This window comes from Lutra lutra, chromosome 3 (genome assembly GCF_902655055.1).
Source record: "Lutra lutra chromosome 3, mLutLut1.2, whole genome shotgun sequence".
Classification (NCBI taxonomy): Eukaryota; Metazoa; Chordata; class Mammalia; order Carnivora; family Mustelidae; genus Lutra; species Lutra lutra.
Window position 1 is genome coordinate 39,956,779 of NC_062280.1, and position 70,517 is coordinate 40,027,295.

The window sequence follows — 70,517 nt, forward strand, 5'->3', positions numbered from 1 at the left end:
CTCCCCATGCTATGGCTGGCCACCACTGGGGGGCACTTTCCTAATCACAAATTCAACACAAACTGAGCTGGGGGTCCTCAGGCCCATGAGATATCGCATGAAGGGAATGTGTCCGGTGCTTTTCCATGAAAGGACCCAAATTGCAGAATACTTCCAGAAATGTTCATCTATGCAAATGCTGGATGTTTGGTTCTCTGTTTTCAGCTGAAGAACACCACTTGCTCTTGAAAAAATAGGTAAGGGGCATCTCTGTAAGATGCTGAAATGGCAAATGTAGCAGCTGACTGATGAGGGTTTGGCACGAATCAACACTCAATAAGAACAAAAGTCAAGGGTATGTGCGCAGCCTCTCAAGGGCTATGTCATGCCCATGGTCTCAGTCCATTGGGTTCATCGTCACCCTAGGATCAGGCCCTGCAAGGAGGACAACGGCAAAATATTTCCCCTGCCTGGGAGCTCCCCAGGGGTCAGCTGGCCCTGAAGCCCTACTTCTCCTTCTTCCTGCTCCTGCCACCTTCTCGACCTTTCCATGGATGTGATCCCAGGAGACCTCCCTGATAAACTTCTGTACACTAAGTCTATGAAGTCTCTCACCCATTGGGGTCACCCCAGGGACCCTCTCACCTCCTTAACTGCCCTAAAACCGTTGTTCTTTCATTCATTCAACAGATCTATACTGAAGACCTACCTACTATGCACAAGATGCTGTTCTCCGTCCAGGTGGTAAAGCAGAACAACAGGCAGACAAACACCTCTGTCTTCATGGGTCCGACACAAAGCGCCAAAAAATATAATGCAGAAACATCGAACTTAGAAGTTCTATTAAAAAACAACAGAATGATACAATAGAGAAAATATTATCTGAGCTGGAGGTGGCTACTTTGGGTTAGATTTCCTCTGGGGTCAAGGAAGGTCTCTCAAAGGAGGCAATAAAGAGGCCAGTTTGAAGGACAAGCATCAACCAGGCAAATTCAAAGGCTTCAGGTAGGAAGTTGGGTGTTGGGTTCGCAGGAAAAATGGTGAGTCTAGAATAAAGCAAAACGATGGGAGATGAGGCAGAGACCAAGCCAGATGATGGCAGGGCCTGGAAGAAGAAATCTGAAGAAGAATTCAGCTTTATTCTGAGTGAGGTGGGAGCCACTGGGCAGTTTTGAGCAGGGCAATAACCTGGTTAAATCCTCAGTCCAGCTGCGGGCAGAGAACAGGACTCACCACGTTCACCTGCTGTTTGTTTTGGCATGTTTGCTCTTTGGCCTGTTACTAACTGGTATTTTTGCAATAGCCTCTCTGCTCCTTTAGGTTGGAGGCCAGTCCTGGACTTGTTTTGAACCCTGCACTGCCTTGCACTGAGTAGGTGCTCAGTAAATATTTACAGGCCAACTAGCTGACCCTTCTGTGTCCACATCATCTTCTGGAGCCTTGCTTCTAGGACCAGCATCAGCACCATCAGGGAGCTTAGATGAAAGTTAGAAACCCAGGCCCCACCCAGGCCTCTTGAATCAGAATCCGCAATTTAGTAAGATCCCCAGAAATTCAGGATGCATGATGAAGTTTGAGAAGCACTTCTAGAGAGTATAGAATAAATGGGGAGCCAGACAAGGAGGTGGTTTGAGAAGAGAGTCTCCCTTAAAAGTTGCAATCACCCTGAGTCACTGAGTCTGAAAGGAGCTCAGACCAGTCATAAAGCCAATACTATTTGGTGATTTCTACGTGTCAGACACTGGTTTCTCCATCCTTTACACCCTGAACCTAAGCCAGTCCTCAGGACTGCCCTCTAAAGCGGTACTAGTATAACCAACGTGCCCATATTGCAGAGGAAGAAACCGAGGCCCCAGGAGGTTGAGGTTATTTCCAGAATCTTCAGCAGGTACACACGCCTTTGGCCGCACCGGGCGGTTAGAGCAGGGCCTGTTCTGATTGGTCGCTGCCTGTCCTACTGATTATTCAATGTTTTGAACGTCGCCCTGGTTACGGAGCTGGATGGAAGAGGCAGGATCCAAATCTATCCCCCGCACGGGAGCCAACTCCCAACCACGATCCTCTATCCAACGAGCGCCATCACCACCCAGAAACAGCACACCTCAGGGACAAGTAATGTGTGTCAAAGTGTTTTGCAAGCTATAAAACCCAGTATGAAGGCTAAGTGCATAGATTCCTCCGGGGCAGAAGTGAGAGAAGCCTTTTAAAGCTGCGAAAGCTGGGCCGCCGGAGGTCAAAGAAGAGACTGCTGTCGGGGAGCAGTATTTTCTCTGCTCGCTGCAGGGGAAAACTAAATCAGAAGGAAAGGCTTCTCGGAGTGGAGCCCCCACGATCAGCCCTGGGGAGGCTCTAACGTGCACTAATCACGTTAGCCTGGGCGTGTCTCAAGGACTGACGGGACCCTCCTGGTATCGACCACTAGAGGGCGCTGCTCCCCAGCCTTCGTCCCACTGGACGCCACCTGCTTCCAAGAAACTGGGAAGGAGTCCTAGTGAGCAAGCACCAGGGACCTTGAGAAGTGGAAAAGGAGGGAAGGCAAGATGGAAGGGGGACTTAGACACCCTTTTAATCCCCAGAACACTCTGGTGCAGGAGTTCTTGTTCCCATTTTACAGATGAGGAATCTGAGGGCCAAAGATGTTGGACAAGATCCCCCAAACCAGGAAGCTAGGAAGAGGCAAAGCTGGGTCATCTGATTCTAACCTCAGTTCCCAAGGAGACCACAAGTAGATGTCAGCTCATCTGACCCTGTCATGTCGCTGGTGTCCCTGCTTCTGTAGATCCTGTGTTCTGAATGCAAGCCAAAACCTCTACATTTGCTGTATTTCCCTGCTGTATTCCAGCAAAGTTCCAACAGCCAACGCTCATTTAAAAACAAAAAAACAAAAAAAAAACCCTTCTTGAAACTTTTGAAGTCATGGTCTTCTGCTTCGTTGCCCTCTGGCCTTCAGGGACCCCCACCTGCCACCCTAACACAGCAGCCTCGATTCTGGCAGATTCTGGGGTCTCCTCTGATCCTTGATCCTCTGATCCTAGCCTCAAATTCTACATCCCTTCCCCATCCTAGGGACCCCACAGGTTTAGGCTTTGCCCCCTGCCACCCTATGGCAGGGAGCAACGTAAATAAACAAGGGGACATTTAAAACAAGAAGAGCCTGTGGCTGGGGCCCAAGACTTTTTTTCTCGGCTCCCACCAACTCCTTTTATGGCTTCTGGGTCCAGTTCCTTCTTCATAACAAGTCAGAGCTGGAAAGGCCTCAGGAGTCAGTAGATCCACTTGAGCCAACACTTTCCTTTCTACATAAAAATCCCCCCACCGTGCTGCCTCCCAGTCCACAGGCAGGTTCACAGGACTACCTAGGCCAGGGCAGGAAGCGTCTCGCACGGGAGGTAAACTCCAGGGAATCTGGGCACGCGGTTGGCCCAGGTGGCCCAGTCCCCCCCGCACCTGCGATACGGAGTGGGGGTGGGGGCCCAACCGCCTCTTCTACTATGGCCCCGCCCCCGGCTTCTGAAACTAAACCCCCGGGACCCCCTAACGAACATTTCGCCCCCTCTCGGCCGGACCCTTTCTTTCCCTCGGCCCTGGAAGGTATGGGCAGCTCGCGTGTCTGTGCGCGCGTGCGTGTAAATGACCCCGCGTGTGCGCCTCGGAACACGCGTCCGGGCCAATGCGCGGGTCTGTGTGCGCCCCCTACGGGCTAGCCACCCCCGGCTACCGCGGCGGCCAAGTGGCCGTGTGCAGCGCTGCGTGTGCCAGGCGAGTACCAGCCCGGGCCACCCTTCCCTCGCCTCGCGGCCGTAAGCACCCCGACCGTGGGGGCTGCAGGTTCTCTGGCTCCAGGCACAGGCCTCTCTTCCCGATCCAGCATTTTCTGTTTTCCCGGGCCTCCCCTCATCTCCCCTATTCCTCCCCCCAACTCCTCCCCCAAGGAGCGCCCCGGGGCGGGGGCTGGGAGCAGCCCCACCCGGACCGACCGGCAAAGGCGTCAGGGCTGCGGGGCGCGCGCCGCCTCTTCCCTGCCGCCCCCGCCCCGGCGCCCCGTTGGGTTTTTCCATGACTGCATCCGGCCGCGGGGCCGCCTTTGTTCCCGCCGTCCTTGCGAGCTGGCCCGCCTCTCCCATGCGCGCCGGGGTTTTTCCAGGGCTCAACTAGAGCATGGCGGAGGCGCGTTCTGCAAGCGGGTCGGCCGGCGCCCCCGCCAGGCCCCCCGTGATCCCCAGCGGGAAGCCGAGCCCTCTCCGGACGTAATGCTCCGTTCCTCCTGTCCCCAAAGCCAAGGCCTGCGGCCCTTGTCCGCAACTGTGTCCATCTGTGCGCAAAGCTGACCCCCCGGCCCGCGCGCCTCCGCTCTTAGGAAAGCGCTTTTGGCGTCCCCTGTCCGTCCCTGGGCTGCGCGCTGTGCGGCGGAGGTCGGGTGGGTGCGGTGTTCGCGGAGCCAGAGGTGACCTCCGGCTGGTAGAGGGGCCTCACATTTCTCCCAAGGGGCAGGGGCGCAGTCGGGTCGCTAGGAGGCCTGGCTTGGCCGACCCACTGCAGAGGGCAACCCAGGCGCGCACTGGGCCGGGCAGAGCTGGGAGACCCCGACTGCCCACCGCGTGCAGGCGGTCCCTACCCCCAGGGGAACCTGGCACACTCGCAGCCGCAAGCGCCAGAACGCGGGGGACCCTCTGGGCCGTGAGCCTTCTCCCCAACATCAGGAAGGAAGGGGAGCTAGGCGGAAAAGGGGAGTGAGAGCAGGCTTGGGGTCCTCATGGGCCGCATGGGCACTGTATGCCCGCAGCCCCGTCCTGTCCACACTGCCGGATCCAGTCAGCCCCCGCGGAGCCCTGTTCAGTCTGGTCTCTGTGGAACAGTGCCGTTGTGCCCCCGGGGAGCCTCTAAGCTGTCACTCGGCCATGTTGGCGGGAAAAGTGGAGGAAACGCTGTGTTTGCTTCTGAGGGAGGCTTGCTAAACCCTACCGCAGAAGACAGACTCGCAGGGTGACCTCCAGCCCGGGCTACAGGGGTGGGGGTGGGGCGTCTGGGCAGAGGAAGGGTTCTGGATTACGCGGGTGTCTGTCTGTGGGGGAGGTTTGGAGTCCCTGGCTGGCTCCTCCCCAGAGCCCAACGGGAGGCGGCCCCACGTGGCTAAAGATCAAGAGGTAGGGGTGGGAGGAGGATGAAGGATTTGGAACATCCAGATCCAGGGAGGCCCAGAGCTCACTCTCTATGGGGGTAGGAGGCAGTGTGGGCTCCTTTCCTCCTTCCCTGGTGCCTTATCTTATTTTCTAAGCAGCAGGGGGGGGGAGTGTGACTTTCCTGAAAGGGTGGCTGGAAGCGGCATAGAATCCACTTCCCCCAATAGTGACATTCTGGCTTCTCCTTTCTGCTCACCACACCCTGCAAAGGGTGCAAGTTGCGTTCAAGGTCTTAGGCAATAGGAGTGGTTCAAATAGCAAACCATGGTTCTTACCAGTCCTACCTGGCGGGGGGGTTGGCAGTGGGGACAGAAGGTTAGAAAGAGAATCTGTTCGACTAGCACCCTGTTGTGCATTTGTCCTCAGTCCTCTTGTCCACCATTTGCCCTGCATTCTCCCTGCTCTTGACCAGGCTGAGAATCTTAGTCCCAGGCCTCAACCATTATTCCTCAATTCTCGCATCTATAAAATGGGGCTACTAACGGTGTCTGTTTTCCAGCGGGGTGATATGGGCTAAACGAATTTATATGGGTTTTATTTTAACTTATATGGGTTTAATATAGGTAAAGAGTCTGGCTCAGTCTGGCTAAACAAACATTGGCTATCATTATTGAAAGTTAAGCGACTTGTCTAAGGTCCTACAGTGGCCACTAATTTGATTACAGCCCAGGTCACCTGGTTTCAGAGCCGTGCTCTTAAGCTGTGCCAGTCCAGCTTTGCACTAGCAGAATTGGGAAACAGTACCCATGTACATAGCTCACCCTCAGAGTAGGGGAAAATCACAGGTGTTGGGGGGGTAAGAGACATTTTTCTAGGGAAGGGCCCACATTCATAATAGTGATGTCTGACCTAGTTCCCACTTTCTGGCTGTTACAATTGGTATATGGCTTTTTTTAATTACATAGGTTAATCGAGAAATTTATGACAAGCCAATAATTACCTTGATGGTAGAAAACTCCAGGTTGTTCCAGCAGTAATGCGAATCCTAGGACATTTCATTTCAGATTTATTGACTTGTTTTTTTGCCCAGCCTAGTGGCAGATGCTGTGGGGGCACGGAAAGCATTCTTGGGAGGCAAAGAACTCACTTCACTGCCTTCCTGCGGAGATAGTCTATGTCTGTGTAATGGTGTATCTTTAAGTGCCCACACGACTAGTTTAATTAACTAGCTGTTAATATCTGATGAGGACCTTGGCCGGCCGACCAAGGTGGTCCCATGATCCTTCCCCCTGGTCTTCCTGCCTCTCTAAAACGTGCCCACTAAAACGCCCTCTCTAAAATGTGAGGGTGGGGCTTGTTCTGACCAATGGAAGAAGGCAAAGGTGACCTGTCGCCATGGTCAGGTGCATCTGATTACATTACCTGAGGTTGCAGTGACCAGCTCGCTCTGGTACTGGCTCTGATACCTCCCTTCACTGATCGTGCTCCGCCTATAGAGAGGGCAGGATCCTGAGATACCAGCTGACACAGGGGAGAAACTGAGACCTCTGCCCCACAGCCTGCAAGGAACTGACCCCTGCTGTCGACCGCCCAACCTTGAACCAGATCCTGCCCCAGTCAGGCCTCAGACCCAAGTCTGGCAGAAGACCCAGTTAAGCCTTGCCAAAACTTATGGGAGAAACCGAGAGCTATTATGTGTGTCCTGCGTTGAGATCCTACATTCATGGTCGCGTTGTTAACACAACAGCAGAGTACTGATGCAGGATCTGTTAGGGGAAAGGTCCTGCGTGGGACTATGAGGGGATTCAGCACTTCAGGAGCTCCCAGGCAGCCAAGGTGAGAAAGGAAACACCGCATGGTTTCACTCTTTGACAAAAGGGAAGTCTTGTTTCTGAAGAGGTCACTTGGCTCCTGAGTCGAAGAATCTGTCACATGGACTCCAGAGTCTGTGAATAGCGTGCAAAGTTCACAGGGCCTGGACATATCTGCAGTTCAAGATCCACCCCCCTCCCCCCCCCCCCCCCCCGCCTTGTCCTGCCTCCCCACCTGCCTGGCCTCTTGCCACATCACTGCCCTCTTTCTGGACTGCTCTTCTGCCTGCTCTGCTCACTGACTTCTCCATTTCAAGGACCAGCTTGACCTGCGGCCTCTTCTACAAAGCTTTCTTTAATTCCCTGGCAGAAAGAACAACTTCCTTTTGATTTCCCAAAGGTTTGTTAGCAAAAGTATCATATTGTAGTATTTGTTTCGGATTTTTTTACTGAGCACCTACTAAGTGCTAGGCCTCCTGTGAGGTGCAAGAGATGCTGTCCCAAATAGAGCACAGAGCTGTCCTTGGGCCTAAGGCCTGGTGGTGACTGTACTAGTCACAGACCCATCATCCCCTGCAGGTAGTCTAGCCACGCCGCCCCCCACCCCGCCCCGCCACCACCCACATCCTTGGCACTCGGCAAACACTCCGTTAAGGGAATGACTGAGGCTTTGCGGGCTTTCCTTTGGTATCTCATGAGGGTTTTCTGGCCTCATGACAGACTTTTTGGAGGGGGTGAGTCAACGGCCAGATATGTTCCCAAGTAGCCGAATCCGCTGGCTACTGTGATTAGTGATGTCCGTGGGAACTCCACCTTCAAAGTGTCGACGGCAAATGTCAGCAGAGGCAGACTTAGTTTACCTGTAATTGATATGGGTCATTAATAGATTCAGTAGCATTTTAAGGTTGTTCGAGGGGGCACCTGGGGGTGGCTCAGTGGGTTAAAGCCTCTGCCTTCGGCTCAGGTCATGGTCCCAGTGTCCTGGGATCGAGCCCCACATCGGGCTCTGTGCTCTGCAGGGAGCCTGCTTCCCCCTCTCTATCTGTCTGCCTCTCTGCCTACTTGTGATCTCTGTCTGTCAAATAAATAAAATCTTTAAAAAAAAAAAAAAAAAGGTTGTTTAAGGCCCCACAGTATGGGGAGATAGGGATTCCCTGGGCTGTGTGCCTCTAATTTATCTAAAAACTGAAGGACATTAGCAGCACGTTAAAAAGAAAGGGGGCCAAGGCATGGCCTTATTTGTCCTCATCGCCTGGCAGGGCTGCTGGGTGTTTATAAAAATGGGATTTGCAATTCCCTTGTAACTCGAGGCAGCCCCTAACTGACATGACTTCAAAGGCCACTGCCCATGCTGTCAGGTGGAGTTTGGAAATGTCTGAGGGCCCTGGGGGGCACAGACTGTGGCCTTTAGCTGTTGCCAGGGGAGCAGCCCACTCCTTCCTCTCACTGTGCCCCCTCCCCCAATTTCCTGACCATCCTAGGCAAATGTTTGGCCCTTTGTTTTCTGTTTCCTGGAGAGTCTCCTTCCCCAAGCATCTGGGCCCAATGGGAGGAATGGGATTGTACCCCCAAGGTTCCCCCATCAGTGGGATCCTAGCAGCCCATCCTGGGGTCACCCTCCAGATCCTGCATCTTGCTGTAGATCTGATGGGTTTCTCTGGCTGTGGCCCATCTTGCACCTACGGCTTCCATGATCTCCACCTAGAATTTCTGAGCCACTCCCCCAAATCCTCCAAAGGGAACTACCACCCACCCCTGGCACAGACCAGGGCTTCTAGGGGTCCTTTTACGGAGTATGATGAGCTTCATGGAATCCGACCAGAGTCCTGCTTCATTCCCTGAAACTTGTTTACTGTGGACTGCTGCCTCTCCAGGGGGTGGTGGCGAGCCTTCTCCCCAGCCATAAGGAACCAGCCTCTTAACTTGTTTCCTCGCTGCCCCAGTTCGCCCTCCATCCCTCCTGGGCAGAGCCGATGTCCCTTTTTAACTTCAGCTGCAGGGGAAAAGCTCTCAGGAATGGTCTAAAAAGCTGCCCCCCCCCCCCGCCCCAGAATCTGAAAGACCCTCCAGGGAAAGGTGCCCCTTCTAGCCTGTCCCCTCCCTCAGCCTCCCTAGAGCTGGACCATTATTAGGGTCCTGTCTTCATGCCCATTTTCCATTTCATCCTTGGAGTTTGGTGACCCGAGTTTTTTTTTTTGTTGTTGTTGTTGTTGTTTTTTTTTTTTTCTTATTAATACAGTATTTATTTGTCTTCCCTCTGTCAAACCCTGAGCCAACCACTTTCCCCAGGCTGCCTGGGGAGGTATAGGAAAAGGATTATACAGGGCAGACGAGACACGGGAGAAAGACCTATGGGAGGTGGAGACGGCTCCTTCACATGGCGAAGAGGATGAGAAAGGCCACCATCAGGCAAAAGAGCCCCATGGCCTCCGAGAGGGCAAAGCCCAGAATGGCGTAGGAGAAGAGCTGTTGCTTCAGAGAGGGATTCCTGGCATAACCAATGATGAGGCTCCCAAACACAGTCCCAATTCCAGCCCCAGAGCCAGCCACCCCTACTGTGGCAGCCCCAGCCCCAATGAACTTGGCTGCTGTATCGATGTCCCTTGAAATGGCACTGGTTTGGAGGCTTCGGCTAGGAATAAGTGAGGTCAGGGGACGTGGGGCTGACAAGATGCTGAGGCCCTTATAAGGTGCCTCATCTGTCAGTGTCTTGGGTGGTTTTAGCACCACTGCAGACAGTGATCGGCTCAACAGCTGAGAGGTGCTCCTGACCAAGAACGGGGTGGAGACGAACTTTGCACAGGCCTACATTTTCAGGGAATGAGGGGCTGCGGCAGGAGAGCTGCTCCCAGGGCCGAGGAGACAGAGAGGCGGTGACCCGAGTTTTGGCCTGACGTCTTGACTGAGGGCCTGGCATGCTTTGACTCCCCTCTCAGACTCGACAGGCAGTTCTAGGACTGCCTGCTACTGTACTCTGTGTGTGCCCAGCCCCAAACCCCACTCCCAGGACGTCACTCCACTGAGGCCACAGTGAAGACATCTCTCCAGGCTCTGATCTCTTCCTCAATCAGACAGTTCTGCCCCAGGCAGTTTCCAGCTGGTGGTGTGGGATTAATAAACACAGCAGGAAGTCTTTGTTCTTAAAAAAGAAAGAAACTTCTCTTTAAAAAAAAATATATAGTTATGCACATAACAAAAAATTCAAAAAGCAAAAAAAAAAAAAAAAAAAAAAAAAACCTCTCCAATACCCGCGTTCTTCAGTTCCATTCTGTACAGGTAACTATTTTTGGTGTTTCTTGTTTCTTTGAGACATTTCTAAGCCCTCACCCGACCTCACCTTCCATCTCCACCATGGAACAAAAAGCCATGATTTGGAGTGTTTGCCAATTTTCAGGGTGCCAATACTCCCACCATGGCTGATTTTAACCTGCCAATATGATGTCCGTGAAGGTGGGGAGTTAAGAAATAGGCAGGATCAGCTAGACAGGAGAGCCAGCTCTGGCTCTCCATGGTAAAATTACGTGTACATCATTTAACACACAGCCAGACACACACAAATGGAATCATAGGACACCTACACATTCCTTCTTACATTGTACTGAACCAGCTTCCCGGGAAGACGAAGCCAAGTATGGCACGCGGCCCCATGGAATGGAGGTATCAAGCATCTGTCCCTCAGACAAGACAAAAGATGGCGAGAGTCTGTCACTGAGAAGCATGAGGCAGAAGACGATGAAGGGACATCAGGTAAACCACAGGGGTGAGAGATTTTTAAGAGCCTTCTTAGTGAGATGTCATTTTTCAAGAATAAAAACTTCTGTTTGATAAATCTTGAAGAAACAATGTCTTCATTTCTAATTGAATACTAAGTTAAATGAACCCTTCATTCAGGACAGGATTTAATTTAAACTGCTCTGCCAGGGGAAAAAAAAAAAGACAAAAAACAGAAAGTGTTTCACCTAGCTCCTTTAAAAACTTCAGATGGTTGATCAGATTCCCCAGCTAAAGAGAAATGAGGAATCTAAAAACCTGGAGAGAGGAGCCGAATGAGCGGAGTCCCAGGCAGGCGTGTGACCTTGAGCTTCCTCAGAGCCTTCAGAAGCTGTGGACAGCCCAGCCCTGACATCCGTCAAATGACTCACTTTGGTGGCTGCCCATGACTCCCTCTGAGCGCCATTAGGAAACATTTGTTTTTTGTAAATGAGCGCTTGAGAAGGGATTTCAACTCCCTGGGCTTCTGGGTGACTTCCTCGGTAGCTGGCTTGTCAGGCATTTTGAGCTTCCAGCAGTCTTTTGTCAGAAAGACGATAATTAGGGCTGGTGTCCACCTGGGCTCCATTGGTCTGGGTTATTCTCCAGAAAGCTGCTTCTCATAGATAGTTGAAATGGAGTTTCGTATACCCTTCAGTTGATGAAAGGTAACCTTCGGGACCCAAAGGGGCCTCATGCCATGCTGGCCTCTGTGAGGGCCACTTCCTAAATCCCAGGAATAGAGAAGGGGACCCATGTTGATCATTAGAACCACAAACCGTTAGTTTACGCGAAAGAAATAGCTTCTAAAGTATCCGTATTATACCTAGAACTGAGCAGGGGATTCGTTCCAAATGCTAAGACGTACAAATGTGTACGGATCACTGAGCCAGTGTTGGGCAGCAGGATGTTAGGGATGACCCCCACCCCCAGCCAGCAGCACTTGGGGTTCCCTTGGAAGCATGTGGCTGATCCCCTTTGGGAAGCAATCCTTTAGGCCCCATCTTTTCCAGGGAGTATCTCAGGCAAAGCCATTGCTAATGGGATCACGGGAATCTCTAAGTGGCTCCGGAGAGCTAAGAGGAAAAGACAAAGTCCATCAGGCTGGAACCAGATGGCGGAGAACTGTCCTTGGCTTTCCGTCCATCCATGAGGACAAGGCCTTCTCACTTCCTTTAGGGACCAGCAGGAGGAAAGGGCCAGACAACTCAGAGATGGCTTCCCTGTGTTGAGGGCCCTCAAGATGGCTAGCCCACCACTTAAATTGGATCAGGGGCAGTGGGGAGAGGGTTGTAAAAACTTAGAACTCAAGATCTGGTGTCTAAAAGCCATAGGCTGCTAAAGAAAAGAGGTTTGCTGTGGGAAGAAAGGTCACAGCCTTTGGATTTATTCCTCCATGGGGCCATGTTCCAAGATCCGGGTTATTTAGTTCATGGGCAGGTATGTTCCAGAACACCCTTGGGGACAGGAAAAATATACGGCCATTTATTTCTGGGGAGTTCAGGACTGACTAATTCTCGAGTGAATTTACTCACATTGCCAGGACTAGACTTGCCTAGTCCACTTAGGATGAGGGCTGGTAATGCAGAAGACATTGTTCCTCCCAGAGACAATCTCCGTGCCTTTCACAGCCTTCTGTGGGAAGAGCAGAGAGATTCAGAACTGTACTAAGGAGAGCTTTTCCAGGACTGGCCCAAATGAAACTCGGTGTGGGCAGCGGGCTAGCCGGAGTGGGGAAATCAACAGAGAGAAAATTGGGGGGAATGGCTTGAAGGACCACGCAGAGCCCAGGGGGTCCTGCATGGATTTATCATTCAGGGTCAAGATGGAGGAAAACTTGCCGCTGCCTAACCATTCGAGAAGACTGGGAACAGAACAGATTGACTGGAAAATAGGTAAGGGAAATAAATCTTTAAAAAAAAGTAAATCTGAAAACACCAGATGCTGAGGATATATGGGAAATGGTATTTTTAAAACACTGTTGTTGGCAGTATCACCGCATGGCAACACTTGGAGAGGTGAAGGTGTGCGTATCCCAGAACCAGCCATGCAGCTCCTCGCTGCTCCCCAACCAGAGGTCTTTAGCGCAGGTGTTCCAGAAAACAAGCACAAAGATACTTTCTTTTTACAAAGATATTTCTTGAAGCACTGTTTGTAATAGCACAAAAGTGAAAACAATCCGACAGTTGGCAAAAGAAAGGACGAAATGAACTCTAACTTGCTCATGGGAGGTATTCCACACTGCAGTTAAAATGAATGAACTTGGTCTACATGTATCAACATGTAGAATGTCAAAAACATATTGCCTTAGAAAAGCAGGTTGCAAAACGGTATGCACAGTGATTCCTTTTACTTCAAGTTTCAAAACATTTAAAAATAGTACTGTTCAGTTGAAAAATGCATTTGGCAGGGTGGGGGGTGGGGAGTGCCCTGGGTGGCTCAGTCAGTTGAGTGCCAAACTCTTGGTTTCAGCTCAGGTCATATGTCAGAGTCTTGAGATTAAGCCCCGCATCGGGGTCTGAGATCAGCGAGGACTCTGCTCAAGTTTCTCTCTCCTTCTCTCTCTCCCTCTGCCCCTCTTCATGCTTCCTCACCCTCTCTCACTCTCAGAGAAAAAAACAATTTTTTTTTTACATTTTCACTTATTTATTTATTTGACAGAAAGGGAGAGTGAGCGCACAAGCAGGGGGTATGGCAAGTAGAGGGAGAAGCAGACTCCCCACTGAGCAAGGAGCTTGGTGCAGGACTCGATCCCAGGACCCTGGGATCATCACCTGAGCTGAAGGCAGATGCTTAATTGACTGAGTCACTCAGGCATCCCTCAAGTGAATAAATAAATCTCTAAACAAAATTTAAAAACTAAAAAATTGGGGACCACCTGGGTGGCTCAGTCATTAGGCATCTGCCTTTGGCTCAGGTCGTGATCCCAGGGTCCTGGGATAGAGCCCTGCTTTGGGCTCCCCACTCAGTGGAAAGCCTGCTTCTCCTTCTCTCTCTGCCTGCTGCTCTGCCTGCTTGTGCTCTCTCTCGCTCTGTCAAATCAATAAATAAAATCTTTATAAATAAATAAATAAATAAATACTAAATAATTGGGGTGCCTGGGTGGCTCAGTGGGTTAAGCCTCTGCCTTCAGCTCAGGTCATGATATCAGGGTCCTGGGATCAAGCCCCGCATCGGGCTCTCTGCTCAGCTGGGAGCCTGCTTCTCCCTCTCTCTCTGACTGCCTCTCTGCCTACTTGTGATCTCTCTCTGTGTGTCAAATAAATAAATAAAAATCTTTAAAAAAAAAAAAACTAAAAAATTAAAATTCATTTAGCGGTGCTTGGCTGGCTCAGTTGGTAGAGCATGGGACTCTTGATCTTGGAGTTGTAAATTCCAGTCCCACACTGGGTGTAGCGATTACTTGAAAATAAAATCTTTAACAACAACAACAAAATGCACTTTTAATAAGTAGCAAATAACAGAAACATATGTGGGGGTGATTTTCACCCACCTCAGGGAAGTGGTTACTTCTGAGGAGAGAAGGAAGGAAAAGCCACACAGGGCTTTAGCTATTTTTGTAGAGATTTATCTCTTAAAAAAAAAAAAAATCTGAAGAAAATAAGGCAAAATATTCACATCTGTCTAATCTCAGTGTCTATCTTCAGATGTCTCTCCATATTACATTTGATACTTATGGTAGGCTGAGTAATGGCCCCAAAGATGTCCTTCTATGTCCTAATTCTCAGAATCCATGCATACTTTACCTCATGTGGTAAAAGGGACTTGGCAAGTAGGAGTAAGTTAAGGATCTTGACATAGGTAGATTATCCTGAATTATCCTGGGCCTGGTATAATCACCAGGTCCTTATAAGAGGGAGGTAGGAGGGTCAGTCAGAGAGAAGAGATGGGACTGTGGAGGTAGAGGCTGGAGGGATGTGCTTTGAAAAATGAAAGAAGAGGCCACTAGCTAAGGAATGCAAACAGCCCCTAAAGGCCAGAAAAGGCTAGAAAACAGATTCTTCCCTGAAGCTGCAGACAAAATGCAGGCCTGTCAGCATCTTAGTTTTGGACTCTGACCCCCAGACCTGTAAGAGAATAAAACTGTGTTGATTTAAGCCACTAAATTTGTGATAACTTGTCATAGCAGTAATGGAAAATGAATACAGGACTTTTGGGGGAGTATTCTGTAATTCAAAAGCTTGTTTGCTTTTTCTTTTATGATAGTGAGTGAGAAGAAGGGTAGTAAAGCCTAAGTCCCTTCTTGCTGTTCCTCCTCCTTCGGAGGAAGTTGAGCTATTCAGGAACGTTCCTCATCCCAGCCTCTGTATTTAAGAGGCTGAGCTGTGTGCCCATCTCAGTTAGGCCCTGGACTTTCTGGAAGCCTTGGCTGTCAGAACATGTCTAGAGCATTGGGGTGAGCCAAACCCCAGGAGAACTTCGGGAGCCGGTTCTTCCCTCCCTGAAAGGTAAAGCTGCCGGAAGCCCACAGACCTCTGAGGTGCCTTCACCCTTTGACTTGGGTCGGTGCCCTCCCAGATGGGAGTTCAGTGGGGATGCAGCGGTGGTCTAATGGCTGCAGGTGTGAAGTCTGGCCAAGAAGTCATTTGTTAAAGAAGTTGGCTGGAAGACAGACTGATAAAAGAGAGGGGCACCTGGGTGGCTCAGTGGGTTAAGCCTCTGCCTTTGGCTCAGGTCAGGATCTCAGGGTCCTGGATTGAGCCCTGAATCAGGCTCTCTGCTCAGTGGGAAGCCTGCTTCTTCCTCTCTCTCTGTCTGACTCTTTGCCTACTTGTGATCTCTCTATCAAATAAATAAATAAAAATCTTTTTAAAAAGGGGGGGGGGGGTTAAAAGCATGGAAGGTTCCAGAAAGCTCTGTTTTCAGGAAAAGAAACACCTGTGTATATCTGTGTGCATGTTGGTAGGGGGGGCAGTGGGGGGAGAGAAGCTGGAGTGGAGGGTGGGGGCGGGTAGTGGAGACCAAAGGCTATGGGGGAGGCTGCAAGGTCCAGTACATGGTACAGGCAGAGGACAGGTCTTGGGTGGGAAGAAAGATGATTCTTCTCTTTCCAGATCTGGAGACACGGTGGGAAATACATGGACAAGAGTCTGGAAGGACACGATGCCCCACCCACCCCAGAGTCAGCCTGGAGTGGGAGTGGGGGACAAGGGAGGACAAGGGAGGCTTCACTCCAGCTGGGTCTCTTGAATTGTTTTACAGTAAAGGTGCATTCCTGCACTACTTATGGAATTAAAAATAAACTTAACTATATTAGACCCTATCAACATCACAGTCAGTTATTCAGAGAAGGGGCAGACAGGTGTGGGATTCACTGAAGGGGTAGGCTGGGGTTTCCTAATTTGACCAGCTGTAGGGAGCACTTCAGGGGGGAGAGGCGGAGGGAGTAAAGGCAACGTGTGACCAGCCCTGAAGGCAGCAAGACCCCGAGGCCAGAGCTAAACCCCCCCAACACCCCTGCTGCAGAGGTACCGGAAGCTGAGGAGAGACCCATCTGATACTCCAGGGTTTCCAGGAGCCATTTTAAAAGCACAGACTCCACCCTCACCCCCTCACCCCCACCCCAGAGATGCTGAGTCAGAAAGCCTGGGGCTCTGAATTTCGATTTGTTCCAAGTTCCCCAGAAGAATCTGATGAGTAACCAGGTGACCATCCACCTCTCTAAGGGGTCTGCTTGGTACTCAGGCTGGGGGACTGCCATGAGAGGAGAGCTCCAGGCTTTACGCAAAACAGAGGAAAGCAGTTGGCAAGAGCTCTTATAAACGGGGGCGCCTGGGTGGCTCAGTGGGTTAAGCCGCTGCCTTCGGCTCGGGTCATGATCTCAGAGTCATGATCTCAGAGTCCTGGGATCGAGCCCCGCATCGGGCTCTCTGCTCAGCAGGGAGCCTGCTTCCTCCTCTCTCTCTGTCTGCCTCTCTGCCTGCTTGTGATCTCTCTGTCAAATAAATAAATAAAATCTTTAAAAAAAAAAAAAGAGCTCTTATAAACAAAAAGTCCTCTAGAATAAACTGGGGGTTCCTTTTTTTCTTTAATATTTTATTTATTTATTTGACACAGAGCACAAGCAGGGGGAGCAGGAGAGGGAGAAGAAAGCTCCCTGCTGAGCAGGGAGTCTGAGGTTGAACTCCATCCAAGGGCCCCGGAATCAAGACCTGGGCCAAAGGCAGACACTCAGTGGACTCAGCCACCCGGGGCCCCCTGAACCGGAGATTCCAAGTGCCCCGGCTTTTCATTGGCTGAGTTGTGGCAGCCTCTCATTGGCTGGGCTGTTGCCAAGGAAGGAGACAGTGCTTCTTCCTCCTGCTGGGATAGTAAAGCATAGGCTTATTCCTGCTGGGAATGCAGGGTCCTCTCTTCCTGTTGGGGTCTGTGACTGAGGACTTGGGGTAGGGTGGGAGAGCTCTTAGTTCTGGTCCACCAACTCCATGTTATTTATTTATTTTTAATTATTTATTTACTTATCACTCATTTATTTTAAGTAATTTCTGCATCCAAAGTGGGACTCCAACTCAGACCCAAAGATCATGAGTTGCAGTCTCCACTGACTGAGCCAGCCAGGCGTCCCCAACCGATTCCATTTTAAATGAGTTTTCCTTTATTCCACTTCTCCGGTAAAATCTCTCATGGCCACCTTGAGCATGCAGCTATCCTGCAGGGGTGAGGGTCACTGGAGAATCCTAAACCACATTAAGGAGTTCTGTCAGCTTACAGAGGATAGTTCAGGTGATGTGACAACTTTTCCCTAAAAGGGTGTTCTCCAGGTCGATTTTCCTTTCCAAGTGACCTTCACCCTGGAAGGCCTGGGACAGCCTCTCACCATGGCGACAGCAGGTGGGTGATGGAGGAGGCACATGGACCTGGATGCAATCCGTTGATGCCCTCTCCTCCTCTAGAAGACTTCCAACTCCAGACATTAAGCTCAGCATCGTGGCTCTGGTTACCTGTAAGCTCCTTCCCGGAAGCTTCCCTCCTGCTTTCCTGCCAACTTCTCTCCACACAGCGCCCTTGCCCATCTCCACAGCCTCACTCAACCCGAGGTCCCACACACTCAGAATGAAGACCTGAAGAGGAAGACCCTTCCATGGGTCACAGGGCCAGGGAGGGGCTGAGTTAACCCTCAGACTCACCCTAACTCAGAATATTTCTTTTCTTTTTTTCCCCCATATTTTATTTTTAAGCCATCTCTACACCCAGGGTCAGACCTGAACTCACAACCTCTGAGATCAAGAGTTGCATGCTTCACCAAGTGAGTCAACCAGGCACCTCTGAATATTTCTTATTTCTGCATTTTTTATTAAGGTAGGAAAACACAAAATAACATTCTGGCATAGCATGTTCAGAACTTAAATATAAACAGCATGGTAGGGGCACCTGTGTGGCTCAGTTGGGTAAACATCCAACCTTTTTTTTATTTATTTAAGACTGTATTTATTTGATAGAGAGGGACAGCAAGAGCACACGCATAAGATGGAGTGTCAGGCAGAGGGAGAGGGAAAGGCAGACTACCCACTGAGCAAGGAGCCTGATGTCTGGCTCAATCCCAGGATGCTGGGGTCGTGACGAAAGCCAAGACAGACACGTAATAGACTGAGCCACCCAGGCGACCCAAGCATTCAAATCTTGATTTGGGCTCAGGTCTGATTCAGGGTTGTGGGGTTAAGCCCCTGGTAGGGCTGTGAGCTGGGGGAACCTGCTTAAGATTCTCTCTCCCTCTGGGGCGCCCAGGTGGCTCAGTGGGTTGGGCCTCTGCCTTTGGCTCAGGTCGTAAAGTCTGAGGGCAGCTTCTTAGCCTCGAAAGTCTTTTAAAAGTCCAACATGAGGGGCGCCTAAGTGGCTCAGTGGGTTAAAGCCTCTGCCTTCATCTCGCGTCATGATCCCAGGGTCCTGGGATCGAGCCCCGAATCGGGCTCTCTGCTCAGCAGGGAGCCTGCTTCCTCCTCTCTCTCTGCCTGCTTCTCTGCCTACTTGTGATCTCCATCTGTCAAATAAATAAATAAAATCTTTTTAAAAAATAAATAAAAGTCCAATATGAGATTCCTTATGAAAAGTTCCCAGCTGGGGTGCCTGGGGGGGGTGCTCAATTAGTTGGGCATCTGCCTTCACCTCAGGTCATGATCCCAGGGTGCTGGGATCGAGCCCCTTGGTTTCTCTGCTCAGCGGGAGCCTGCTTCCCCCTCTCTCTCTGCCTGCCTGTATGCCTACTTGTGCTCTCTCTCTCTCTCTCTCTTTCTCTGTCAAATAAATAAATAAATAAATAAATAAAAGAAGAAGATTCTCTCTCCTTCTGCCTTTTTCCCTCCCACTCATGGTCTCTCTCTCTCTCAAATAAATAAATCTTAAAAACAAAACAAAACAAACCCCAGAAAAAACAGGCTGGGGCGCTTGGCTGGCTTAATAGATACAGCAAGTAACTCTTGATCTCGGGGCTGTGAGTTCCGGGGCTGTGAGTTCCAGCCCCGTGTTGGGTTGTAGAGATTACTTAAAAAAACAAAACAAACAAAACAAAAACAACAACAACAAAAAAAAAAACAGGTCCAAGAGAATTGGATATACTATAACAAAAAAAGAGGAAAAAAATTATAAACACATTTTTTTCTTTTTGTTTTGGCAACAGTACTGCAATGAGTATTTTTGTAGCTATCTATTTGGACACCTTAGAGATTCCTACCAGACAACTTGTAGAGGTAGAACTGACAGGTTAGAAGATACTAGTAATTTCAAGGCTTGAATTCTCTACAGAAAGGCTCTTCTGATTATTTTGTATTTTGTATTTCTAGAAGTAATTCATGAGAAAGGCCTTGCCCCATAGTGGGTAGTCATTTGCTATAGTCTGATAGTAATAAGGGAAAATGTTATCTCAAATGGTTTTATTTTGACTTCTTTGAGGATTTAGGAGGTTAAATTTTTTTTTTTTTTTCATTCGTTTCATTGTCTTGATTCATCTGCTTGCTCACATTGTCCATCTTTCTGTTGGGTGCCGTATCCTTTATAAAAGTCCTTCGATGTTGAGGATATTTGCCTCTGTTGTCACATATGTCTGCAAAATGCATTTTCCAAGTTTGTCTCTTGCTTTTAAATATGTTTTGTTTGTGGGTTGTTTTTTTTTTGTGTGTGGTTTTTGACTTACAGAAATTTTTCATTGAAAATTTAAGTCTAGGGGCGCCTGGGTGGCTCAGTTGGTTAAAGCCTCTGCCTTCGGCTCCTGTCATGATCCCAGCATTCTGGGATGGAGCCCTGAATCTGTCTCTCTGCTCAGCGGGGAGCCTGCTTCCTCCTCTCTCTCTTTCTCTCTCTGCCTGCCTCTCCACCTACTTGAGATCTCTGTCAAATAAATAAATAAAATCTAAAAAATAAAATAAATAAATAAAAAATAAAAATTAAGTCTAGAGGCGCCTGGGTCGTTCAATTGGTTAAATGTCCAAATCTTGGTTTCAACTCAGGTCATGATCTCTGAGATAGAGTCCAGGGTCAGTCTCCATGCTCGGCATGGGGTCTGCTAAAGTGTCTCCCTGCCCCTCCCCAGGTTTAAATAAGTAAATCTCAAAAAAAAAAATAAAAAAGAAGAAGAAGAAGAAAACTCTAGGTACTGAAGGACAGCAATCCCCCTTTATCCATGGTTTCACTTCCTGGGGTCTAATTACCCCCAGTCAACTGTGGCCTGGGAGGAGGTGACCCTCTTCTGATGTAATGTCAGCAGGTCAAGAGTAGTAATGTTATGTCATAGTGCCCAGGTCATAGTGCCCACGTCATTCATTCACTTCATCTCATCACGTAGATTTTTACCATCTCATATCATCACAACATGAGTGAGCCCAGTACAATAAGATATTTTGAAAGAGGGATGCCTGGGTTGCTCAGTTGGTTAAGCAGCTGCCTTTGGCTCGGGTCATGATCCCAGCGTCCTGGGATCGAGTCCCACATCGGGCTCCTTGCTCGGCAGGGAGCCTGCTTCTCCCTCTGCCTCTGCCTGCCATTCTGTCTGCCTGTGCTCGCTCTCTCTCCCTCTCTCTCTCTGACAAATAAATAAAATCTAAAAAAAAAAAAAAAGATATTTTGAAAGAGAGAGATCACATTCATATAACTTTTATTGTGGTGTGTACATATACATATTTTTTCAAATTGTATATTTTTATAATTATTCTATTATTAGCTATTATTGTTAATCTCTTACTGTGCCTAATTTATAAATTAAACTTATAAAATAAATCACAGGTATGTATGTATAGGAAAAAATATAGCATAGGTAGGGGTTGGTACCAACCACAGTTTCAAGCATCCACTGGGGGTCTTGGTAATTATCCCCTGAGGATTAGGGGGAACTACTGTATAAAAGTAAGAATAGAAAGGAATTTTGAGGGAGAGATGTGATGTAATCTCTCGGAGGAGAGGCTGGGTGTGGTAAGATCCCTGCTCTCTGAAGGTAGCTGTTCCAAGTTCACACTGGAATTCCTGTCAGAAGTTGAGAGTGAAGGATGGAGAGAGGGAGGGAAGGAAGGGCAAAGGGGAAAAGGGACCAGGAAGGATCTGGATGGCAGGAGAGGGCCTAGCCAGCACCACTGTACAGATCTAAAGATGTCTCTAGGTTGGTCTTGTCTGGTGATGGAACAGGAGGCAAAAAGCCTGCCGTGGCCAGGAAAACCAGGTTATGTCATCCTAAAACCACCACAGTGTCTGAGACATACAGAGAAGGGGACAGACCTACACAGGGGTATGTTCCTGGACCCAAGTGAGGGCGCATCTGTCTACGAGTCAGGCAGTCCAAATGCCACACTGGAAGTTCTGCCGAATCAAGGTCAGAGTGTGGAAACCAGGTCAAGGGCGAGTCCTCGGTTTATCCTTCCCTAAGAAGTGAGGGGTGCTGCCCAGACGAGCCCTTTCCCGTTGCTCAGTCTACAAAGCCTCCGAAGTTGTTTTCCTGTTTACCAAGTTGGAATTTTTAAAAAATCACTGCAAAATTCAGTAAGCTTGCCTTTCTCCTACATCCGAAAGTTGAACAAATTCCCAAGCGTGGTTTGTCTGTGAATTTTAAAAATTGCCTTCTGAGTTTTCACGTTGTGTTTAGCGTTTTGCATAGTTGAATTTGAAAACAAAGGTCAGAAGCATTCTTCATAACTTACTGTAGACATTTCAAAAGAACAATCTTTGGCTAATACTAAGAAGTTACAGAAATAGACCATTTGGTCACTGGCTGCTTAAAATGGAAAAGTCAAAGGTTTTCCGGGAGGAAACAAAAGGACGTGAGGAGTCTAGACTCTGACCACTCGGGCAAATGTGTGTGTGTCACTGAGCGTGACTGGCAGTTTTAGGGGGCTTGCTTGGCCCTACCTAAATCCGGTAAGCATTTTGGGGTGTGGGTGAACAGAATCTTTAGGTGGAGGACTGTTTCTGAATGAAGGCATTTCCCGGTGGGCATATTCACATGGGAAGAGCGCATGCATGGGGCCGCCTGCTCCGTGCAATCTGCCTGTGGAAACAGTTTGAGTGTGTCATCCCAGCGAGGGTGTGTATCCCTGGGGCTGGCATTCTGTGTTACCAGGCAACCCAGTGTGTCTGGGTGTGTCCCCTCCGTGCTGGATCTCCCGTTAAAGTCTCTGGGCACAGCCTGCTTGGAGGGTGTCTGGGCTGTGGCTGACCCCACGTGATCAGGTCTGAGACAGCCCCTGTGTCTGGCTTCAGTGAATACGCGCACAGAAGCACAAGCAGGGCATGGCTGGGGTTCTCCCTGCTGCCTCTGGATATGGTGGCTGCAACTGGAAGTTTCCATTTGGCCATGCATGTGCAGACCTTTCTGTGTCTGAGTATTGGACTATGGAAGGCTCAAGGAGGACCCTGCTTAAAGCTGAACTGGCCCCTCCAGGAGCGGTTTTCCCTCTCTGGGGGCCAACCTTGGGCATGGGGGGAATTTTGCAGCAGTGATGGCACCTGACAGACCCTTTTTCTGCTGTCCTTGCAGGAATCGTTTTTGAACTCGATGTTTGGAACCAGCCCAAAGTCTCTCGGTACCATGGGCAGTGATCCGTCTAGGCAAAAATGAAATGTCTGCTTGTAACAAGGCAGACCTATGAGTGCCTAAAACTGGTCCTGAAAGAAATTTTTCAGAAAGGAAAAAAGAAAAATAGGGAATTTAAAAATATTTTTGAACAAAGAAAGCGACATCTTTGAAATAATCAAAGAACTTTCTAGGTTGATTCCTTTAGAGTTCTGTTCTATTTTGATTCTCAAGAGATCTATTTTAATACTTAGGAGGTGAAAAAAATGGGTTCAGAAAAGGAGGTGATTTGCTCAAGTCTCACAGGGAGGTGGAGACAAGAGTTGGGACTAGAACCCGATTCTGAGGGTCCCCCCACCCCACCCCCACGTTTTCCCAGCGCGTTTCTGTTTCTGTTTCTGTTTACATCTGTGTGTCTCTGGGCGTGTCCCCCTCTGGCCGGTGCCCAAGCAGGCTCTAGGTGTGTCCCATCTCTGAAAGGCTCAGGCAGTTGGGGTGTTTCTCCACTGCAGGGAAATTCCAGGGGGCAGAGCCTGCCTCAGCTGCGGTGAGACATTATTTCCTTGGGAGGAAACCAGCTCTAGGCAGCCAGGAAAGAAACAGTTTCCATTCTGAGAGGGAGGGGAGGAGAGAGGAGGGAGGAGTGAGGAGGAAGAAGGGAGGAGGGAGAGGGGGAGGGGAGGTGAGAGGCAGGGAGGAGGGAAGAGGGAGGAGGGCCGGAGCCACCCCAGGGCCCACAGGACCCAGGCTCCCTGAAGCCTGCAGACACAGGTTTAAATTTAGACCTTCTATTCTGGTTCTTGCCGCTCAGCCTCTCCCTGAGGCCATATATCTGGCCAATTTGCACAACTGCTCCTCCGGAGTAGGTAGGGGGGTGGACTGTGTAGTAAGCTCTTCTCCTGGAGGGGCTGGGCCCTGTCCTAACACGAGTATTCTGGCACTGTGGAGTTGTGAGGTACGGAGGACGGAAGAAAGATCAAAGCCAGAAACCCACCACCCTGACTCACATTCAGAACCTGGGGGTTCTGAGGCGAACCCCTTGTTCGCTCACCCCACTAACTCCACCCCCGGAAAACATCATGGAGAGTGGGCCACGTGTGCACCTGAGATGGGAACTGGGTCCCCATTTGCTGGCTAGTAGAAACTCGGCAAGGAGGACTGATTTAGGGCCCAGGGAATGTGCAGGAGGAACATCAACAAAACATAATCATAATTCCTAGGAAACCACGTCATTCTGGTCTCTCCTCAGATGAGATGCCTCTTCCCTGACTGTCCACACCAGCCCCTGCCTCTTCCTCTGCCTCTCACCTGCTTTGTTTCCTTCTGGTGCCCACTGTCATCTGATGATGCCATGTGTTCCTCTGTCTCATAGGTTCTTCTCCAGATTGGACAATCTGGGAGACCCAGGGGCTGGGTTTGCTCCCTGCCGTATCCCCAGTGCCCAGAGAAGTTGGTTCTAGTAACCACGCACTTGCTATGTGCCAGGCACGATAGTAAGTGCTTTTAATGCATTTGCTAATCTTATCCTCCCTGCAGTCCTGTGAGGGTTTTTACCCTAGGAGGAGAAGAAAGTTCAGAGAAGTTGAGAATCTCGCCCAAGGACATATGATTTGACCCTGGCAGTCTGCGTGTCTAAACCCGCCCTTGAGCCCCAGAGTGAGCGACTTGGCCCTTTCCCCCTAGCCTTGCGCAGCCTCTGCTGGAGATCCCCCCCACCTACCATTCTGTTCTTGCCCAGTTCCCTGTGCCAGCCTCCGGAATGCTGAGCCAAGCCTCTGGCCCCTGCTGCCCACCAAGCCAGCCTGGCCTCTGGACAGGGAAAAGAAGGGCATCCAAAAGAAGGGGATCCAGATTCAGGGAGTCATTTCTCCTGAATCCAGGGGAATCTAAAAGCAGAGCCAAAAAAAGTCAGCTGTCATAAATCCCCTCCCCAGGAATTGTGCCACCAAAGAACATGGACTCTCTTCGCTGGAGAGAAGTGTGCAATGGGATAAAAAAGCACATAAAACAAAACAAAAAAGGGGCGCCTGGGTGGCTCAGTGGGTTAAAGCCTCTGCCTTCAGCTCAGGTCATGATCCCAGGGTCCTGGGATCAAGCCCTGCATCCCATCATCCCATCGGGCTCTCTGCTCTGTGGGGAGCCTGCTTCCTCCTCTCCTCTCTGCCTGCCTCTCTGCCTACTTGTGATCTCTGTCTGTCAAATAAATAAATAAAATCTTTTAAAAACAACAACAAACAGGGGCGCCTGGGTGGCTCAGTGGGTTAAGCCGCTGCCTTCGGCTCGGGTCATGATCTCAGGGTCCTGGGATCGGGCCCCGCGTCGGGCTCTCTGCTCAGCGAGGAGCCTGCTTCCTCCTCTCTCTCTGCCTGCCTCTCTGCCTGCTTGTGATCTCTGTCTGTCAAATAAATAATAAAATCTTTAAAACAACAACAACAACAAACAAACCAAAACAAAACAAAAACAAAAAAAAAGAAATCACATAAACAGATATTGTCACAAGACTACCACACCTCCTATTTTCCTAAGGGCCCATTTATCTTCCCAAAAAGCCACTTGTTTTCCTGTAAATGCCCTTCTCTCCTTCCCCTGTTAGGATGGTATAAAAACCCCCAATTCTAACCACCTCCTTGAATCACATTTTTTCTATGAACTCACATGCATGTACGTGAATTTAAAAAAAAAAATCTGTCTTTTCTTTTGCAAACCCATGTTTTGCCAGTTTAATTTGCATGTTCCCAAGAACTGGTTTTCTTCCAGAAAATGCTGAGTTCGATCTGGAAGGAGATACACTGGTGGTGCCGTTTTCCAGACAGAAGGGGATTTGCTCGCCCTGACCATTTGTTGGCAGTAAGGATGGATCTGTGCTCATTTTTCTTTCACCTGGTCACTGTACGTCCAAGGACTCTCTCATCCCTGCAGCTGAGTTTCTTTCACACAAAGCTAACAGATCCTGGAATGGTCTCCCTCAGTCTCATCAACATGCTTCCTGCTGGAAGGCCCGCAGGAAGAGCTGCAGCCCCAAGCTGCGGGTCGGGGGCCTTCAAGGGCAAAGTGGGTGCTTACTCAGTGGAATCCACCATGGTCTGAAGGGCAACCCTTAGTTCTGTGGGCCAGAGAGGATACCTTTTGGCAAGACTGACTCACAGTAATCAAACTCACCAAGCACTGATGTAAAAACCTGAATGCTAGCTTCCTATTTTGAGGAGATGGCTGATAAGATGCTTCCATTGGCAGGTCTGGACAGTCTCTCTCTCTCTCTCTCTCTCTCTGCAGCTATATGAGTCTGGCAGGAAACCATATTACACTGAGAAGATTTCTGGGTGGGCCTGGGGTCTATTGGTGTATCTCAGTGGCCCACAGCAACGAAGGGGTCCGATGTCCATGAGAAGCAGCCCCCTGACAGACATGTGGTTTGTTAGGAGAAAGCACCTGTTCTGCAGCTCAAAGCTGACTTCAGAGAATGACATATAAATACCAATAAACTTGGAGCTGTTCTCAGTGTGTGGAGAGGACAGCCCATCTACCCAGCCCACCCCCAGAGAGCTCTGGGGAGCACTCAGGCCCCTGAACAGTTTTCTGAGGTGTCCCCAGCTGGTGGCTGATGTATTTGGTGGAGATGCTGGAGAGGAGAGCTGCTTGGTTGCTGGAGAGTTCCATATTAGGAGAGTGACCTTTATTATAGAGAGCTCCAAGGTCGGCTTGGGAAGACAAGGTTAACCTCTGGACAGACAGAGATCTTGGAATCCTAACATCTAGATTTGGGGAAGAGTTTTCTACCCAAAGAGCGACCCACCTCTGACCCCCTGCCCCAAATTTCCCGTGTCGTAAATGTTGGAGTTAAGGTGCAAAAGTGCCCTGAGGCTCCTTTTGAATTGCAAATCCATCTTAAGCAGAATACGGAACTTGGAATCCTGAGATTTTTGTAGCTGGGTAAATGAATTCTAGAACTACCCCGAAATTTCTGGCTAAGTCTGGGCCCTCCTGTTTCTATGGAAAGACATTCTTTTTCAACAGACTGCTGGGAAACGACCAGAGAAACGAAAGGGAAAAAAACCAGGAGGGAACTATTTATATGTAGATAGAATCAATTTCCAAGACAATATTGTTCCATAAAAAAGCCAGGTGCAGACCAGGGGCCTAACATCTTAGGATTTAAATAAGAAAAGGCAGGGTTCCAGCTCACGTTCATATTGGCCTTAGATGTGGTGAGCAGCTCTGGAAGGAAAGAAGCTGGTGACGTTTGAGGCCGGGCTACCGGGAGGGATAGATGCTTCTCACCACCTTCTTGTTATGACTTTTGACTATTGGCCCAGGTGCTCAAAGAACAATCGGTGTTTAAAAATTCATTTGGCCTGCTAATAAACTGCAGATGCTCCTGCCTCTAGCTCCCAGACCTCGTTCTGAGCTGGGCGGCTCACGAGCTCCCGGGGCCTCATCGCGGGCCAGGTAGCTCTGCACATGCGCGGTGCGGGGACCCAAGGACCCGGGCAAGGAGTTGTGTCGAGTGAGAGCGGTACAGAGGGTCCTCCAGCAAGACTTGGGGCACATGGGGCGCCTTGGCGCTCAGTGGGTTGAAGCCTCTGCCTTTGGCTCAGGTCATGATCTCAAGAGTTCTGGGATCAAGCCCCACATCGGGCTCTCTGCTCCGCAGGGAGCCTGCTTCCTCCTCTCTCTATGCCTGCCTCTCTGCCTACTTGTGATCTCTGTCTGTCAAATAAATAAATAAAATCTTAAAAAAAAAAAAAAAAGAAAGAAAGACAAGTAAAACTTAAAAAAAACCCAAAACGACAACAACAAAAAAGACTTGGGGCACAGTCCACATGTTCGCTTATAGTGCTCAGAAGGACTAGAAGGACCACAAGCATCTAACCAAAACCACTGAGGCAGGGAAATGAAGGACCCCATAAAAAATTTGCTTTGTGCTCCTTTCCTGCCTCCCATTCTTGCTAGGACCGCACGCCCCCCACTCCCCCACCCCCTGCTGCCACCACATGCCCCCTGATGCAAATACCGTGTGTCCTCCTTATAAAGGGCAAGGAATTAATGATTTCTCCAGAATAGTAACATCTAAGGCAGGACCAGGTGAGAATGACTTTAGGAAGCTATCCTAGGGGTATTCCAGACCACCAGCAAGACATCTCAACATCAAGACCCCTGGCTCCAAGGAAGAACTCCTGGGCCCTTTGAACTCCTGAGAAGCGCATACACCAGACTACCTCCTCCTTAAAAACCCCAGACCGAGAACCTAGACGGGACTGACTCTCCTTTCCTTTCTGAGTCTCTGGGACACTCTGCACCTGTGCATTCTCTCTCTGTCTCCTCCGCCCCGCAGTAAACTCTGATTTCACCTCCTGCTGGCTCACGTTGGAATTCTATCCTGGGAGCAGCTACAGACCCTCTTGGCTGGTCCTGTGGCACCCCCTCTGGGACCCCAGACCTGGCCTGCCGGCATCACCACCAGGGTGCCGTGTGGGCCATCCCCAGCAGATGGCAGCGTGTAGCTGGCTTGCTGAGGAAGGGTGCCGGCCACATAGGGCACACAGGATGGGGGACCGGACTGATGCCCCGAGAGAGGACTGGCAGGGTGACTTGATGGGCAGGATGCATGGTGGGCAGGAAGAAGACGTTCCTTCATCTTTTCTGTTCCATAGAACGCTCTGGGGTCGGCTGAGGCCTTTGGACCCTTCCTCAGGGTGAGATTTTTATTTGTTTGTTTTTTAAGTAATCTCTACACCCAACGTGGGGCTTGAACTCACAGCCCAGAGATCACGAGTCACATGCTCCACCGACTGAGCCAGCCAGGCACCCCCAGAATAAGATTTTCAGATGCATAAAGTAAAACACCCAGGATCACAAAGGAAGCCAATTATGTTGAAATACAATGTGGTGGTGGGCTGGATGATGGCTGTGAGTTTGAAGTCAGGATGAGTGTAGATGAGATTCAATGTCGGCCACAACCCAGCGGTGACTCCCATTTGGGACAAAGTCCCAGGAACTGCCGGAACTACCAAGAGGTGATGTCTACACACACAATTGAAGGAAATGCTAGATTTCAATGAAAGATTAACGAAAATAGACATGCACATATTTCCTGCCCAAGGGCATGGACGCCCAGGACCTTGGTCACAGGCTAAGAAACTGAGCAGTGAAGGTTAGAAGGGGTACCAAGTGGGGAAGAAAAGATGCATTGCTATTCTGTCTCCCCAAACCAGTGTGTGCTTCTGCCATTCAAAGTGAGTGACAGAAACAAAAACAAGAACAAAAAGTTGAGTATCAGGGACGCAAAAGGCATGGCAGGGGCAGGCGAGAGCCAGGGGAGGTTTGGGGACTGGTCTGGCTTCTGCCAGGACACTCTGGCTCAGCTGGAAGCAGATGTGACGTTGACGGGAGTGGATGTTCCCTACCCAACAATTCCAGGCCCTCTGGTGACAAATGAAAATCCCGGCCTGGCTGGGAAGAGCGGTCAGGGCTCCTCTCCCTCTCATTTCTCCATCAGCCCTCAAACGCCTCCCTGGTTCACTCCTGGGGAGACCATGCCTGAGCACCCCCAAGGAGCCTCCCCCCTTCAGAAAATACTTCACCTCAATAATGGCCAACAGGGAGCAAGTCAGGGGAATCCCTTCCCTCTGCTGATGCTTCAATCCTAACAGAAAATCTGAGTCTTATTAAAAAGAGAACACAGGGACGCCTGGATGGCTCTGTCCATTGGGTGTCACTCTGACTCTTGATTTCAGCTCAGGTTATGATCTCAGTCAGGGTCCTGAGATCAAGCCCCGTGTCAGGATCCAGACTGAGCATGGAGGCTGCTTAGGATTCTCTCTCTCCTTCTCCCTCTCCTCCTCCACACTGCTTGTGCGTTCCTTCTCTCTCTCTCTCAAATAGAATCTTAAAAAATAAATAAAAAATAAAAATAAAATCTTAAAAAAAAAAAAAAAAAGAGGTACCTGCTCTTCTGACTGAGCAGACCTGCCCTCCCACCCCCTCCACCACCAGGGAATTTTCTTCAAGCAGCAATGAGGTAATCTGTCACATGGGCCTTCTGCATCTCCCCCAAAGGAACAGGAGGTAATCCTCCAAATAAGACCCCTGACCTTCCTGGAAGGAAAGGTGACTTTGCCTGAAGCAAATCTTTGTTCTCCTTTGCTAATACCTTCCTTGCCCTACCCCGCTTCCAATAAAAATCTTCCATTTTGTAAAACTCTTGGAGGTACCCCTCTAATTGCTGGATACTGCTCAGTTCAGAAGTTGCAGAGTAAAGCCAATTAGATTTTCAAATTTATTCAGTTGGGTTTTTGTTCTTCAATAGTCTGAACCTTGAAAAACAGGGCAGCCAGAGGATCTGTTTACAAACAGCCTTGTTTTATGTCTCTGGGCTTAGCATATTCCTTTTCAGATTGTTATTTGACTCATTTTTTCACTTTGTGTTTAAAAAAATTTAAGTTTACAGGGGCACCTGGGTGGCTCAGGTTAAGCGTCTGCCTTCAGCTCAGGTCATTATCTCAGGGTCTGCCTTCAGCTCAGGTCATTATCTCAGGGTCTGCCTTCAGCTCAGGTCATTATCTCAGGGTTCTGGGATCAAGCTCGAATTGGGCTCTCTGCTCAGCGGGGAGCCTGCTTCCCCCACTCTCTCTGCCTGCCTCTCTGCCTACTTGTGATCTATGTCTGTCAAATAAATTAATTAAATCTTTTTTAAAAATTTAAATTTACATTTAAATTTTAATTAAAAATTTAAACATACATGAAAGTAGACAAAATGGGTGCCCATTTACCTCCTCCGCCAGATTCTACAGTTACCAACCTTTTGCCTTAGCTTTATTTGTCTCTTTCCAGCATAAATATTAGTAGTGCCCTCTTTCACTCCCCAAACTGCTGCTTCGGACAACTAAATGTAGTATCTGATCCTAGACTAGGTCTTGCACTGGGGGAAAAAATGCTTTTAAGAACCTCTTTGGGGGTGCCTGGGTGGCTCAGTGGGATTAAGCCTCTGCCTTTGGCTGGGGTCTTGATCTCAGGGTCCTGGGATGAAGGCCCACATCGCTCTCTGCTCAGCAGGGAGCCTGCTTCCCCCCTCTCTCTCTGCCTGCCTCTCTGCCTACTTGTAATCTCTCTCTCTCTGTTAAATAAATAAATAAAATCTTAAAAAAAAAAAAAAAAAAGACCCTCTTTGCAGGGTGCCTGGGTGGCTAAGTCATTAAGTGCCTGCCTTCGACTCAGGTCATGGGGATCGAGTCCCATATCAGGCTCCATGCTCAGGGAAAAGCCTGCTTCTCCCTCTCCCTCTGCACCCCCCCCCCCCCCGCTTGTGTTCCTTCTCTGTCAAATAAATAAAATCTTTAAAAAAAAAAAAAAAAGAACATCTTTTGGGGGGTGCCTGGGTGGTTCAGTGAGTGAGGTGGCTGCCTTTGGCTCAGGTCATGATCCCAGGGTCCCAGGACTGAGCTATACATTGAGAAAGAGGTTGAAAGTAAATAGGGAAAATGTTGAAATAGGTGACTCTGAATAAAAGATATAGGAGTATCCTTGTATTATTTGTATTCTTGCGACTTTTCCGTAAGCTTGGAATTTTTCTATTAAAATTTACCAAGACTTACATTAGCCGACCAAACAAGAACTCTAGTATGGATGATCCATTATTTGGCCACCCTGCCTAACATTCACTTAAGTCTAAAAAGGCCAATGTCAGGGGTACCTGAGTGGCGCAATCAGTGAAGCGTCTGCCTGCGGCTCAGGTTATGATCCCAGAGTCCTGGGATACAGAGAATCCCACATAAGGCTCCTTGCTCAGCGGGGAGTCTGCTTCTCCTTCTCCCTCTGCCCCTCCCCACCATGTTTGTGCTCTCTGGCTCTCTCTATTGCTCTGTCAAAAAAATATGAATGAAGGAATGAATGAATGAATGAACGAACGAATACAATGGCCAGTGCGGGTTTGAACCGGAGGCAGGTCTTGGAATTCCAGGGCTTAAAGTGTTGCAGTCTCAAAATTTAGTGTTTCTTTTCTGCCTGACAGGCATTTGCCTCTGTATGAAAGGCTACAGAAAATATTCATAAAACCGGGCGCCTGGGTGGCTCAGTGGGTTAGGGCCTCTGCCTTTGGCTCAGGTCATGATCTCAGGGTCCTGGGATGGAGCCGCGCATCGTGCATCGGGCTCTCTGCTCAGCAGGGAGCCTGCTTCCCCCTCTCTCTCTGTCTGCCTCTCTGCCTACTTGTGATCTCTGTCTGTCAAATAAATAAAAAATCTTAAAAAAAAAAAAAAAGAAAGAAAATATTCATAAACCATCTTCCATTATTGTGCTACCATGATGGAGCCCTAGAGCAGGGGCAGCAGGGGTAGAGACGACTGGACGTGGCCCCCGTCAAAGGAGGCTCCTGGTAGTTGGGGGCCATCCTGATGCGATGGGACTCTGCTGCCCCAGGTCCAGCCTGGCCAGTGGGCCTCTAGAGGCCAGGACAGCCACCAGGGTCTAGGTGCCAGCCTGCAGCTGTCTCCCACCTGGGGTGACCCTATACATCACAGACAGGACAATGCTGAGCACTGGGATGAAAGAGAACAAGAACCGACCACCCACAGCCCTCGCCGTCACCTTGGCTTCTCCTAAAGTGGTCTAGGGTCTACAAGTATTCTGAGGTCCAAAAAAAGGATCTGGAAGATTTCCACCCCATCACGCCTTTTTTTAAAAAGATTTAATTAATTAATTAATTAATTAATTAGTCAGAGAGAGAACGCGTGCAAGAGCACACAAGCAGGGGCAGCAGCAGGCAAGGGGAGAATCAGGCTCCCCGCCGAGCAAGGAGCCTGATGTGGAACTCGACCCCAGGACTCTGGAATCATGGGCTGAGCTGAAGGCAGACATTCAACTGACTGTGCCACCCAAGTGTCCCCACTCTTCTTTGCTTATCCCACTGTGGGTAGGGATTTAACATACTGAGGCGCCTGTGATCAGCTTACTGGGTGACCTTGGACACGCATCTCCACCTCTCTGGGGATAATAATAGTACTTCATGGGGTGGCTCTGAGGATTAATGAGTTACACACATAGCAATTTTTAAAAATTTATTTACTTATTTGAGAGAGAGAGAGAGACTGTGCTGTGTGAAGGCTCAGGGAGGGGGTAGAGGGAGAGAGAAACCTAAGCAGACTGTGCTGAGCACAGAACCCAACCTGAGGCTCGATCTCATGACCTGAGATCACAATTGGAGCCGAAACCAAGAGTCAGATGCTTAGCCGACTGTGCCACCCAAACCTGCTCACTTTCCAAAGAGCTAGACATCTTCTATCCAGTATCATTATGCCCTAGCTAGTCTGCATTCGTTAGTGGTCATATTCTGTACATGTAATAAATTTTTATACCCTTAAAAAAAAAAAAAGAAGGATGCGCAAAAGGCCGAGAAAAAGATTAAGGTGGAAAGATTACAGGAAGGGAGTGTGTGGTGTTTTTAAATGCAAAGAAATAGATCTTCAAGGACAGACGGCAAACTGCTAACGGTACCTTGGGGGACAGCAGGAACAGGGAGAGAGGAGACATAGGCTTCTGCATCTTATTTGTATAGGTGTCAGCATTCTTCAAAAAAAATTTTAATGACAAACATGGACTACCATAACAAGTAATTTTTTCAAATACCAGTCAGCCCACTGAGCACGGGCTGAAAATGGGTTTATAATTAACACAGGAAAAGTTTTCCTTAAACTTTAGCTGGAGGGCTTGGAATTTCCAACAGGGCAACAGCAAGGGGCTTATTCTCAGCAGGGTTTTCAGTTAAGAAGATTCCCCTTGCCATGCCCACAGCCCACCCGGCTTCCAGCAGTGACTGACAGAAGACTGAAAGACATGTTGCTTAGCCAGCCAACTGCCCGTGAATGGAGATGATGCTGGGATTATCTAGAGAATCCTTCTCCAGGGGTTTTTTGTTTTTTGTTTTCCCCCACAAATATTTTATTTATTTATTTATTTACTTACTTACTTATTTATTTGACACAGAGAGAGACACAGCGAGAGAGGGAACACAAGCCGGGGGAGTGGGAGAGGGAGAAGCAGGCTTTCCGCTGAGAGGGAGCCTGATGTGGGACTCTGTCCCAGGACCCTGGGACCATGACCTGAGCCGAAGGCAGATGCTTAACTGACTGAGCTACCCAGGTGCCCCCTTCTCCATGGTCTTGCCAAAGGAATCTCTGCATTTTCTGTTAAGGGCTGAACTAGCTGCTTGCCAACCCAGAATGGGTGAGATTTTGAAATTTGGAGTCATCTTGAATGATTTAGAGCAACAGCTCTGGTGGGGGGAGCCCAAGGTTCTCCATTTCTAATCAGCTCCCTGGCCCACAGCCTCACTTGAGCAGGGAGGGTCTGGAGTACTTGACCTAGAGGCACTCTACCCTCCTGAATGTGCTCCTTTAGATCCACAGCCTGTCGATATCCATTCAAGTTTGCTTGCCAGACGATCCCTGGTGCCCTAAGTGTGAGCTCAACCACCATGTGCCTTACTCTTGGTTGACACCGGAGTCACGGTGCTGGAGACAACTTCATTATGGTACTGGTGTCAGCTTCCCAGAGTGAGCCTTCTCATCCCATACCAAGCCCCACAGAGGGGCCAGGTGGAGAACAGGGGTGGAGCACAGCCCTCCCCACCCTCACCTTCCACAAAGTGTCCTTGCTGCCTAGGCAAGCATACATTTCTCAACCTGCCCATGAAACCAGTTTCCCCAGATCCTTGCAAGATGGTTCCTACCTAGTGGGTGTGCCTCCCCCATCCAGTTGTGGAACAAAAAACATCTGTCAAGAATTGAAAAATGGGAATAAATGTTGTTGAATGTACATGAGCAATCATATTCTGCTACTTTTCTGTATGTTGAAATTTCATTATAATTTCTTTAAACTTTAGTGCTTGGGTGGCTCAGTCAGTTAGGCATCCAACTCTTGGTTTTGGCTTGGGTCGTGATCTCCAGGTCCTGTGATCAAGTGCCCTCACCTGACCCTGGGGTCAGGCTCCAAGCTCAGCTCAGAATCTGCTTAAGACTCTCTCCCCCTCTCACTCTGCCCACCCACTCACACCCCCACACTTGCACACACACTTAATTAAATCAATTGATTGGAAATAAAGCAGTTTCTTCTCTGGGTGCCTTGCTGGCTCAACCAGTAGAGCACACAACTTCATCTCAGGGTTGTAAAATCAAGCCCCACGATGGGTGGAGCGATTACTTAAAAGACTAAAATAAATCTTTAAAAATAAATAAATAAAGCAGTTTGTTCTCAAGCTCTGTGACCTTAGAAGTACGTATATAGGAAAAGTCCCGTAGTTCATTACCACTAATGACAAATTTAAAAGTCTGCACAACTACAAAATCCTAAATGCCTGTGTGAGGGTGGAAAAATTTTCCTTCTACCCTTCTAAGTTCTTTGGCTAGTCTAATAATTAAATTGACGTAAGGCAGACATAAGGCATAAGGCAGTTCATAAGTTGAGTTGGTAAATCACCCTCTCCTACCAGACAAGCCTCTTAATCCAGAGAACAGGCCAGTTCAGTTAAAGAGCTGTGTCTCATTTTAGGAGGCAGAAATGCAGGCAGACTCCCAAAGTTAGTTCTATGGTGCAAGCAATTAGATATTTAATAAGAAGCATTTCTATGGAAACAGAAGAAAAACAACAGTTAATGACTGGAGAAGATTACACTCCCAGTTTCTGAGTTCTGAAGGCAGCCAGTCAAGAAGATTTCTAGATATCCGGCTCCAAACCTCTTCAGATGGAGTAAGGAAGGGCAGCAGCAACCAGCTAGATTTTTCTGGTTGGCAGTTCGAATGTCTCTGGTGATCCTTCTGTGGCCCAGAGGCATTAAGGTTGTCCATACATGAGCTATTGTGGTGATTTCTTTGAGGTTTTATCAAGTTGTCCAGCTCTAGCTTGTTTGCCTGGCTTTGGGGAAAGAGCAGTTTTAGTTCTCAATGATTCCAAGTCAGAAAGGTCAATAAAGTAGAAGACTATGTAGGGTGCCTGGCTGACTCAGTTGGTAGAGAGTGAGACTCTTGATCTTGGGGCCAAGAGTCCAAGCTCCCTGCCGGGTGTAGAGATTACTTAAAAATAAATCTTTTTTTTTTTTTTTTTAAGATTTTATTTATTTATTTGACAGACATCACAAGAAGGCAGAGAGGCAGACAGAGAGAGAGGAGGAAGCAGGCTCCCTGCCTAGCAGAGATCCCGATGCGGGACTTGATCCCAGGACCCTGAGATCATGACCTGAGCCGAAGGCAGAGGCTTAACCCACTGAGCCACCCAGGCAGCCCCACTCATATTGGACTTTTATTTATTTATTTTTAAGATTTTATTATTATTATTATTATTTATTTGACAGACAAATCACAAGTAGGCAGAGAGGCAGGCAGAGAGAGACAGGAGGAGGAGGCAGGCTCCCTGCTGAGCAGAGAGCCCGACGCGGGACTCGATCCCAGGACCCTGAGATCATGACCTGAGCCGAAGGCAGAGGCCTCAACCACTGAGCCACCCAGGTGCCCCCATATGGACTTTTAAAGCTTCTCGAGGCTAAGAAGCCACCACCAGACTTTACCTGTAATATGTATAGATTTGAGCGATTTTTTTTCTCCTGAGGTCCCCAAAGTATCCTAAGGCTCCTGAGCCTGCCAGAAAGTGACCTTCTTTACTCACCTGGTAAAATTTCTGGAAACCCCATAAGCAGGGTACCAGGCCATTTTTTCCAAAGGCCATTATTGGCTCTATAAAGTCAACATTTGTTCCTTGAAGCTGTTTGATCATATCTGAATTGATGCATTTTATTCTCAAATATGACATTGCAGTGAAAGTCTCAGTAATATAATCAATGTTTCCAATTATACCTGTTACAAGGAGAACAGATTCTTACTGAACTTAAGGAAATAAATATACTGTCGTAAAGAATATTTGCTAAGTTTCCCAATTATGGAGGGATCAGGCAGGGAGAAAAAGTCGGTGTTTCATCTTTGTTTACAGAGACATACTTTACCAAATTGCTGTAAGTCATAGTTAACTTAAGAAAAAAGAGAGGGGCGCCTGGGTGGCTCAGTGGGTTAAGCCGCTGCCTTCGGCTCAGGTCATGATCCCAGGTCCTGGGTTCGAGCCCCGCATCGGGCTCTCTGCTCGGCAGGGAGCCTGCTTCCTCCTCTCTCTCTGCCTGCCTCTCTGCTTACTTGTGATTTCTCTCTGTCAAATAAATAAATAAATAAAAAATCTTAAAAAAAAAAGAAAAAAGAGAAAAAAGTCTCCTTAAATCTGGAAAAAAACAGAACATTAAAGAACCAGTAATATTTCAAAGAAAAAGTCATAAAAAATTATAATCATCCTCTCAGTTCCTTCAGTCTCATTCTAATTTTTGTTCTGCTTGAATTCAGTTTTTCCTTTAGTTCTAGAAATTCGTAGCCAGTTCAGTCTTATGATCTTAAAGTTATCAGAAACCTATCTTTGTCAAAGTCCTTTCCATGAATTTCCTTGAGGAGGAAGCACTTTTGCAAGAACACTTTTTCAAAAGCATCAGAGTAAAACAGTAACTCTGTGTAAATGGCAAAGGTGTATAAATGACCATGGGTAAAGATCTAAGGAGAGGAGTACCTGGGTGGCTCAGTCAGTTAAGCATTTGTCCCTGGGTCCTGGGATCAAGCCCCACATTGGGCTCCCAGCACAGTAGGGAGTCTGCTTGTCTTTCTCCCTCTGTCCCTCTCCCTGATCATGCTCGTGCTCCCTTGACAAAATGCCTCATTACATCCCTCTTACGAAACCCATCTTACTTTCTTTGCATACAGGGTTGTTTCCCTTACTATTTCTCCTATTTTTTTTTCAAGATTTTTTGATTTTTAGATAATCTTTACACCCAATGCAGGGCTCGAACTCATGACCCCAAGGATCAAGAGTCTCACGCACCACCAACTACACCAGTCAGACACCCCTATTTCTCATAGTTTTAATGTCATTTATCAGAATCATTAACCCTTAGAAATTGTTACCCCTTAGTAAAAACTAAGACACAAATTGTTATACTAGCGTTCTTTAGACTCGCAAATTTAGAAATACATTTCATAATTTTTGGAAGCATACACTTTTTTTATAGTACAATTTTCCAATGTAGTACAAACACATCCAAACATCTTTTAGCTTCTCTATAATAAGAAGCAAAATGTAGATAAACCCATGTTCAGTAATTAATGTTTCAAGATTTTATCTAACTTGGAAACCATCTAGATGTTCAATGAATTTCTATTACTTAACTTAGTAAAACTCTAATGGTGGAAGTTTTCAAATGATTTTGGAAGGTCTGAGTTTTTTGCTTTTTTCTTTTTTTTAGATTTATTTATTTATTTGGGAGAGAGGTAGCCCAAGCAGGAGGGCAGAGGGGGAGGAAAAGAATCTCAGGCAGGACTCTATACTGAGCCCAGTTCATGGCTCAACCTCACGACCTGAGCTGAAACCAATTGTTGGACACTCAGCCAACTATGCCAGGTGCCCGTGATTTGGGAAGGTATTTTTAAGGATACACGTCATAAAACATAATGATGGCTGAAAAGTTCACCTAAAAGTTCTTATTCCAATTACATCTATCTAAGTCACTGGTTCCCAACAATTATGCTTAGACTACCCACAAGAACATTCTGAGACGTTAGATGGAGTTAGCCATCATCGAAGCTGTTTTTCTTGCTGACAAATTTTGTAACAGAGATAACATGAATTTTTTTTTTAAGATTTTATTTATTTATTTGACAGAGAGAGCACAAGAGCAGGAACACAAGCAGGGGGAGTGGGAGAGGGAAAGCATGCTTCCCGTTGAACAGGGAGACCGATGTGGAGCTCTATCCCAGGACCCTGCGATCATGACCTGAGCCAAAGGCAGACACTTAATGACTAAGCCACCCAGGTGCCCCAAATTTTTTTGAATAGTAAACCCAGGTAGAATAAAAGTTGCATGTCTGGATTATATTTAATACTGAGATTGTGAAAACATGTCTTTTTTTTTTTTTTTTTTTTTTAAGATTTATTTTTTATGGGGCGCCTGGGTGGCTCAGTCATGAAGCATCTGCCTTCAGCCCTGGTCCAGATCCCAGAATCCTGGGATGGAGCCCTGTGTCAGACTCTCTGCTCAGCAGGAAGCCTGCTTTTCCCTCTCCCATTCCCCCTGGTTGTGTTCCTCTCTCTCTGTATCTCTCTCTGTCAAATAAATAAAATCTTTTATTAAAAAAGATTTATTTATTTATTTGAGAAAGAGAGAGAGCACATGATCAAGGAGAGGGGCAGAAGGAGAAGGAGAGACACGCTCAAGCAGACTCCCTGTGTGGCCTGGAGCGGGATCCCAGACCCTGAGATATGACCTGAGCCAGAATCAATTAGTTGGCGGCTCGAACTGACTGAGCCACCTAGGCACTCCTGAGGACACGTCTGTTTTAATTAAACCAATCAACTTGTTGTTGTTGTTTTTAAGATTGTATGTATTTATGTTCATTCCCTGAACAGTATTTTTAGGATTGCCTAGGAGAAATTCTGGTCATCTGTTTACTCCATGAGGGGGGTTTTCCTCGGGGAGCCATCTGGCTTGTCTATTAACTACAGTATAATCACAGGTAGAAAAAACACCCCTTAGCAGCTAAGCAAGGTCCATGTGAGTGGGGTGTGAATGGCCGATGATCTTTTTTTTTTTTTTTAAAGATTTTATTTATTTATTTGACAGACAGAGATCACAGGTAGGCAGAGAGACAGGCAGAGAGAGAGGGGGAAGCAGGCTCCCCACCGAGCAGGGGGCCCGACGCGGGGCTAGATCCCAGGACCCTGAGATCATGACCTGAGCTGAAGGCAGAGGCTTTAACCCACGGAGCCACCCAGGCGCCCCGGGCCGATGATCTTTTTAACTCTTCTCTAAATTTGGTAGGATATGCTGGAAACGGAGGTAAAAGGATGTTATCCTTTAAAGTCTTCTATGTGTCTCTGTTTGCAAGAATTCTTTGTGGTGGGGCATCTGGGTGGCTCAGTGGGTTAAAGGCTCTGCCTTCAGCTCAGGTCATGATCTCAGGGTCCTGGGATCGAGCCATGAATAAGGCTACCTGCTCTGCAGGGAGTCTACTTCCACCTCTCTCTCTCTGCCTGCCTCTCTGCCTACTTGTGATCTCTGTCAAAAAAATAAAAAAAGGGGCGCCTGGGTGGCTCAGTGGGTTAAAGCCTCTGCCTTCAGCTCAGGTCATGATCCCAGGGTCCTGGGATCGAGCCCCACATCGGGCTCTCTGCTCCGCAGGGAGCCTGCTTCCTCCTCTCTCTCTCTCTGCCTGCCTCTCTGCCTGCTTGTGATCTCTGTCTGTCAGATAAATAAATAAAATCTTAAAAAAAAAAAAAAAAAAAAAAAAGAATTCTTTGTGGTTAGGATCCAGGATAGTCCCACAAAAGACACTGCATAGGAAGACTTGAGGCAGGCAGAGCCTGATTACAAAGCCCTGGAGAGTAAGAGGAGTTGTAAGAAACATGGAAGTGAGCCCTGCCCCACCCCCAACCGTTATTCTGCAAAATTCAGTTCTTGGTCCTTAGCATTTACATAGGTAACCAGTACCCCGGGCCTGGAGGTCAAGTCGGGAAGCTCTCCTCTCCGCTCTCCGCAAATCTCAAAGGAAAAAGGGAAGCTGGAACGGGAAGGCGGGGCAGGATTTTGAGAGGCGGAAATTACCTTGAATGTGGGCTTTAATTTTTGTTTTAAGTCTAATTTCTGTACTTTCATCTTGCTAAGGGAGTCCCTGAGCCTAGAAGTTATATTCCTTTGTGTCCCTTTTTTTAATTGTTTTTTTTTCCATAAGAAAAAAAGTTTTTTTCCATAGGTATCAATAAATTGACGGGGCGCCTGGGTGGCTCAGTGGGTTAAGCCGCTGCCTTCGGCTCAGGTCATGATCTCAGGGTCCTGGGATCGAGTCCCGCATCGGGCTCTTTGCTCAGCAGGGAGCCTGCTTCCCTCTCTCTCTCTCTCTGCCTGCCTCTCCATCTACTTGTGATCTCTCTCTGTCAAATAAATAAATAAAATCTTAAAAAAAAATAAATAAATTGACAATTGTTAGATGAGAGCTCTCTAAATTTCCTCTTTTAAATACAGCCTGTTCAGAGGATGTGTTATCTGGCCATTGACAAGTAAGAATTTTATATTAATCTCAACAGTGACTCACACCAATTAAATCTTTTTACGGTTTAGCCACGGATGCAAGAAGCATTCCAAAAGAGGGTGCTGAGGATGCAGTCCTCAGAAGATCCGGAAAGTTCGTTCCCATAATTAGCCTAAGAAAGCCAAGACCTTCAATGTCACAAGCAGTAAGAATGGTGGCTCTGGTCTCCTGTGAGAACGTGAGACACCTCCAGTCACAGACCTGCCATCTGGAACTCTTCCATCACCATCACCAACAAGGGTCCCTTATGGACCGGAACCCCTTAAGACAAACTCCCCTGAGAGTTGGCTCAGTCAGATAAAGACAGGGCTGTTTTTTGGATCTGGAACCTACTGGGCTATATGCCAATGCATGCCAGTACATGCCTCTTCCAGTGAGAATATTCTCCCTGGTCATAAAGCCAAGCTCTCAAGACATGGGATGGGACAAAAGGAAAAAGCTCATGTGGGCTATGATTCTCCTTCTCATGACAAAGGACACAAAGGACAGAGACAAAAGGAAACGATGACTGATGACTATCTCCATAGACCTGAGAGTACTCAAAACAAATCTTTACCAGAGTCACCATACTCAAGGAACTACTTCACACAAACATTTTCTCCTGCTAATCTGAATTTAGAAAAAGGAAAGAGGACTCTCTCCACGCTCGCTTCCACTGGATTCTACAGGTGGAGCTCCAGGAGACTGATCTGGTAAGAATTCTTACCTTCTGCAGCTCTCTCAGCGGCAGCCTCCCTGGAGGAAGCTGTGTCCAACCAGCGAATGTCCCTTTGCAGGTCACCAAACTGTCAGGGGGTGCTGGGGGGAAAATTTTTCCTTCTTTCTTTCTAGGTTCTTTGGCTGCACTAATGCTTCCGTTGATATAAAAACAGATTAATAGGAGAAAAAGAAAAATTGTTATTTTATTTAAAAAAAAGAAATTTATTTATTTATGTACAGGGGGCCCCATAAAAATATGAGACCCAGAGGCAGTCAGGCAATGGAGACTCACATGCCATCCTGAGCTAAGGAAAGAGATGGGGCTGGGGCTTCAAAGGGGAGGTGGGCAATTTGCAGGAAGATGAGAAGAGCAGATGTTTCCTAGGCAGATGTTGGCCCTACCATGTGGGTCTTTTAGATTTAAAAAAAAAAAAAAAAAGTTATCTCTGGTAATAACTCTCTTTCTGGGCCAGGCTCCCCATCTAAATTCTTTTTTTTTTTTTTTTTTTTTTTTTTTTTAAAGATTTTGTTTATTTATTTATTTGACAGACAGAGATCACAAGCAGGCAGAGAGGCAGGCAGAGAGAGAGGAGGAAGCAGGCTCCCTGCCAAGCAGAGAGCCCGATGCGGGGCTCGATCCCAGGACCCTGAGATCATGACCTGAGCCGAAGGCAGCGGCTTAATCCACTGAGCCACCCAGGTGCCCCCCATCTAAATTCTTTTAGACAATTAAGGGAGAGGTAAAAGTTTTTCTTGAGTCTGCTGAGACTTGATTGCCTTCAGCTCAAAATAATCTTCATGCCAAAGTGGCACATTTTAGGGTGGCATATTCTGTTCCCCTTCACCTAAAAAAGGTACAGAAATTGCTATCTTCAACTCATTTCCTCTTATAGTCAGACCTGGTTGTAATTCCAAGTTTTATAAAGTAGCCATGTAGCTGTTTGGAAGATTCTGGAACAAAGGGCAGTGTGCTAATCAGTGGGGAGTTTTGCATCTGCCAGATTATTATTTTTTTTTCATCATAACAACTGGACTTTTATACCAGGAACTTTTCTAAGACCTTTCAATGTATAAACTCATTTAATTCACCAACCCTATGAGAGTTATTACTGTTATTCCCATTCATGAGAGGAAAATGAGCACAAAGAAAGTGATTTGTCCAGACACACAGCCAATGAGAGGAGAGCCCAGGCAGTTGAAATGCCATACAGAGTACAGTAGTTCTCACACTGAGGCTGGACTTCAAGGCACTGGCTCCCATCACAGACATACACACCTTCCGGTCAAGAGTCTTGTGACTTATAGCCACACAAGGAGTATTGTTCAGCCATGAAAAGGAATGGGGATATAGGTACATGCTACAACCTTAGAGGACTTAAAAAAAAATTATGCTAAATGAAAGAAGCCAGACACAAGAGCACACATTTTGGATTCTGTTTATATGAAATGTCCATAATAGGTAAATCTGTAGAAACCAGAAAGCAGAGTACTGGTGGGGCTGGCAGAAGGGACAGATGATGAATGAGTGCTAATGAGTCTAGGGTCTCTTTTGGGGTGATGAAGTGCTCTGAAATTTGTGTGGATGATCGCTCAACTTTGTGAATATATTTTAAAACTACTGAATTACATCACTTTTTTTTTTTTTAAAGATTTTTATTTATTTGACAGACAGAGATCACAAGTAGGCAGAGAGGCAAGCAGAGAGAGAGAAGAGGAAGCAGGCTCAGCACGCTGAGCAGAGAGCCTGATGCGGGGCGCCTGCTTCCTCCTTTCTCTCTCTGCCTGCCTCTCTGCCTACTTGTGACCTCTGTCTGTCAAATAAATAAATAAAATATTAAAAAAAAAAAGTTGCATGCTCTACTGACTGAGCATGCTGTACTGACTGAGTTATATATTTTAAAGGGGTAAATTTTATGGTATGTTATATGTAAAAAACAAAACAAAATGCTGGTCTAATAAGAAGAATATTTAACAATTTAGTAAAGCAAAACTGTAGAAGAGTAGTAGAACACACCACCCCAAATATGCCACATTCGCATAAGGATTATTTTGAGTAGAAGGCAATTAAGAAGAAACAGATACCAGAAAAACTCTCTGCCCTCCTCTTATTTGACTAAAAGCAAGACATAAGTTTACAGAGGTGTCCCCACTCCCCTCTCTGCCAGGAAGGATGGAAGTTAGTCACCAGAGAAAACTCCAGACCCTTATCAGTCTGGAGATGGCACCAGAGGAGCCTAAGTAACAAACCTTGTCTACCATTACTTCCCTAGTATATATTCCTTCTCAGAATTTGCCTCCCTAGAAACTCAAAAGTCCTTTTCCTTTGTCTTGTCACTTTTCTAGAAATGTATTGTTCTTTTGTTAATATGCTATAATAAGCCCAAGTTCTAACCACTCCTTTGAGTTACTCATTATTGGGTGCTCCCTTGTGTATGTGTGATGCACTTTTAAATAAACTCGTTTGGGGCGCCTGGGTGGCTCAGTTGTTAAGTGTCTGCCTTCAGCTCAGGGTCATGATCCTGGGGTCCTGGGATTGAGCCCTGCCTTGGCTCCCTGCTCAGCAGGAAGCCTGGTTCTCCCTCTCCCCCTCTGCCTGCTTGTGTTCCCTTTCTTGCTGTCTCTCTCTATCAAATAAATAAATAAAATATTTAATAAACTTGTTTATTTTTCTCTGGGTAATCTGTCTTTGTATTCTAATTACAGGGCTCCTGTCAGAGAAATTAAGGTGGACAGAGAAAAAAGTTTTTCTTCTCCTATACTCCTACAGAAATCCCCATAGTCTGGCATTTTTCTGTGTCTAAGCTCCCATCTCTCCCACCCCTTAGCTCATGACCAGCCTTTGTGGACGTATTCAGTTGTTGGGGTTTAATATGTCTCTTCCCTATTCAGAGACTAAGAGAAGGCTAGGCCCAGCCAAGGCATCACTGCATCCCAGAAGCCCTCCTGTCTTATGCCTAAGGCAGGGCCATTGCCACCTTGTGTAGCACCCACCTACATTCACCACCGTGGTCATTTGCTCAGGGTCAGGCATCCTCAGTAGACTTTAGGCTCCATGAAAGCAGGGATGGGTTGTTTTGTTCACCATTCTACCTCCTGCCACCAGGAATGAAACAGAGGAGGCACTTACAAATCCACTGAGCGCAGAACACAGGGCCCAGACACAGAGAACACTGTGGTTTTCAGCAAGCCCTGCTGCTCTGAAAGGGCAGGGCTCCTTCCCCTGCAAGGTCCCAACTGATGTCAAGTCCCAACTTTCCAGCCCTTTCAAAGATATACCTTACATGGGTCCATTTCACATAAGCCCTTTTATTACTTACTCAGATAACACATGTGCCTGATGTATCAACCAAGCACCTAACTTGTTTCTGTAGTGAATTTTAAAACTTCTTGATCAAGCGGCGCCTGGGTGCTTAGTGGGTTAAGCCTCTCCCTTTGGCTTGAGTCATGATCCCAGGGTCCTGGGATCAAGCACATTGGGCTCCCTGCTGAGCAGGAAGCCTGCTTCCCCTTCTCTCTCTGCCTGCCTCTCTGCCTATTTGTGATCTTCTCTGTCAAATAAAAAAATAAAATCTTAAGAAAAAAAAACTTCTTGATAAAAAAGTTTTGAGCAGTCTTTTTTAATTTTTTTAATTCCATTTATTCATTTGACAGAGAGAGAGATCACAAGTAGGCAGAGAGGCAGGCAGAGGTGGGGGGGGGGGGAAGCAGGCTCCCTGCTGAGCAGAGAGCCCAATGGGGGGTTTGATCCCAGGATCCTGAGACCCTGACCTGAGCTGAAGGCAGAGGCTTAACTCACTGAGCCACCCAGGTGCCCCTGAGCAGTCTTTATTTTATCATTTTATTTTATCATAATAAAAGTGCTCTTTACTACCCCGCCACCCACCTGCTCTCTGATAAGCATCAGGTTGTTTTCTATAATCAAGAGTCTGTTTCTTGGTTTGTCTCTCTCTCTCTCTCTTTTTTTTTTTGCTTGTCTGTTTTATTTCTGAAATTCCACATGAGTGAAATCATATGGTATTTGTCCCTCTCTAATGGACTTATTTCGCTTAGCAATATACTCTCTAGATCCATCCATTTCATTGCAAATGGCAAGATGGCATTCTTTTTTTATGGCTAAATAATATCCCATTGTACATATATACACCACATCTTCTTAATCCATTTATCTATTGATGGACACCTAGGCTGCTACCATAGTTTGGCTACTGAAATAATGCTGCAATAAACATAGGGGTGCATGTATCCATTTGATTAGTGTTTTTTGTATTTTGGGGGTAAATACTCACTAGTGTGACCACTGGATCATAGGGTAGTTCCATTTTTAATTTCTTGAGGACCCTCCATGCTGTTCTCCACAGTGGCTGGACCAGTTTGCATTCCCACCAATAGCACAAGAGGGTTCCTTTATCTCCACATCTTCACCAACACTTGCTTCGAGCAGTCGTGGATGTTTAGGGTAGAACTGAGCACAAGGCTGTGATCAGCAGGGAACTATATTAATATTTTCTCAAAGACAACCAGCTAGTTAATTCTGACACTTCCTTGACACAGAACAGCAACCAAACACAGTTGCTATCACTTATTTATTAGGTACCTACAATGGTCCAGGCACTTTACAAATATCATCTCCAATCATCCCCCCAAACTCTGCCAGGACATATTCTTATCCACATTGTATATATGAGAACACAGAATCAGGAGATAAGTAACTTGGCAAAGCCACAAACTAGTATTAAAGTATTTTCTTTCCGGGGCGCCTGGCTGGCTCAGTGGGTTAAAGCCTCAGTCTTCGGCTCAGGTCATGATCTCAGGGTCCTGCATCGGACTCTCTGCTCCACGGGGAGCCTGCTTCCTCCTCTGCCTGCCTCTCTGCCTACTTGTGATCTCTGTCTGTCAAATAAATAAATAAAATATTTTTATTTATTTATTTTTATTTATTTGTCAGAGAGAGTGAGCACAGGCAGACAGAGAGGCAGAGGAAGAAGCAGGCTCCCCGCTGAGCAAGGAGCCCGACATGGGACTCGATTCCAGGACGCTGGGATCATGACCTGAGCTGAAGGCAGCCGCTTAACCAACTGGTTAAGGCGTCCCAATAAATAAAATCTTTAAAAAAAAAATAAATAAAGTATTTTCTTTTACAAGATGTAAGGAAAGGCAATTATCTAGAAAGTTTTTCAGTCGCTGGAACTTTTTTACTTTCTATGAACATTTCAAAATGCTTATTAGGAATCTGTGATTCAATAAAGAGAGAGACCAAGAAGACAGGGTATTTCTGTGTGTGAGACCTGAAATCATATTCTGGTTCCATTTCCTCTTTTTTCCACTTCTAAAATTAAAAGGAGCATAGGGTTTCCTCATTCTAATTAAATAATAGTGAATAAAAGTAAATGACTTACACTACACAGTTTAAAAAGAAACCAAATTCATATTGCAATAGAAGAAACTAATTAAAGGACATTATGCTTTAGACCAGTAAACTAAAAATGGGATAAGAAGAATTTTGACAAACAGGTGAATCCTTTAAGGATTACTGGGAACGATCTGGCTGCCTAGCCCTCACCTGCTCAGCATAGACAATCTTTCACCAAGCAAGAGAAGTACCTATACCATTTAACAGCTGGGTGTTGGGATCTCTGTATTGTTAAAAAATTTCAAGACATAAAAAGACATAACAGATCCCATGGAAGCTGAGGACTTGGGGACTGAGTCTGCAAGGTGGATACCTCAATTTAGATGCTGCATCTCTGCTTTGCTCTTAATTGGGGGACTTGTCCCCAACGTCTGGCCCTAAATCTCAGCAGCTTCATCTGTAAATGAGGAGTTACACTGGCTCTGCCCTGTCTTCAACTGACCTAACTCTATTCATTGAAAATACCTTCCTCACAGACCCAAATACGCTTGGGAAATTAAGGCATTTATGACCTGAGAAATGGCTACAGTAGGAACAAAAGGCAGGAATAAGGGAGCTCTTCCTCGCGACTCCCAGAAATGACCACGAGTCATGTGAATTCTCCAAGATCACTAAAGGACAACATTCTAGAGTTGGGGGTGCTTTTCATGCATCACCTAGAGCGGTCTCCTGGACCTCAGAGGGCGTATGTGCCCCCAAAGACAACCAGAACATTTCCGGGCTCCCTCTGAGCCTCTGAACCTTTTCTATTTGCCAGACCACAGCTCTGTTATTCAAGATGCCATAGGCTGAATGTAACTGAAACCAAACTTATTTTTAAGATTTTACTTATTTGAGAGCGAGCAAGCATGGAATGGTGGGTGGGAAGCGGAGAGGGAGAAGCAGATTCCCCGCTTACCAGGGAGCCCCAAGACATCAGGATCAGGACCCGAGCAGAAGGCAGCCGCTTAACCAACTGAGCCACCCAGCTGCCCCTGAACCAAACTTAAGGCAGAGAAAAACACTGGCAGGAACCAGGCCAGTTTATTATTAAATAGTGGTTGTTTTGGAAGGTCGGTTTACTACTTTTCCTATTTTCCTTTAAGTACTTTTGTGTACTTAACCTCCCTGTGCTTATTTCTCCATCTGTACCTGGTTAGGAAAATTAGAGCGCTTAAAAAAGGGTCTGGCATGTAACTACTCAGTGAATGCCCAGCAATTATGACTCCTTTCGAAACTTTCTACTAAGAACACGCGTTATTTGTTTTATGAAAAATACTTTTTTTAAAGTTGTATTGATTACTGTTTTTAACATCCCTTAACAGAAAAAATTTTACCTTTTCTGCATCAGTGTTCTCACTCCTTCCCCAAACCCACATTCCCAATTGGAAGTATCAAGTTTGCAAACTATTGTAGTAATTTGCGGTGTATCCTTTTTTTATATCACCTTCCAAAACTTTATGAAGAGCTACTTGGTCAGCTCCCGCGCTCAGGTGCGCGGACCGAGGAAAGAACTTGTGGAGAAAAGGCCTCGGACTTTCCCGGCCACCACTCGCTTCCACCGCACCCAGCCCCGCAATCAGGGAGCGCGAGGGAAAATGGAGGCGCCCGGCCTTCCCTGCAGAGGCCACGAGCTCTACGCCTGCGCCGTGCGCTCCCGCTCGGCCACACCACGGCTCGCTGGGCCGTTGCGACCGTTGAGAGAGGGCGAGGGGAGGGGAAGGAGCGCAGCACAACGCCCCACCAGGCGCCCAAGCGCGCTGTTCCGGTGAGCCCGGCTCCGGCCCCGGCAGTCCGCCCCAGGCCGCTGCGGACCAGTAGCCGATTCCGAGGCTGTCGGCCGCGCTCCGTGCTTTCCCTCCAGCCCTTTGTGTCCCGGCGCGCTTCGGAGGGAACGCGGGAACGCGGGAACGCGCGCCTTGCCGTGCGCCTGCGCAAGGAGGCGGGACGGCGCGCCCTGTCGGGAGTCGGGAGTGGGCGCTGCTACTGGTCGCCCAGTCCCGCCCCGCCCCCCAACCGCCATTTCGTGCTCGGACGCGCAGGGCCTCTGCATGATGGACGCCCGGAAGCCGGGACAACAAAGGCCCCAGCGCGGGGGCTGCTCGTCTTGCTGATCTTTCCGCTGCTCGCGAGGCGAAGATGGCGCCCATACGCTGAAACTGTGCCCGAGTATGGGGAGAAATGGGCTTCTTTACCTCATCCAAGCATCCGAGTGGGCACGCGAGCTGGCCTCCGGCGAGGGGGGCGGGGCGGCATGCATGGCCCCGTATGTGCACAACCCTGGGGTGTGCATCTTGCTACGTGTGCACAGTCTCGGGCTAGTGCGCACGTCCCAGTATGCCCAAATTTGTGTGTGCACCATCTGACGTGCACGAACCGGTGGATTTCCACGTGTCTTCTGTGTGCTGCATCTCGAGGATGCTTCCACCCGAGTATGTGCACAGTTGTTTTTGCTCCGACTGGCTGCCTACACAGGTCCGTGTATGTACGGACTCGGGTTTACATGAACCCAAGATGTGCACAGGTGCGTGGATTCGTGAATCTGGTGTATGCAGCAAACTGTTTGCTCTGGGCTTTGTGCAGACTCACGAGTACAAGCTCAATCTCCTCATTCTGGAGCAGCCGTGAAAATGATCACGTTTCTGGCCTGTTTTGGATTCTTTTAACTTTGCTGAGTCTACATGCAAAGCATAACCACCTGCCTACTACTCTATGCTATTCTTTTTTTTTTTTTTTAAGATTTTATTTATTTATTTGTCAGAGAGAGAGAGAGAGAGCGAGCGAGCGAGCACAGGCAGACAGAGTGGCAGGCAGAGGCAGAGGGAGAAGCAGGCTCCCTGATGAGCAAGGAGCCCGATGCGGGGCTCAATCCCAGGATGCCGGGATCATGACCTGAGCCGAAGGCAGCGGCTTAACCAACTGAGCCACCCAGGCGTCCCCTCTACGCTATTCTTAACCTTTCCTCCCAGCTCATTGGGTTCGTGCCATGGCCCCCACTTTGCAATGGGGTCACACAGTGACAATGATGGACAGTCGGTGAGAGAAACAAAGAAGTGGGCAGTAAAGGGCAACACGATGAAGCTGGGAAGGAGGCCCCTACCTGGCAAGATTTAAAAAGCTTCCTGGAGGAAGCCATGAACCAAGTTCAGGGCCTGGCTACAGAGGGAATCAGGGGTCAAGCCCCAGTTTCTAATCAGGCCTGAGAACTTTGTTCTAGGGGGGCATTTAAACAGGAGATGCCACCAAATTCATATTTGAGAGGACGGGGTTGAAGTAGAAAAGGCAGGTGATAGGAGGGTGTGTGGGAAAGAGGCCATTTGTGGGGCACAGACCAGAGAGTGGGGAAGTGGCCTCTCCAGGGAGGGAAATGGGGTCTCCCCAGTTGTTTATACTTCCTGCTGTTCCCAGCTCTTCTGTGTTGAGCACACCCCTTTCCGCAGGGGAGAGACAAAGCCTCAGGCCCCTGCTCTGACCTGGCTGGGTGCCTGGACAAGTAAGTACTGTCAGTGGAGTTGGAGGGGGATCCTGCCTGCGGAGTATTGCAGCCACAGAGTAAGTATTCAGGAAACATGGCTGTTAGCATTTATGCTGACTGACTAGAAGTTCCCTAGTCCAGCCCTCGTTGTCCTGTTACCAAAGAACCACCTCTTGGTGTGCCTTTCATATAGTTAGGAATATTTTCTTCTTATGCTGCCTATTCCTAGGTATATTTTAAAGGCATAAAAATACATCATCTCTGGGGCACCCGGGTGGCTCAGTTGGTTAAGCATGTCTGCCTTCTGCTCAGCTCATGATCTCAAGAGTCTTGGGATCAAGTCCCACAAGAGGCTGCCTGGGAGCTTGCTCCTCTCTCTCCCTCTGCCCCACAAGCCCCCCTCCCTGCCATCCCACTCAGGCTCTCTCTCTCAAATAAATAATATCTTAAAAAATAAATACATCACCTATAACATCGCTACATTCCCATTGAGAACCCCTCTACGACTACCCCATTATCATTGCATCCTCATCTGAATGTGTCTCATGATGGATAGTGGGGGACTTCATAAGACAGCATTTTAGATGAAACACGTATAATTTACCTTTATAAGGACCAGATCTTTGTGATCTGAAATTAAGGTTTTTTTATTCTGCCACCCAAAAGATACTTTCTGAGCATATGCTGTGTTAGGCTTATGTTAAAGCTAGGGGAGCAAAATATACTACACCAAAATATGCCTCTTTAGCATACTGTTTATTTTAGGCAGGTTATTTTTCGGAAACAGCAGACAAAGGTGAAGTTAAGAAAGCTAAGTAGAAGTTACCCTTTTGTAAGAGACATTTACATTTAAAAGGGAAATCTCCATTTGTAAGGGTGTCTCACTCACTGTTCCAGGAAGAGGACTATGGCTCTAATCTCTGGAGACTCTTATCAATGGAGAAGACAACAGTTTAAATCTACACAATAAGTTTACACCTGTTTACTGTGCTTTGCTGGTAACCTCCCGTAATTGGCTCCCTACCCCCAGCATCTTTTGTCTTTAACTGAAAATGGTTTTTAAGGGGATGGCTTTGGCCATTTTGGATACTTAGTTACTCTTGTTTATTTTTGTCCGTTTTTCTCTTGTTAATCTGTCTTGTATAAGTTTAATTATTAGACCAGCCAAAGAACCTAGAAGGGAAGAAGGGAAAACTTCACCACCCCTGCAGCAGCCAGATAGTTTCTGCACCTTGGAGCTTATAGAACCAAATTTCTGGATGCCAGGGTCCAAGAGCAAATAGCTTCTTCACACTTGATACGATGCTGAAAGTCTATGCAGTGTGGATTACAGCCTGCTGGGCTGTCCCTGTACATCCTGAATTAAAAGTCTAGGGAGGGGATGCCTGGATGGCTTTGTTGGTAGAGCAGGAGATTCTTGATCTCTGCATTGTGGGTTCGAGCCCCGTGTTGGGTGTATAGATTACTTAAAAATAAGGGAGCTGTGGAAGTGAGGACTGGATGGGTGCACAACCACCGGCCCCCATAGTCAGTAACCTTGTCAAATGCAGCCTCGCTCTCCCACATTCGTTCTACAAATTGTCCTGGTTCTGGACACGGTCCACAGCCCTTACTACTGGGGGTGGACAGAGCTGAGCCCATGTTGGGGGAACCAGGCACTTCATTTGGAAAGAACTATTAGGGACCTTCCTCAGAAGGGGGGCTTTGGGCAGGGAGAAGGTCCCACTTGCCCTTAGGGATGGGGGCGATCCTGTGGAGCCTTCTTGGCTGCCACTTCCGGGCAGCCCTGCCTGCCTGGGAGGCGGGGCCTTGGGGATAAATGGCTGTTGTACCAGTGTCACTAAGGCAAGGTTGACACACCACTGATTTAATCCACTAGCAGGGCCGCAGGCTGGAACCTCCTAGGAAACCAAGCCTGAGATCTGATCTCTGTCAAAGCTGTGTAACCTGGAAGTAGGTGAGGTGGTCCCACCCCCTCTCCAGCTGAACAGGCAGGTTGTTCTGGATTACTGTTCTGCATGTCACACTTTTCCCAAAGCCAAGGATCTGGGTGATACCATTCTCCCTCAATAACCCTTTCTTGGAGAATGCTCCAGACTCCAGCTCCCCAGCCTCCGAGCCTCTGAGCAGAGGGCCAGCTGTCCCTTCTGTATGCCTGCTGGGCGTGGAGTCCGTCCCCAGGAAACACCTGGTGGGGAATTTCTTTAGCTCCCAAGAGTAAACCACAGAGACCTAGAAGGCACCACCCTTGGGCGTCTTCTTACCTCCAAGGGTGACATTAAAGAGAGGAGGGGGTCCCTGGGGAAATGAGACCGTTTGCAGAAGAATAAATGCTGCCTTGTACCGGCCAGCTTCCTACAGAGGTCTGTGGGCTTGTTGGGGACTGGGCCTGTGTAAATAATTTAATGGAAAACTCCAGAAGGGACGCAGTCCTTGTGAGCCTGACCTCGCCTGCCAGCAGGAAGCTATGAAATGTTTCTTCTCTAAGGAGTGACTGGGAGTCAGGATGCCACGGTCACCATGCATAGGAATAAGACATTGCTCTGGACTCCGGGAGAGGGACAGTTGGCCTGAGAGTGCCAGCTTCGAAAGGGCGGGAGGGACCATCCCTCCAAGCCGCCCCCCGCGGCCCAGGTCACAGACTCCAGGGTCTGAGATGCAAAGCCAGGGTCCCCGTGGCCCCAGACGTGTCCGGCTAGTCCCCCGTGCTTCCCCGCCACCCCCCCACCGCCTCCGCCTCCCGCCACTAGGCAGCCGGGTCCCTGTTGTTGGCCGGGCGCTGGGGCGGGAGAAGGCTTCCGGCCGGTTCCACCCAGCCAGGCAGGGCGACCCCTCAGGCCGCCCCCGGCACTCCCCCACCCCGACTCCCCCCCCCCCCCGCCATCCCCCACCCCGACTCCCCCCCACCCCCGCCACCCCAACACCCTCCCGCTCCGCCTCCCCTGCCCGCGGGCGGCTCCTCCCGGAGGCGCCCGCCCCTGCCTGGCCCGTCCGGGCGGCGGGCGGGGAGGCAGGGAGGGAGGCGGGAACGAGCTCCCAGGCGCAAACATTTCCTTATGTGGTGGCTCCGCGGGGCCGGGGCGGCGCCCGGGGGGCTGCTGGGGACGGCCGACACGCTCGGGGGCCTCGTGGCCATCCTGGCACGGCGCAGCGGCCGGGACCTCGGCCACATCTGCCGGACGAGACTATGAGGGAAGGCCCCCTGCCCTGTTTGTTCCCCGGAGCTTATTCCTCCTTCCCCGAGAAGGAAGTGATCCCACTGCCTGTGGGTCAGACCCTCTGTCTCCCCGACTTCCCTGCGTCTGTGGGAAGGCCGCCCTGAGATCTGACCTTCAGGCCGAGACCGCTCAGGTCTGAAGGGGCCACGGGTGGGCTGCCTGGTCCCCTGGTCCGGGCCACTTCGTCCCCCGGGCCCCTCCCTGGCCCATCGGCACAATGCAGCACCCTCATTTGCCTTGGGAGCTATATTTGGCCATGGAGGGATAACAGGGTGACTCATGGGAGGGATGGCCCCTGGGTGGGAAATGGATGAGCTCGAGAAATGTCGCTGCTTTCCTTTCCATTCTGAGGGGGTTTCAGGCTCCAGCCCTCCAAGAGAGAGCTTGGCATCCAAACTGGAGGTCCACAGGCTGCCTTCCTGCTGCAAGGGCAGATCTCCAGAGCCTGATTAGTGCGCCCTGGGCTCTGAGACACCCCCACTCCGGCTTGGAAAGTGTCTGCTCCGACCCCGGAACTGACCTGAATTCTCAGGCCAGCATCCCTACCCCTTACAGCCTTGGAGCGAACTTTAATACTGGATAGGGCGGGTTTCCTATGGGATATTTTTTTAAGATTTTTTTTTTTTTTTTTTTTTTTTTTTTTGAGAGACAGATCACAAGTAGGCAGAGAGGCAGGCAGTGAGAGAGGGGGAAAGCAGGCTCCCTGCTGAGGAGAGAGCCCGATGCGGATCATGGGATCATGACCTGAGCTGAAGGCAGAGGCTTTAACCCACTGAGCCACCCAGGTGCCCCAGCTATGGGATATTTTTTTAAGTGGGGCTTTTAGCAAGAAGTTTGCCACTCTAGTGACTCTCTAATTGGGCTAATTTCAGAGAGTGTAATTTGAGGCTGCATCTGAGAGAGAATCCTGGTCTGGGAGGCCTGGTCTGGGAAGTCACCAGCTTCCCTGTGACTCCCATCCCTCTTCCTGCAGTCCCTAGATTCCTGGCTCCCTGGGGTCTGTCCCTGAGTCATGGGGCACTCATGCCCAAGCTGCCTTCCCAAAGCCCTGCTCTTACTACCCAACACCAGAAAATGATTTCCAGCCTCGAAGTCCCCCACAGCTCCAGCCCACTCACCCATCCTTGTTCAGAAGGATTCAAGACCCCAGTCAGAAAAACACTTTCCTATATGACATAAGGTTCCAGAACCTGAAGTAAAGAATCCTGTCAGGGCTGCCTGGCTGGCTTGGTTGGTAGAGCGTGAAACTCTTGATCTCAGAGTTGTAAATTTGAGTCCCACGTTGGGTGTAGAGATTAGCAAAAAATAAAATCTTAAGGAAAAAAAAAAGGAAAAAAATAGTGATTCCTGTAAGAGGACAATGGTCGTCCTTGCCCCAGGTGCTGAAACAGTACCTCAGTGGATAGACTGTTCAGTTTTGAGATTCTCTTTTCACACTGGGGAGAGGCCACAAAGCATCTGGAGAAGGGAGGTGGGGACACAGACACTGAAAAACAGGAGACGCTCTATAATCCATACACTGATAAAATGGCCAAATCATCCAGTAAGGGGATCTTAGTGTTCGTCTCTGTCACTGCAAATACCTAAGATTACCTGTTTATTTGTCAGAGAGACAGAGCACAAGCAGGGGGAAATGCTGAGTAGGGAGCCCCGACGCAGGACTCTATCCCAGGACCCTGAGATCATGACCTGGGCTCAGGGCAGACAATTAACTGACTGAGCCACCCAGGCGTCCCAGTGTGTTCTGTCTTATATAGAATTGAAATCTGCCTCTTTCATGTCCATCTCCATGGTCTTTGTCTGTCTGTCCATGTGTTCTGTGAGGGCATGGTCCCAGGCTCTCAGGACTGTAGTGGGTGTTCAGTGAGTGTGTCCTTGGAATGAGTGATAAAATAACACTGAATGGTCAGCAAAGTGTTATCCACTCTGGGATAAGCCACACCAGTTTCTCCCATCATTGCATATATGACATTGTTTCTAGAACACTCTTCATCCTTCCCAGCCAGCTGCACACCCAGGTTGCAATGTTTCTTCTCCTTCTTCTTCTTTTTAATCAGTTGGCTTTTTTTTTTTTTTTTTAAGATTTTATTTATTTATTTGATAGATCACAAGTAGGCAGAGAGGCAGGCAGAGCGGGGCGGGGCGGGGGAGGCAGGCTCCCTGCTGAGCAAGAGCCCAGTGCAGGGCTCGATCCCACGACCCTAAGATCACAACCCAAGCTGAAACCAAGAGTCTGGTGCTTAACTGACTGCGCCACCCAGGTGCCCACACGGCTGGCACTTTAACTATCATAATTTTAGCAAAGGGGAGGGCTCCTTACTGCATATGACAACAGTGTCATGCCCTGAGATGGGCCCTTGGTGCCAATTGGCATCTCAGGAGCCTGGGCTGGGCAATGACCAGCCTGAGTCCTCCTTGGCGGTACCTGCTATGGGGCCAAGACCCTGACTGTGGGCAAAGAGGATGCCAGAATATGCCCTTTGCTCATCAAGCAAAATCTGACTTTGGTGCTCTCGCCAAGACCCCCAAGCTGAGACCAGTCATTGGCAGGTCCTTGACCATGGCTGTCAGAGCCCCAGAAGACCCCAGAGTTCCCAGATTCTGTGGCTCAGCTTTGCCCTCCCACAAAGCTGCCTGGGTGCAGGGTAGCTATGAACACATGGCTGTGGGTTAATCTGTGTTTGCTGGCTGACCCCTGGATGGCCAGGAGGCAGGGAGCCATCGTAGGCAGTGTCCACACTTTGGACACCAGTGCCTCCCCATCCCCAGTGTGGGGCCAGGGCAGACTCCCATCTTTTGCCATCAGTTTGTAGATCTGATGAGGGGTGGTGGGAGGAGGCTCTGGCCCTGAGGCTGCCTCCGGGGGACTGGGAGTTGACCTGGGATCAGGCCTGGCCTCAGTTGCTGACCCAAGGTGGGTAGAAGGTGAAGCCCACCAAGTTCCCCCAGAAAGGACCGGGGGCCTCTGCCCAGGGAGATCTTGCTTCCCCGGAGAGACTCTATGCAACACAGAGTGACCAGCAGTCATCACTCTAGGGGGTCATGTGCCCGGTGGTGCTGTGGTGGGAGCTTTGGCAGGGCCAGGCTGGTGGGGGGAAGGGCAAGAGTGGGGGAGGATCCTTGCTCCCTCTGTATCCCACCACAGGATTCTTAGGACAGAGAGGAAACCCCAGAAACCAACAGGGTCAGTATGGGGCCCCTGAAAGGAAGATAGAATTCCCCAAAGTCTGAGAAGGAAAGAAAGTAGGGGCGCCTGGGTGGCTCAGTGGGTTAAGCTTCTGCCTTCGGATCAGGTCATGATCTCGGGGTCCTGGGATGGAGCCCCATATCTGACTCTCTGCTCAGCGGGGAGCCTGCTTTCCCCCTCTCTCTCCCACCTACTGCCTCTCTGCCTACTTGTGATCTCTGTCTGTCAAATAAATAAACAAAGTCTTAAGAAAAAAAAAAGAAAAAGAAAATGCTGGAGAGCCCTGTGGTGGGGTGGTGACTCTCCTGGACCTTGAGTGAGACAGGCTCTCTGCTCTGTCCTGGTGGGGGGCAGTAGGGCACTGGCTAGGCCTAGCTCTGGGGGGACACCAGTTTGGCCTCCTCTAATTTGCAGGGCACTGGGGTGGCCAGGTGTGCCAAGGAAAGCAGGACCCACACCCAGACCCCCCTCACAGTCCCTGCCTTCCACCAGCTCCAGCACACACCTTCCCCACTGTGTAGGCTCTGAGTGGGGGCAAGTGCTTCCCTCCCTGCTCCCTGCCCCAGGCCTGAGACAGCCTGAGACAGCCTCCTGAATCCCCCACGGTCTGTCTAAGGGTCTGTGGCAGGTTGCAAGGGTAGGAAAAGAGACCTGGGTGGGTTCTCAGGGGCAGGGGTAAGGTCCTGCTCTGACCCCACCTGGCTGCTTGAACTCCGGCCAGTTACTGTGCTGATTGGCCCTTGGTCCTCAGACCCCAGACATGCGGGCCAACATGTAATTGTTCTAATTCTCAGAGAGTAAACCCTATGAGCAGGTGGGATGGTGGGAAGAAGTAGGGAGGAGAAGGTCAAGGCCAGAGTCTGGTGTGAAATGCAAAGGAGAACTCAATATGTAAATCAGTTAACATTTGTTCCTTCTCTTCAGGCAAGGCCCAGTGAGACTCTGGGATGCTCCCCAGCATGCCTGTGGCCAAACTTCTGGGTGTTGTCACAGAGAGGAGCAGGCTGGGCACATGTGGGGGCACAGTGAGTGGCATTCACATGCTGGGAGCCAGCCTTCCTTGGCCTGAGCCCAGGGCCCCTGGTCCCCTGTCCAGTGAAAGGCAGAGGATTCTGCTCCTCTGTGGTCACTTGTCCCACAGACTATTGGTGGCATGGACCCTTCTCCAGGCCCACAGGGGAATGTCTTTCAGTCTGGGGCTGAGTTGGTCCTGTGGGTCTGGTGGCAGATACAGCAAAGACCTCTGAGGAGCTGACGGCCACCTACTGTAATTGGGACAGCTGTGGCTTTGACCAGGCATCTCTGGAGGTTGGGGCCCTGAGGCTCTTTCTTGCATGAAATACCTTGCAATCAAAGGGTGCTGAGCTTGGGATCCTGCCTCAAAGGATGGCAGGTACTCAAATGATGCTGAGCAGGGGGACACCAGTGCTGGAGGGAGGGGTGGCTGTTTTCCTGGGGTTGCTGGCCAGCCGGCAGCTGGGCCAATGGGGCCCTGGGGAGACCCAAGATGTTGTCTCTTTTCAGCTAGCTGCTTCCCAAAGTAGGAGGGGGGGCATGGGGGAGGCCACAAAGAGGAGCCGAGGGGCCCCCAGGGTTTACTAAGGAACAGTCAGAAGGGGGGCCATCTGTTCCCCAGGTTGCAGGCTTCCACCAGGAGGGGCTTCCCAGCACCTGCTGACAGGGCCACCCTCCAGGGCTCACTCCCCAGAAGCAGGATCCAGGGGGTCCTGGTGGGGGAGCTGAGTAGATAGAGGGAGAGATGGGACTTTGGTGGGGAGGCGGACAAGAGGCCAGGAAAAGAGGGTCAGTCCCCAAGGGAAGATGGGAGGGTCTACCCCCTCTCCCCAGGTCCCTCTCTCCGCCTGCCTGCCAGAGGGCACCAAAAAGGCCTCAGACCTAGACCACCTGGCAATGTCAAAGCCCTTTCAGGCCCTGGACAAGGACAGAGGGTCCCCATTTTACTGCAACTCTTGTTTTTCACCAAAATCAGTGAGTCTCCACTTTTGAGGGTCCTTGGAGTTCCCCTGAAGAGCCAGATGAGAGCCTCAGGAAGGAGGCATAGGAGGGGGGTTCTGGAGCTGGGAGACTGTCTCTGAGCACTGTCCCCCTAGGGCTCTCACCACCCCAGCCCTGAGCTAGCTGGAAAGCCCCACTCCCTCCCGCCCCCCCTCCCTCCTCTTGGCTCCCTCTTCCTACTATCCCAGTCCCAAAGCCAGGAGAGCCCCTCCTGCAGGGCATCCCACTTCCTTCCTCTGTCACCTGCAAACAGCTCACATTCCCCTCCCCAGAGAGGAAGCAGAGGTGACTGGGAGCTGATCTGCTGCTGCCTCCCGCCCTCCCCCAGCCCTGGTTCTGGGCACCCCACTCCACATTCATTCTATTCGCAGCAGCTTTGGCTCCTTCATCAACACGGAAGCTCCCAAGTCCCTCCAAGTTACCCCAAAGGCCCTGAACCCACTGCCTCCTTGGCTCCCTTTCTTCCCAGCCACCCTCTTGTAAGAAATGTCTACATCCGGCTCCACTTCCGCCTCCCTTCCTCATTCCTCAGCCCATAGCCACCCTGAAACCACAAGGGGTGTCTCCGCAGTGCCATGTCTGGCTCTCCGTCCTCCTTCCTCTGCTCCCACCAGTGCTCACCTCCCTCCCCTTCCAGTCCTGCTGGCAGGTGCCTCCTCCGGCCTGGGTCTCAGTGCTGGAATTCTTCCAGAAGAGACAGAGGGAGGGGAGGACAGGCTGCGGAGGAGGGCACTGGCACCAGATGCCCTGGGTTCAAAGAGGCCTTACTGCTCAAGGCCAAGGCCAAGGTCTCTCACTCTGTGCCTCAGCTTCCTCAGCTGGCAAGTGGGAAGGACAAAGCGGAAGTGACGTCCCAGGTCTTGTGAGGATCTGGAAGCACATGCCCTCCCTTAGTGCAGGCTGTCCAGGGTGAGAAAACCAGGGAGAAGGTTCACAGAGGGCTTCTAAGGGCTTCAGGCAGTTTGGCTGTTTTGAGAGACAGACAGGCAGACGCGCGCGTGCGCGCACGCGCGCGCACACACACACACACACACACACACACACACACACACATCCGGGCATTTCTCATCCTGAGCATAGGGTGGGAAAATTTTGAGGGGCTCAGTCATTCACCCAGAATTCCCTGTTTTGGCTACTGCTGCCCCCGCTCCCAGCACACCCAGCTCTGGGCATCTCTACTTAGAACCCAGAAACCCCTGGGGCAGAAGGGCTGGAGCCTGGCAGTAGATGGGTTAACTCCTGGCCTAGCTCCTGGAAGAGATGCTTTTCAGGGCATGGCACAGCCCCCCCTCCACTCTCCCAGGCTGTCCCCCTCCCCCCAGCAGCCGGCACCCCTCCCCTTTCCACACATCCCCCTCCACTCCCTCTTTTCCCAGAGTGACAGAGGGCTCCCCCAGGTGGCCACACGTGCCAAGGCTAGAAGCTGGGGCGTCTGCAAGGACTCGCTTCAGACATTGTGCCCCTTTAGCCCCACAAATACAACTGCAAGGTCAGACCAGGTATTCCAATTTGAGGGTGGGAAAACGAGGCCACCTGCCTGTGTGTTCCTATCCACACGGAACAAGCAGTGTGTGGGTCTAAGTATTCTTAGCCAGCCTGTGGCAGCGGCTTGCTGTCATTCTGAACATTCTTGGAGGACTGTCTGCAGGGCCCAGCCCAGCCCTCTGCCTTGTGCCGCTGGTCTCAGGACAGGGAGACATGGGGACAGGAAGCAGAGCACAGAGGCCTCGCTAGAACCCCAGAACATAGCAGCACCAGGAATCACTCCCATTTATCACCGGCCTTCTGCGTGCCTGTCCCCATGCCCCGGCTTGCCATTCTTTACATTGACTTCTCACAACAACCTAGGAAATAGGCACTATTATTACCACTGAGCAGATGAGGAGTCTGGGGCCCAGCGAAGGTAAATCCCTTGTCTAAAATGACCCAGCCAGGTCCTACCTGACTCTGAACTCAGATATGTCTGACTCCAATTCCTCGCTCTTATGCAAGCCTGCCTATGCACAGGAATACAATCTGGCAAAATAACTAGGAGAGACACAGCCATACCGTGAGATGCTCGTGAGTGCGGATGTGCATGTTGGGAGCACACACAGCCCGAGCTCTCGGCAGAATCAAGTGGAATTGTGACAGTCCAGTCTCACAAGTGCGGTGAATGCAGATTTGTGAGACAGAGAGAGAAGCAAACCCACTCCCCTCCATGGTGCACACATAGGCCCAGAGTGGCCCAGTACCTGGGGATGTGTGCAAGAAGACTCAGACTCTGGGGACTGATCTTTCGAGAACAGGAGACCTGGACACCATGGAGTTCACTAAGATCCAGAAAGTTCCATTGACAGGCTAAAGCCCGCCTCAGCTCCCTGGAAGGCTGAGGCTCTGTGTTCTCAGCCCAGACAGGGTCCGGAGCTAGCCACACACAAAAGCAAGGGACATATATTTGACCGTGGGCTTGGCCACTCCCCCCAATCCCCCCACATACACACACATCTTCTGGAAACTGCTGCTGCCCTGTGTAGACACAGTTGAACTCTTGGCCTCTGGGGTGCATAGTCCAGCTCACACTGACAAATACACAGAATTCTCGGAGAGAAGAGGAAGAAAGGTCGAGCTGGCCAGGGGGCTGAAAACCCCTGGGGCCTGAGCCCTGGGATTAATGTGGGTTACAGAGTCTGTCCTCAGGTGGCCTCCCCCAACCTTCCCAGGCCTTGAAACCCTCTTCCGCCCTCCCATTTGAAAGGTTGGGCCGAGGCAGGCAATGTCCAGAACGGCCACAAGGGGGCGCGGGAGCACTGAATAATCCCTTCAATCCAGTCTTCTCCGGAGCCCTCCTTCCCTGATTCCTAAATATGTAATAAACACCCATTCTCTGCCAGGTGAGAGGACCCGGGCGAGGGGAGAGGGGAGAGGAAAGGTGGTTAGGGCAAGGGAAGAGGCACTCACCTTTGCTTCTGTGGGACTGGAGGTTCGAGGGCAAAGATTTGGCTGAAGGGGCGGGGTCAGAAATAACTGCTAGAATGTACTGAGCCCCAGCTGTGCTCCAAGCTGGTCTAGATTTGTGCCTTAGCTCCTGTAATCCATAACTATACAAACTTGGTTTTCCCATCGTTCTACTTTCATTGTGGGTATTGTGGGTGCTGTATGGCAGGCATGCTAGTCATTTCATGGAGTTGCTGTAAGGGAAACACATCCCCATTTTACAGATGGGGAAACCAAGGCACAGTTAATAAGGAATGGCCTCAGGGGTGCCTGGATAGCTCAGTCAGTTAAGCGTGGACTCTAGATCTCACCTCAGGTCTTGATCTTAGGGTGGTGAGTTCAAGTCCCAGCATTGGACTCTATGCTGGGTGGGGAGCCTACTTAATTCAAAACAGAACAAAACAAGCAATAGCCTCAGGGTTCAATCATGAGCAGGCTGGTTCCAGAGTGTGGGCTTACCCACTTATAAGACCCCTTGTAGTTCCAATCAGGGAGTCCTAGGGGCAGTGGGGAGCCACTAGAGAATTTTAGTAGGGAAGGAATAAGACTTAGTTTGCTTTTTGTGCTGGCTGTGGGGAGGGGGGCAGCCTGGGGTCAGGGTGACACTGGTCAGGTGGAGGCTATCACCGTGGTCCCAGCTGCGACTAGGATGGCAGTGGAGGGGTGGAAAGAAGACAGAGAAAACAGATTTGAGAGACATTAAGGAAGCAGCCTGGAGGGTCTTAGTGACCAATTTCATGCCAGAGCTGGGGGGTGGGGTGGGTAGAAAGCAGATGGGGATGGGGAAGCAGAGTTGGGAGAGGGTAGGAGTATGTGGGGCACCTGAAGGGAGAAATCTGTAGGCCCCTGGCCTGCCCTCTGGTCTTGATCTGGGAGAGGGCTCCATGCCCTCAGACCTGAACATAAAAAAAGAGCCACCCCCAGATTCCTCTGCCCCATCTTTCCTGGAGAGCCTGGGGATGTGTGAGGCCAGGAATTCTAAACTCTGGCCCCGTTCTGTTCAGGGTCTAGGGGGCTCTGGGCTCCACGGGGATGGCACTGTGCTGTCTCTGCCATCCAACTTGGCACATTGGCCCTTGCCCACGGGGCAGGACTCTCTGGCTGCCTGTTGGCCAGCACGGGACCAGATGCAAACATCCCCTCCTCTCCCACACACACTTTAAGGCTTCAGGCTCACAAAGCTCTGTCTTCTGCAGGATCTCATTTAATCCTCACAACAGCCTGGGAGTAGATCCTTATTACCCTGGCTGTGGAGCTGCGGGAGCTACCTCGGAGGTAAGGGGCTTGCCCTGGGTCACATAACTTGTGCCTGGACCAGCCCTCTGCCAGGACTTTGGTCGCAAACTGTCGTCTCCCGCCCACTGCACTCCCAGCACCACTGGCTCTTGGTGGCCATCTTGGGGACATGGAGGTCCCTACACCCCGCAGCTTAGGTTTCCATGCACAGCCCAGAATGGGGCAGAGATGGGGGCATGGTTTGGAGTCCGGGAAGACCAGGGTCTGGCGTCAGTCCCAGCTAGGGAAACCATGAAAGGAGGGGAATTAGGTGGGTGGGGGAGAGCTTCCCAAATGGTGGGGGTGGAGTGGGACGTGTCTAGGCAGGCAAGTGGGGACAAAGAGGCTGCCAGGTGTGCCGCCAGCCCCAGCCGCCAGCCGCCAGCCCAGATTCAAAGCGGGACTGAGGCTGTGATTGGTGGCCCGGGTCCCTCGCCCCACCCCTTCTCTCTCACCTCCCAGGCAGCAAAGAGAAATGGGGTTGAGAAGGCCCCTTATCCTGTAAGTCCTTAAGCACGAAGCGTGGCCTGGCTGGCAGTGAACTCAATTAACTACCTCTCCTACCCCAAACCCTGCCAGGACGCTGTCTGGCATTCTGGCGCCGCCATTAGCCCCAGTGACTCCTCGCGCTGCCAGGTTTTGAGTAGCCCGGGCCTCAGGTCATCCAACCACCCCTCTCCTGGGGCGTCCTCCAGCCTGCGCCCTCCTCCACTCCTTTTACCCCTCGCCAGTCCTCTCTGAGCAGTGTCCTGTTCTCTGACCCCTCTCCCAGTCCAGCCACGAGGCCCGGCCAGGCTCCCGCAAGAGGCGGCTTCCTGGGCCCTACCCCATTTCCACGTGGGCAACCTGGCCCTCCAGTACCCGAGAACCTTGCCCTCCGGGCCTCCCCAGCGGGGCTCAGGCTAGGCCCCCCACCCTGCCGGGGCCCTCGGGAGCCCGCGCCCATCTGGGCGGAGGCGGGGCTGGGGGCTGCGAGGTACACAGGTTGTCTGGCTCCGCCAAGTGCCAGTCAAGGGGGCTGGGCGGGAATCCGACTCCGGCCTGCGTCCCGCCCCCCACGCAGATGGCGGGGGCGCGGACGGGTCCTGGGCGGCGGAACCCGGCTCGGGTTTCGGCCGCGAGGGGCGGGGCGGGCGCGAGGGGCCCGCTGCGGCCGCGGCCAATCAGCGCCCGGCCGGGCCTCTCCCCCGCTCCCCCAGCCACCAATCGCGGCCCGGCCTGGCCGCCCCGGCCCCGCCGTGTCCTTTGTTCCGGCTCTCCCTGGCGGTACCCCCAGGCGAGGCCCCGGCCGCGGGTCTCCAGGCCTTCAACCCCGTTACTTCCGGCCCGCGCGGACCGGGCCGTGTGCCGGCGCCCGTGTACTCGGTGTGTGCGCGCGCGCGTGTGCAGGGCCCGCCGCGGGCGGGCACAGGCCTGCGGGTGGTCTTGAACGCTCGTGTGTCCGCAGCTGCCCCAGGGGCCCCAGAGGGCCTAACCAAAGTCCCAGTAAAGCTCTTTGGAGAGGCTGAACTTTGGCCGCGGTCGGGGCTCGGAGTGAGCACGGGGATCCGGGCAGTGGTCCCGCCCGGGCTGCACCTTTACTTACAGGCTCTGGTTTTCCTCACACTCTTGGGATTCCCTCCCTGCTTGCTGCCTCAGATACATCCACCTGATGAACTCGAAATCTTCTTTCCAGACTTATCTTGGGGGTTGCTTTCTCTTTGGCGCCCGGGGGAGTCTCCCACTCACCCAGCATGTGGTCCCCTCTGGTCTGGGTTTCTGGCATCCCCAGCAGTGAGGCTCGGAGGGACCCAGACTCAGTAACCCTGACGCCTGGCAGAGCGCAGTGCTCCGTGCATGACCACTTGAGGGACAGCAACAAGCTGTCGTCCCAAATACTTCCACAGTCACACACCACCTTCAGGCCTCATCTTGGTTCCACTTAAGATTGAGGTTTGTCTTTTCAGGCCTGTTACAAGGACTAAAACAGCTAAAATCTTTGAAGAACAGAGTGCCTGGTAAGGAGCCACCACACCCACTCAGGCCACCCGCAGCCCCTGCCAGACCATGGACTTGCCCTCTCAGAGCCCTTGCCACTTACAAGTTCTCAGATCAGGTGGATACTTCTCCCCACCACAGTGCCCTCCCTGGATCTCTGAGCCTTCTGTTCAGGACTCCATCCTCAAGTCCCTTCTCACCTATTCCATTTCTGTGAGCTCTTCCACCCCTGCACCTCCACCTGCCCGGGGACAGCCTCCTTGCTCCCCAGAAACCTCCACCTGGGTATCCTTCTAGCATCTCAAACCCAATTTGTCTCAAACTCAAGGTCCCTCCTCCTGCCACACCTGCTTCTGTATCTGTATCACCATTGCCCATCCCTCTTGCCCACCATCTTACTGTTACGAAGCCTGGGCTTCCAGGTCTGGCTGCCTTGCTGCCCTAGGGCCGGTGCCTTGGCCAACACCCTTCTACTTTTCATCTGTTCTCCTAATCAGCCTCCTTGTTCTCTGCCTCCACAGTCTCCAGGCCTTGCTGCTTGCCAAGATACTTCTCCTGTTGTCCTTAGCATCTAGTCCCAACTCCTAGTGATAACTGAAAGAGCCCTGTCATCTGGCTCTGTCTGCCTTCCTATCTCAGCCCCAGGCACACAGAATTACCTCAGCTGAAGCTCTTGACACACTTAGAAGGTTGGGAATGGGCCTGTATTCCCAGGGTGCCAGGCAGTAGGATGATCAGAAAAACAGATAAAACTGAGAGGTGAACTGGCTCAGCAAACAGGCTCTGCAAACAGACTCTACAAACAGGCTCTGCAAACGGACACACCTGGGTCTGGGTCTTGGCTCTGCACTTGCCCACTCTGTGACTCTGCTCTGCTTCTTATCCTCGTTGGCTCTCATTTCATGTCTCAAATGGGTTTAATATTGCATCTTGGAAGGGACAGAGGAGAACTTAGGACTCAGGGCCAAGACTGGCCAGGGGCTGCCTCCTCTCTCAGGTACTCCCCAGAGCCTCAGCATCTAGATCACCTGGAAGGAAAGGCAGGGCCTGAGAAGGAAAAGCCATTTGAGAGGCTTTGGGGAGGAGGGAAGGAGCAGGGGGGAGGGGTGGCCGACAAAAGAGACCAGCTGCTGTTTGCACACAAACCCCAAGTTGATAATGAGTGGAGGGGAGGGGGGGGCGGGGCGGGGAAATGTCTTGGCAGGAGCCTCTGCCAGCTGAAGAGTCTGCCCAGAATCGTGGTGCCCCTCCCTCCACCCCCACCCCCCCCACTCTGGGCCTTCACCACTCACACCCAGCTGTACATCTGCTCCTAGGACCACAGCAGGGGAAGGCAAGAAGGCCCCGGGCTTGGTGATCTGGCCCCTTCATCCCAAGTCTCAAATCCTCCCCCTCAGGCCACACACATCCTGAGAGCAGCCCCAGGGAAGCCCACAGGAAGGGCCAGAGCCTAATGGAGCCCAAGGGCATCCGAGGACTTGGAGCAGGCCCAGACTTCCAGTCTCTGAGTGCCCGGTCATAGGGAAGGCCCTTGGAGAAGCCCTGAGGACCTGGAACTCAGGAGAAGAGAGGAGGCTCCCAGGTGTGGTGCCCGGAGGAGTCCTCTACCCCTGGGGCCTACCCCCCACGTGGAGGGGTAGGGGTGGAGGGGAGAGGCCTGGGGGCTCCCATCAGCCCCTCGCCCCCAGTAAAGCCAGGAAGGGCCCCTGGGTGACCCATCAGACAGGATGCTGATAAACAAGGAAGACTAGCCAGGACCCTGGGTGTCAGGAGTGGGACCCGCCACCTCCCTTTGGTCACCCATGCCTGCACCCATGCCTGCACCTCTTCTTTGTGGAAGAGCTTCCTCTCCTGTGGCCCCAGGGCCCTGTTGTAGCTATGCCCAGGGTCAGGCTGGCCTGTTGGCATCTTTCCTGGGCAAAGAGTCGCCCATGCCCGTGGCCGCTCCTGCCATGTGGGCTGTGGGTGCTGCAACAGGAGCCAGGAGCGTGTGCTCCCGCTGCTGCTGTGTGCTAGCCTAGCAACGGCTCCCAGGGGCAGGCAGGGAGGGGATGGCAGCTCTCAGGCACTACCCCCTCCAAGGACTGCCGCCTCTTCTTTTCCCTCAATGCTCCAGCTCCCTGCCAACACCTGCTCCCGGAGAAGGTCAGCCTTCAACAACCACACGTCTCCAGCCTGGGGCTTCTGTGGGCCAGAGCCTGGGTAGCCTGGGGCTGAGCTTTGCAGGGAGCAGTGCAGAGGACACCATCACAAGCCCTGGGCCAGAGCATGCTGGTGGCACGGAGGACTTCACTCTCTTTTCAGCACCTCACCTCTCTCTCTCTCTCTTTCTCTCAGCCAGAAAGGGATTGTGTGCAGTGAGAGGGAAGAGAGAGCAGGCCAAGGAGGCAGGAGAGCTGGGCAAAGGCTTGGAGAACAGAACGATAGGGCCACAGGAGGTTTACGATGAGGAGAAATCGTGGGGCGGGGTGACAGAGGGGCCTTGAACGTCAAGGTGACAGGAGATTATCTGGAATCTGTCAGAGCCACAGAAGATGCTGAGCAAGGAACCAGGTGGACAGGGCAGGGGAGAGCCCACAGCCACACACCAGTGAGTGGTGGCTGGGTGTGTTTGGATGCCCATAGCACGGATAACACCAGGGGGTTGGGGTCAGACAGGTCAGGGTTCCAGTCCCACCTGCAGTCTCTCTGGGCCTCAACTCCCTCAGCTGTAATTTGGGGGCAACATGAGACCTCCTTGTGGGTCAGTTGGGAGGGTTGGACGATGGGATACACACAGGAACTCTCTGGAAAGGGCACTAGAGTCACCAGTGGGGAAAAGAGTGGTTGGATTGGGGGCTCTGGTTCCACATGGTCAGAGGAGCTCCCTGGTGCTCACTTCCCTTCCTGGGGTGTGTGGGGGGGGGCAGCAGTGTAGACAGTGAGAATGCTGGTGGGCTCTAGCGGGCCCTGCACAGTGATGGCATTGGGGCCAGAGTCCAGACGCCCCAGATGTGTCCCTGAGCCCGATCTCAGCCTGAGTGGGCATGTGGGTTGGCAAGAACGAGGGCTGTTGGAGGGCGGTAGCCTGCAGGGACCCCAGCTGGAGGGTCTTCAGGGCCCCCGTGTAAGGCCTGGATACCCCGGAGGAAAAGGCAGAGTGAGGCCAAGAAGCCAGCACCCCACAAGGTTCTAGACATTGAAGGGAGGCTTGCCATTAAAAGGCCACTGGAGTTTAGAAAAAGTAAAGTGGCGCTTCCCCTGTAGGTAGGTGTGTGTGCCCATGGTGTCAAGCCCAAATGAGTGTGCATTCAGGGAAATGTTCCCCCTGCTTGATCTCACCAGAAGCAGACCAGCCTCGGCAGGGGCCTTCTGCTGCCCCGGGCCCTCAGGGTGGAGAATGCCCACTTAAGACCCTGAGGCCAGGGCCCAGGAGGCCGGCCTGGTGCCACCCTGAGAGGGGACGGGGCTGGCTGGGGCCCAAGGCCTTACCCAGCTTACCCTCCCGGGCCCAGGCCACAGAGGAGGCATTGATGGCAAAAAGAGGCGCCCAGAGGCCACTGCAGCTGGCGTGGCGTGGGCATCACTGGGCTTCGCAGGGGGAGCAGCATGACCTCTGCAGTGCCCAGGCCTCCACAGGGTGCAGCGTCTGAGCAGCTGTGGTCCGTGTGGGTGTCCTGCACATCTAGTCCGGAGAACTTTCTCTGCAGCCACTGCTCTGACCCAGTGCCTGCGCAACCCCCAGAAGGAAAACCCAGGGCCTTCCTTCCCAGGCGGGGGCTGGAGGCAGAGGGCTCTCCCTCCACCTTCAGCCCCACAGTATCTCTGCCCTGGCCAGACTTCTTCAGGGACACCCTCCCCCTGACCCCTGACCCACACAGCCGGCAGAATCGGGGTACCTGGCCCTGGCCCCCTCTCTGGCCCTGCCTTTTCCCTCACTGGACCCCCAGTGAAACTTTTCTCTGTCTGGTGTTCCCTCACTTCCCTCTCTGATTCTCTGCTCTCTGTGCCCCAAAAACCTCTGCTTCGGCTTGCCTCCTCCAGAGAGCATTCCGGGATTGCTCCCAGCTGAGTTAGACCCTCACCGGCCTAAACCTCTGCTGTGGTTGTCATCTTATTTATCAGGCTAGGGTACAACTGTTCACATGCAAAGCTCCTTAGGGATGGAACTCGGCTCAAGATCGTCCTCTCTTTCTCCCCCATAGGCACAGAATAAACATCAGAGTGGCCAGTGGCCAGCTCTGCCCCTCCCCACCTCCTACCTATGCCCGCATGAGCTGTCGGCCCCAGGGACTACCTGACCGGGGTGTTTTCAGCCCAACGGACTGAAACACTGAAACGGCTGCCAGCCAAAGCCCAGCTCTATTCACACCCCACACACCCGGGGCCCAGGTGGACATGTGCGTTCACACACACACGTGCACACAGACACACACACACTCGGACACACGAGTTTGATGTGCACACATAGCAACAGACACTGGGATAGGCGCTCTCACAGATGCAGATATGCACACGCATGCGTCCCAGGCATCCACAACCACACTCACAGCCACATACAGACACTCGCACCCACAGGTGGCACACTCAGCCAGGCCCAGGGTTCCGGAGAAGGAGCTGCAAATCCCTGCCCTGGCGGCCACCTCCTTCCTCCTGGAGCCACCAGGCCAGCAGAGGGCGCTCGAGGCCCCCTTCCCTTCGGGCCCAGCCGCCGGTGGGGGGGGGGTAGCATGTGGTCACCACGCTCCCTCCCAGGCCAGGTCCCCTTTGTTCCCCAACCCCGGAGGAGGCCACTGTGCGTGGGGAATGCTTCGCCACAGAGTCCTCGGGGCCCTGCTTGGTCTCGCTCCTCTTGGCCCTGGAGATGAGCTGGGGGGCTGTGGGGCACAGTGCGGGGATGACAGCCACCACAAGAAGGGAGAGCTAGCTTATGATCCAGGCTGGTAGGCAGGACCATGCAGCCCCTGGGGGCCTCATAGGCCTGCAGCCTTTCCTCTCTCCTCACTATCTGTCCAAGAGTCTTCCTAACACGTTGTCTCCTGGGAGGGGGTCCCTGACCACTGAAATGGAGGCTAGGACCCCAAAAGCGAGCCCTTCAATCCTCCCCTTTCACCAGTGCTCAGCTCTTCTGGCCCCGACAAGCACACTGGTGAGGACTTTGATTCTGGAAGGACAGAAGCTTTCGGTCTTACCAACCCCCAATCCTGAAACCAAGAGTTCTGAAGCTATGCAAAGTGGGGGTTATATCTGGGAGTCATTGAAGACCTCCCTCTGTTGTCCACAAGTTACAGGCCTTGGGCCTGTGATCTATGCCTCAGTTTTCGCATCTGTAAAATGGGCATCCTCAACAGTCCCTGCCTTGCCCATTTTACAGATGCAAAAACTGAGGGCAGACAAGGTAGCAGACCCCTGGTTTGAGGCTGGGCACCTGGTATGTGGAAGCAGGGTGTCACCCCTGCTGTGATTACTGTGTGCTCAGCCCTTCTTGGCCGGGCCCTTGAGACAGTGTTTGGACCCCAGCC

General features: G+C 50.5%; 2 long non-coding RNA genes and 1 pseudogene across 2 annotated transcripts in view; 1 reads left to right on the forward strand and 2 right to left on the reverse strand.

The window, feature by feature from the left end:
* Positions 1 to 9,123: 9,123 nt before the first annotated feature.
* On the reverse strand, positions 9,124 to 9,736 carry LOC125096156 (ATP synthase F(0) complex subunit C2, mitochondrial-like; annotated as a pseudogene).
* Positions 9,737 to 35,232: 25,496 nt separating this feature from the next.
* On the reverse strand, positions 35,233 to 41,909 carry LOC125096415 (uncharacterized). The gene is made up of 3 exons (XR_007126179.1): positions 41,796 to 41,909; positions 41,511 to 41,655; positions 35,233 to 35,552 (listed from the first exon to the last, which is right to left on the reverse strand). It is a non-coding gene; the product is annotated as an uncharacterized LOC125096415 (long non-coding RNA).
* Positions 41,910 to 61,391: 19,482 nt separating this feature from the next.
* LOC125095848 (uncharacterized) overlaps positions 61,392 to 70,517 on the forward strand; it is a 10,859-nt gene continuing 1,733 nt past the window's right edge. Inside the window, exons 1-2 of the long non-coding RNA XR_007125968.1 lie at positions 61,392 to 61,661; positions 62,961 to 63,039. This is a non-coding gene — a long non-coding RNA (uncharacterized LOC125095848). The remainder of the gene's footprint in view (positions 61,662 to 62,960; positions 63,040 to 70,517) is intronic.